The sequence below is a fragment of the Corvus cornix genome, chromosome 22 (assembly GCF_000738735.6).
Source record: "Corvus cornix cornix isolate S_Up_H32 chromosome 22, ASM73873v5, whole genome shotgun sequence".
NCBI lineage: Eukaryota > Metazoa > Chordata > Aves > Passeriformes > Corvidae > Corvus > Corvus cornix.
The window spans coordinates 404,316-465,263 of record NC_046351.1 but is presented as its reverse complement, the minus strand read 5'-3'; the positions used below and the strand labels follow the sequence as shown (position 1 = coordinate 465,263).

The window sequence follows — 60,948 nt, the reverse complement described above, 5'->3', positions numbered from 1 at the left end:
TCATGCCCCTCAGGCAGGAACCACAGGATGATTCATGTTTTCATCATTTGTACAGTGCACAGAGGTATCTGTATGTGATCCATGCTATTATCATAATCCATAAGGAGCCTTCTGTATCTTGAGTAATGCCCAAGCACTGACTGGGCATTCCCAAGCTCTTTATTCTCTGACTCAAGAGCTGTGTGCAGCTTCTGTAGGGGATGGAGATGGATTCCTTCAATATTGTGTTTGTCTGGGCTCTTTTAGGCTGCATATTGTGCTACCTTGCCATTACTTGCTTGTAATGTGATGGGTCTGTCATGTGTTTGTTCCTGATTTTTCTGGAGGATGAGACAGAGCTCCAAAGATGCCCTGACAGGTTGTCCATGGGCCACTAGTGGAGCAGGGCAATATGCCTGGTGCTTGTAGCGGGGGACAAAGCCTGTGACGCCTTCTCATTCTGGGGAGTTTCCTGTGCTCACCTGTACCTGTGGTATTGCCCAGCCAGGGGCTGACATGATGAGTTCTCATGTGCTTCCAACATATTATGAAAAGGTTCTTCCCCAGGGTGGTGGGGCACTGAACAGGCTCCCGAGGGAAAGATCACAGCCCCAAGGCTACCAGAGCTCCAGGAGGGTTTGGACAACGCTCCCAGGGATGCACAGGGTGGGATTGTTGGCGTGTCTGTGCAGGGCCGGGAGCTGGCCTCGATGACCCCCGTGGGCCCTTTCCAGCTCAGGATGTTCTATGATTCTTTGCTTCCAATGTGGAGTGCAGTTTTTTGGCAAGAAAGGCCAGCAGAGCCGTGGTGGCCGCAGTCTGCGCTGACACCAGCTCCCCTTGTGGGCGTTTCCTTCGGGACCCCATCGCTTTTGGTACCTGGTAGCTTTTAGTCCAAAAAAGCACTGGAAAGGTTGAGGGTCTTCCCGCCCCGTCCGGGTGTCCCTGGGGCGGTGCCGCTGCCCACGGTCCGTGCCGGGCCCGGGGCGGGCGGGCGGACGGCTCCGCCCCGGGGCGGTGCAGCGCAGGCCCCGGCCCGGCTCCATAAGGCCGCGGGGCCGCCGGCCGGACCCAGCGCCCCACGGGAGGGGTGATGTGGGCAGGGATTGTCATGGCCCGGGCCTGGAGCTGCCTCTGCCGCTTCCTCATCTTCCTCATCTTCCTCCTGCCGCCGCCGGCCGCGCCCGGGCCGCCCGCGGGTGAGTGCGCGGGGCCGGGCCGGGCCTGCCGCCCGCACCCCCCTCGGCCCCTAATTCCCTTTCCCGGACAGCGCCGTTCCCCCTTCCCCTCCGGAGGGTCGGGCCCTCCCTTGTCACCCCTCCCCAGGACCATCTGGGGAGGGTCTGGCAGCCGCTTCCCCTCCCCTGCCCTCGAAGCGTGGCAGGTGGGGCAGAGACCGCCCTGTACCTTGGCCAGAGCGGCAGGTCCTGCCCGCTGTCCCCGTAAGCCCCGCGGTGGCTCCGAGGGCAGGGGGCGGTGGTCCCCGGGGGTCGCCGGTGGCAGCAGGAGGGTCTGTGGGTGGCAGCCCCACCTGTGCCCTGCCCAGCATCGTCTGTGCCGACGTGCTCCTGGTCAGGGGTGCTGCGGAGGGCCCGGCGGGACAGCGGGGTCCTTTCTCTGGACCCTGGAACTCCAGACGAGGAGGTGATCCCGGTAGTGACCTCGGGCCCCCGCACACCTGCCCGAGTTCCCCGGTGTCCCGTGAGCCCTGTCTCTGCTCCTCAGTCCTCCCGTGTCAGGTACGGCCGTGCGCTCGCCGGGAGCTCTGCCAGGCTCTCACGGAGCAGGAGGCAAAGCACCCTGGCGAAGCCCGCAGAGATGCAGGGCTGCCCTGTCAGTGCAGGTGGCCTCGGCCATCGAGGAGCTCGGGTACCTGAGCCGGGCGTGGGGCAGGACCGCGCAGCCTGCTGTCCCCAGGGAGGTAGGGCAGGACTCAGTGCCATCGTTCTGCGTGGCTTTTAAGGAGTTGGTCCTGTGCTGTCCTTAGGGACTGTTTATGAATTGAGATGGTTCTGTTTATGGACTCTTATGGCTCTGATTCAAGGCTATACATACATGGCAGAAATGTCTCCTCTGTCATTGTTTCCCCCTCCTGACACGTGCACTGTGTAAAACTTTTGTGTTTGTCACTATTGCATGTTTTTATAGTCAGGTCTTCCCAGCTGAGGAATATGCAACTTGATACTGGTGCTTCATGCTGAGGACAGTGCTTATGTGGTGTGTGTCTCTCCCTGAGGGATTCTGTGCTGGAATCTCTTCCTCTCACTTGCTTTGTCGTTGCTGGAGGGTGTGTGAGCTGTGTGAGGTGAAAGCCGACTTTGAGAGGTGGCTGGTGGTGGAAGTAGCACAGCAAGTTGGGAGCTCTGCCTGGAGGCCAAGGAGTGAAGTCTGAAATTATGCATCTCTGAGATATCAGGTGCTTGTGCTTCCAGTGGAGTGGTTGGTGTTTTGAGGAATAAAATTTTAGTTCCTGCCTGTAGGAAATAAACACTGGTGCTAGTTCCTGATGGTGGATGGTGGTGTTCCTCTCTGCCTTTGGAAGTCTCTGTCCCAGCTCTTAATGCCAAACCTGCCATGAAATAGAATGCACCTTCTTGGCCTGAGGTATGAGCATGAAGGAGAGGGTAGAAACCTCCAACTTTTGGGTTATAATGTAAGCACTTTTGACACACATAGGGACGTAAGGCAGAAGTGGAGTGTTACCAGAAGCCATTAATTGAAAATTCCTGAATGACCATAATCACGTGGTGATGTGTAGCCTTGAGGGGTTTTTTGTGTGTGGCTTTTCCTCTCCTGCTTGTGTCTATAGGAGCCTTCAAGGTTTGACTGTATGAATTCAGAAAAATTCACAGGCAGAGACTGTTTTGTGCTACTTCATCTCTTTCTAGATACTTGGTGTCATACACATACCAGGATGTTCCAGCCAGGCTTGGCCACAATTCTTGAAGTGTCTAAATGCTTGGGTTTAAATTTCTGGGGAGATAGGGTGTTTGGTTGAAATAATTCTTTTGTTCAGATCACAGAAAACACAGCACTACCTCACCCATATTGCAACAAATCTGGGACAGTCATTCAGCAAAGAGAGGGTTTGTGGTTATTTCCTCCATGTGGAAAGGAAAGAGAGGAAAGGCAAAGAAAGGAAAGTGTAGCAAACGTTGCCTCTTGTAGTGCCTTGCTTTTGGAAAAAGGAAGTTTGAACCATGACTTTGGAAATTCTACATGTCTTGATCGTTATTATTTCTCAAGCTAAAATTAAAAAAAAGATAAGAATGTGCATTTCACAGTTCCCTTTGGTGGCCAAATGTAAAGCCAGCGATGTCTCCAAAGAGAAGGTTCCCACGGACTCAGCTGGGTAAGCAGAGCTGACCTTCACAGCTGGTAAGATGGGGAGGAAGTGAGTGGGCTCGGCGTGCTCAGCTCTGTCTGTGGGCACGCTGTCATGTATGGAAGGGAGGGCCTCCAGGGCCAGTGACCCACAGGAAGGGTGTCCTGGTGAGATTGCTCGTCTTGCTCCAGGGGACAGCACAGCTTTACCCTGCTTCTCCTTGTGAGAAGGTGCCGAGGTGCAGAGGATGTTGTGACAGTGCCAGTGGACACGCATGACAGTCCTTTTTGTGGAACAAGGGGAGCTGTTGTCTTGCAGACAAATTAGGCTTTAGGAAGGGCAGAAGGAATGGGGAGAGTCTAGACAGGAAACACTTACAGCACAGGTCTGGATTTCAGCAAGGGGGAGTAAGAATTTTCTAGGAAATATTTCTGTGGAAGAGCTCCGTAACCTGATCAACGTCCAACATCCCTGGTGAAATACTGAAAAAAACTTCATGAACTGTTCTGGCCAGGTTTAATGTTATGCAAATATTCCAGGTGAGCAATACATCGAGTAGATGAATTTGCTTCCCTTGCCATGATGGTTGGTCATCTCTTCCTGCCTTCTAAAGGGCACCAGCACAGCAGGAGACCCAGCAGGTCTGAAGACTGAGAGCAGGGGAGGGAGAGATGGAAAGAAAAGTCCCAAGGAGTGGTGCCCTGTAGAACAGCTGGCCAGATGTTCCCAGGTGTTTTGAAGATGAAGCACCACTGAGGCACTCTTTAGCCTTTGGGCTATGGGAGGAGCTGGAACTGCTGGCTCCACAGAAAACATTCCTACATTTAGCAGAAGACTTGTTATCTTTGTGTTGTGTATAAACCTCTAAACATTTTTAAGTGGACTTGGATAATATTTGCATAGTGAAAGTGAAGGAGGTTTTTGCTTGCAGTAGTCCAAAGAGTAAATCCTACTAACAACTGTAACCTTAGTGCAAAAGTTAAGCACACCAAAAAAATGCTTTTCCTGGTGTGTCATTGCTTGGAGAAATCCACCAGCAGTGGTGGTTTTGTTGTTTTGAAGGACATAGGTAAGCAAGCCAGGTCATGGAAGTTTCTCCTCAGACACTGCTTGGCAAACTCCTGTATGATTCTGAAAATAGGATATGGAGAATGCAGATTGAGCTGGCAGTTGGTACCTCCCAGTCAGATGGGATTCAGGCTCCTTAAAGACAGGGATAACAATCCCAATGTTTTGAGCACTAGAGAAGTATCCGTCAGAAAGAAGGCTTTGAAAGGATGGTGCAAAGTGTTCTGCTGGGGTGGAAATAAGTGTCTGTACTAGTATGAAAGGGTGAAAAATGGGGAGCAGGAGCATGTTGGCAGGAAAGGAAGTAAGTGTAAGAGTAAGTTAAATGACAAGTGAATCAGACACGTGCTGTCTGTTCTGAAGGTGAGGTTAACCTGTGGAGATCCATAAACACACAAAGCACGTGTGCCCTGGGATGCATGAGGCCTCACTGGGCTGTTGTGTCCTGTTCCAGGTGCTTCTGTGGGATAGGTCTGTCTCTGACTGGAGAGGGCAGCCACAACAACCCGATATGAACAGGCAGAGGTGTAAGGAAATTCTGAATATTGATGTTTCTTAGTTGCAGGAAAGAAGAGGGATGTGTGACAGCACACTGGAAATCTAAAGATTTGGAGGCAGAGAGAAGGGAGTGAATGGTTCACCTCCTTTGGGGGTCAGAGGTACAGCTTGAAGCACATGAGCTGATCTGTTGAAGATTGGGGATGCTCGGTGGAGATGCTCCATGTGGCACTGGTCCTTCCCAGGTCCCTGATGGGCTGGATGGCTGTGTAATGCTTTTGGCATTTCTGGTGAGCAATCCCCTGCCAAAGTGTGGAATGACTGGTGCAGCTGACCTCAGCTATTAATTGTAATCAATTGATGATAACCACAGTTAACTTAATGAGTTTTGGTATTAGCTGCTGACACCTGCTCACATGCTGATGAATTCATTTTTATGAAAATAGCTTGTTTTGTGGTGTAATAGGCCACAGTCTGAACTTCCTCTTTTTAGTTTTTTTTTTCTTCTGTTGAAGAGTGTATCTTTTGACCTTCCTTTGCTAGGCTTGGGAAGGAGTCACAGCTCAGGAAGGATGATAATTGAGGGGAAGTGTGAGTGTAGGTGGATGTAGCTGTGTGCTGTGATTCTGTAACTGAGCCAATGACCCATGGGCATGCCAAGGTCTAGCAAGACAGGGGATGCAGTTTGACCTTTGCTGAATAGAGATCTTACCGGTCAGGCACCCCCAGAACACTTTCCTGAGCACCCCCAGATCTTCCCCCAGTGTCTGGAGAGCCGTTATGGCTGTGATGTGTTCCAATGGTTTTCAAGCTCCCACATGCCACGGAGCATGCATGGAATTCCTATGGTGGATTTGGGGTGGGGAGGGGAAGGTGATTCACATCTTCCTAGTTGTCTCCAATGCTTGGTAATTAATGGCAGCCTTTAATGAGATGAGATAAATATGGTCATGGATGCAATTGCATTTTTCTGTTCAGAAACAAAATCTCAGTCCGGAAATGGGTCATCAGCATGTGTCATGTTCTCAGCAGTGACGTGGTACAGCTCCAACAGCTGCCTTGGCCAGTGGCAGAAAGCACCTGAGGACTAAAAGTCCTGTAACTTGCTGAAAAATTGATTGCAAACTGTACCTGGCCTTTTTAGGGGGAAAATGTGGGAGCAGGGTTGGCTTTCTGCTTGGCTGCACTTGTCTCTTTGGTTGGTTTTTTGTTGAAATACTCTGTGCCCTCTTTGAGGGTTGCTGGTGGTATGTGAAATGCTGCACAGGGCACATGGCATGGAACAGGTAAAGAGTGGGAAGGAGAGCAGAAAGTGGGGAGAGAAATGTTGGAGCATTCAGAAAGTTGAAAATTGGCCTTTTAGTGCCGTTGCTCTAAGAGGATCCTCTTGGAGTTGTACTCTTCCCAGAAATCCCTCCCAGTTCTGCTTTGTGTGATGATTCACTTATTTGTCTTCTGCTTCCAAGCTGCTCTTGAGCAAATGAGTTGTATTCCAAGCACTGCAAAGGTTGGCTGTGTGCTGCTGTTTGTGTAACCTGTGCCTCGAGAGCCTCCAGAACCTGGCCCAAGTGTCCCATCCCCACTACTACGGGCATGTGGGAATGGCAGTGGGGAAGGAGCAAGTGCTGAGCAGTGACCTGCAGGAGCTCGGAGCTGGGTATGAGTGTGTGGTTGGAAATGACAAATGTAGAGAAGTGATTCCTGCAGTATGTGCTTTTGGTGCGCTCTGAGGGGCTGGTTTTAACTGGATGCAGCATCTCAGTCCCATTTGAGAGATTTTGGAGGATCTTGGACACCAAACACTTGCTCACCTGCCCCAGATGTGGTGATGATTTCTGGAGACAGACAGTGAGGATAACTGCTCCCTTCCCCCTACCTTTGTTGGGAGGCTCAGACTCCTCTGATGAGCTCATTGTTTCCCTTGCCATGAGCCAGGAAAACCATTTCTCTGGATACTGCCTGTGATCCAGGTTGACCAACCTCCTGCTTCCTGGGTGAGCGGCTCCGAGCCAGGCACCAGCAGATGCCACCACTGATGGGAGAAGTAATTTGCATGCACAATTTATTGTTGTTTACACAGTTAATATAAAACAGTTGCTTGCAAAAACTGATGAAGGGAGCTTGGACCGTGGACTTGTTAGGTTCAAGGGATCTGTCTGATGTTGCATAGGCAAATAATAAATAAAGGGATCTGTGACAGCTGCTTTGTTGCAGGGATTTGTCTCACCTCAGTTGTTTTGCTGAGGCCCTTGAGGGCTCTCTAAGAGCATAATGAACAGTAGCACCAGCCTCAGGTCAGGAGTTTGGCTGTGCTGCACAGGGCAAGGGTGAGAGGCTGAGCTGTGCCATGGGGAAGAGCAGGAGCTGCTGGAGCTCCTTGAGAGAGGCTGCACGGGGCAGTTCTGCAGCTTTGCAGCACAGGACACCTGGTTTCACACTGGGTGTCCTTGAGCGAGTTCTTGCTGTGCTGACCTGCTTTAAATGCTGATTCCTGCTGATGAAGAGCAGTGGTGTATGAGATGGGTATTGGTAAGACAGTGATTGGAAAGTGAAGATTTCAATTGGAAGCTTTCTGGACAAATTGGTGTCTTCTCTGCTGTTTGTGTTGTTTTCTCTGGCCCCTTGCAAGGCAATCAAAGTGTGCTTTGCTCTGAGGTTTGCTCTGTGCTCTTCTGCGTGTGGACTCTTCCTGAAGTGTTTTTTTCCTTGTGCCTTATCCTCTTGATTGCTTTGTTCCTTAACCCAGTGTTTCTGTTCTGCTTTCCAGGTTTCCAGGAGATTTCCCTGCTCACTTCCTACGAAGTTGTAACTCCACAGAGATTGGGAAGAGAACGGCGAGAGGCTTCCAACAGCTCCTCAATACAGGTACTGGGCACTTGCCTGCCCCAAGGCTGGGGAGGTGCTGGCTCACTGTAAATGTTCAGTAAAAAATCTGTGCTGTCCTCTTCTGGCTCTGACTCATAACTTTTCTGTGGAAGTTTTAGAAGGAAGGAATAAGAAAACCACAGTTCTATTTTGAAACCATTTCTTTCACGTGACTTTTCCCCAGTCACACAGGTAGGGATGCTAGGTTCTGGCAACAGGGACAATTATAAAATAAATTTCAGGCTCATCCGCCTTTCTTGGTTTCAAAGAATGTTTTATTCATTAACATGAGTAAAATGCACTTTTCTTTATATTCAGGACAAGGTGTCATATGCTGTTGAGATTGAGGGAAAAGAATACACGATTCATCTAGAAAAGAACAAGTAAGTAATGAATTTCTTTAAATTATTAGATTATTCAAACTGTTGTGTCCAGATGACAAGCTGGCAGATAGCACATGAGTTTTGAATCCTGGGCTTCTGTGTGGGAAGTTCAGGTACATCCCAGCTCTGCAAAATGGGAAGAGATTGAGTCTTAGTGTCCTGGCCATCAGCCAGAGATGTTTTTCGATTCCTGCAGCCCTGGGGAACCCCCTTCAGAGCAGGAAGCTGCAGATTACTCTGAAGAGACCCAGGGAATCTACGACTCTTTCCATTCACAGCTAAAAATAAACAAGCTGAGCTGTATTTCAAGTAAATATTTTCACTTTTGTCTGGATTTTATTTATTGTTTTAGTTTTGTGGTTTTTCCTGTCTCAGTAGCACAAGGATGCTAATAAATGAGGAAACTCACTTTCTATCCAAGGTCTGAATACGGAGAGCTCACAGCTGATATAGATGCTGTCTGTCTGGAGTTGAAGGGCCACTTGCAGCACCAGCACGTGGTCATTTACTAGGCTGCTGCTGCTCCAAACTGCCGTTGTGATAGAGACAACTCTGCAAGCCCTTGGGAAGCTCCAGCTGCCGCTTTCCAAGGCCCTGACCCTCAGAAACATGGGAATTTAGCTGCACCACATCAATGGAATTACCAGGATGGTGCAGCAGTCTTAGTTGTGGGAGACTTTCCCAATGCACTTCCTCCCTTATCTGGGGAAGAGAAGGCATGTGCAACAGATTGAGGGCTAGATTTTTTTTTTCCTGTTTGGAAACAGGCTTTTCGCACAATTTAGTGGGTTTTGCTGCTTTTCCTGTCTCTGAGGTGAGGTGGTTGGTTTGAACATTAGCAGTTCTACCATTCTGGTCTCTTGAATTTTGCTGTGAAAATATACAATTTCTTTGTTAGTTTTGAAGGGTTTTCCTTTTTAATGTTTCCTTATTTAATTGCAATTTACCTATTTGTCACACTTCTGATTAGGACCATCTTACTGTTCTGCTCCAATGTCGCAGTCATTTCGTGAAATTCCTCTTGTATTCCTTCTCCCCTTTCATTGCAGAGAACTGCTGCCCAAAGATTTCACAGTTTATACCTATAACAAGGAGGGAAAGTTGCAACTGGAATATCCAGATGTCCAGGTAGGATTTCTTTCTATTCATACCCTCACTGAAGGTGACTGGAACGCTGAGCATCTGTGGGATGAGGGAGTTGGGATTACAAAAGGATAGTTGTATTTTCTACTGGGCCACCTTCAGAACCAACCGCCCTCTTCCTGGAGAGAATCCTTAATTTTGGATGAGGATCTAACCTGTAAGAGACCTGTATTTTCTGATGTGGGGCTGGTTGCTGTCTCATTGAAAGCTGCTCTTCTCTAAAAGGCAGTGCTGCCGTCCGCTGTTGGTATCTCATTGTTGAAGTGGTCCTGTCCTTGTCTCACAGCCCAGTGCGGGGCTGATGTCGCTTCTGGCCTCTGCTGCCTTCCTCCAAGGGCTGGAGCCCGCAGGGCAGTGCTGGCTGCTCCAGGGACTGAACAGGCAGCTTTGTTTTTGCTTTTACACACAATGAGCTTCCAGATTGGTCCTTGAGCCACAGTGAACTGTCAGCCACTGGCCCGTCCGTTCAGCAGGGCTGGCTGTTAGGAGCTAACAACTTCTGAGGGTGGGCAGGCGGTCTGTTAGTGCTGGCATTGGGGACCTGCTGGACAGGATGGATGACATCAAGTCTGAAGGACCTTTGAGAGGGATGTGATCTGTGTAGTGTTGGGGTTATTCCACGGAAAGCAAGTTTGCAGCCCTCTTTCTGTACAAGCAGGCTGCCTGACATGTTGCCTTTAAAAATGTAGAATTAAAAGCAAGTTGTGTGATACAAAATGCATGAGTGCTTTTCTAATGGCTTCACTCTTAAGGATCAGTGTTGTTCCTTTGAAAGGGGAAGTATTAGTCATACATGATTCATAGGACCTTGTTCTTGAAAATAGAGCACCTGAGTCAAATGACTATTTTGCTTCCCAGTTAAAAGGGATTGGTTAGAGGAAAAATGCTTTTTCTGCATTTTTTTCTGACGGGAAAAATGCTTTTTCTGCATGAGGTCACAGAAGTCACACTGGCCCCGAAGGATTAGCACATCCCCTCCTTTCTTTCTGCATTCCTTGCTGAGCAACAGATGATAGAATATGTATTATAGACCCCTATATCAATGTCCAAAAAACCTATGCCAGAGAAAATAGAGTGTATTTGCCCCATGCTACCCCTTGTCTATTTTCCAAAATACATATATACAGAGTACACAGTGGAAATACTCCATCTGTCAGGGCTGATGAGGGCTGCATTGTGCAGCCAGAAAGCTCTGGCAGCGCAGCACTGGCTGGCGTGGACAGCAGGTGTTGTCCCTCCTCCTGCTACAGAGAGGTGACAGACAAGCCAGAACTTTTTGCCAGAAGACTGAAGAGTAATTTGACCCAACTTTGTAGGGAGGGGCTGGCCTTGAAATATTTGAGGCAGGGTGGAGGACAGAACAGGAGAGGGATAGCCTAGGTCAAGTTAAGAAACCCAGCTGTGGTAAACTTGACTTAATACATTCTGTGTTCTTGAGTTGTAATCACTGCTGGTCAGTGGCAGATCAGAGATTGCCCTGGGTGTGCAGGAATGCCTGAAACATGTATGTAATGCACCCTTGTTTTCCCATCCAGGATCACTGCCATTATCAGGGATACGTGGAGGGGACCCTGGATTCCCTGGTGGCTGTCAGCACTTGCTCAGGGCTCAGGTAGCACAACTCCTCCTTTGTGTCCCGGCTGTCCCACTGGGGCTGCTGAACCCGAAACCCAATTCTGCTGTTTTTAACTGTGCCTCAGCCAGTCAGGGAGTCACGGGCTGCACTGAGCTGCCTTGGTGCTGTTGTCCTGTGCCATCTTTTATTCAAGGAGTTCATGGATATTTGAAGTACCATCAAATAAGTTATTAATGCAGTTTGTTATCAGAGTACAGTAAGTTGGTTTTGGCACACATTTGGCTTATTTTCTAACTTGCAGAGATGGTCATGGCAGCTGTACCTAGTGCAGAAATGGAAAGTTGAACACTAGTCTCCAAATTTCACAAAATTTGCCCTAAACCTTGTGCACCTCAAGTCTGATGGAATTTTTTCTGCTTTGGGCTAATTGCCCTATATTCTGTTCCACTGATTTTTTTTTTGCAGGGTTGTGCCAGGCACCAGGGTGGCAATAGTGTATTTGAACTAAAGCATTTCTGCTTAAGACCTGTGATGTAATTCCTGGGGCATTGCAGAGCCTTACAGAAGTATTTAATTTACTGCATTTGTAAGGCCCTACTCAGTGAAAGGCCATTGCCAGGCCTGAAGTGGTGTGCTGCTTCACAGGAGCTGAAGTATAGGCAGGCTTTGGTTATCCAAGAATAACTGTTCCTTTGTTTAGCTGTAAAAATTGTGGGTACTGTCCTCTGTGCTTAGTGCTGGATTTCTCACACACTGCCATATTTTAGGGGTTTGGTGACAATAGGGAACGTCACCTATGGGATTGAGCCCATGGATTCCTCTTCTGGCTCTAAACACATTTTATATCGACTGGAGAACGTGAAGAAAGAGCCCACAACGTGTGGAGTAACCGCTGAAGGCCAGGAAGGGGAACATGCAGAGGGAAATCTCCATCCCAGTATGACCCAGCTGCTGCGGGTAAGTCCTCCCCAGTCCCGCATAATGGAGTTTGTGAGTTCATTTAAGAGTATGGAAGCAGCTTATCAGATTTCCTGGGACTTAGCACATACCTAAAGGTTTATGATTTGGGGGTTTCTGCACTACTGGAAAACTCAGTTCCTTCTGCAAAAGCAGCCAGAGTTTTCTCCTGCTTCTGCACATGGCAGTGAGGATGGGGCAGCTGGCTGGAATATTCCTAGGCTTTTTTTGGTGACTTTTAAGGGCAGGAACGTGACCCTCATGGAGATGCTTGTTAACAAAGTGCTGCATCAGGAGCCAGGAGAATATTGTTGTGTTTATTCCGTCCTCCTCACCATCACAGTAGCAGTTTGGTTTGAAGGTCCCCCTTGTCCTTCAAGGACTGCCTGTACAGGAACAAGACTGAAATGAAAGCAGGAGAATGAAGTGTTGTGTTTCGCTTAAAGATCATTGGTATTTGCTTGTAGAACCTTTCTGCTCCTTTATAAAAGTGTGTATTGACTTTCCAAAGCAACCTGGGCACAGGTCCCTTGCTTTTGAAACAAGGGAAATCTTTGTGCAGCTGAATTTTAGTGTAAAACACAGAGGCTGTCATTGCATTGGATTACACTGCTTGGGTTTGGCACTGTGTGCTTTGGGTGTGACTCAAACCACTGGTGGCATCAAGTGAAATCTGACAATGTCATGAGGGGTTTTTGTTAACGCTTGAATTAATTAATCTGAAGTTGTCTAAAACCTTTTTTTTTTTCCCCAGAGGAAGAGGGCGGTCCTGCACCAGACAAGATACGTGGAGCTGTTCATAGTTGTGGATAAAGAAAAGGTGGGAGTTGTGTGTGGCTTTCCCCTTTTTTTTTTTTTTTTTTTTTTTTTTCCCCCCCTCAGGAGAGGGCCTGGAAAGCCCTCAGGCTTCATTACTCCCAAAAAGGATTCTTGAAAAACACTCGACACTTTACCCAAGTTGTGCAAATATGCTACCCTAGAAGTGGATAAAACATGTGCTATGCAGTTGTCCTCAGAAAAGGAGTAAGCCATCAGACAGGGAGAGGTTCTGTCAGCAAGGAATCTCCTAGTGTAAGGAAAGCACACAGTAAAAACTGCCTTTGCTGTTGTCTTTGGAATATTGAGCTGCTGAGCAATAGCAGTGAAGATGTTGTTTCTTGGTTAGCATCTTCTGGGAGGTTTGGAGCCAGGCAAAAATGTTCTGTTCCTTTTGCTAAGTGTTGTCTTTATCTCTTCTCTTTGTGATACTAAGTTTCTTTGTCTTGTAGTTTGAAGATTTTGGGAAGAGTGAAACAGAAGTAAGAGAACACATGGTGCAGCTGGCAAACTTCCTTGACAGTGTGAGTAGGAGGGATGCTGTGTGCTGCAGCCCTGCTGCCTTTTGTAAATGTCCACCTTGGGGTCTGTTCTGGTACCACTTTGGGGAATGCATCACCATGGAAGCTTTTCCACCTCTAAATTCATCTGCACTTATCCACCTTGAGAATTAGTTTAGGGAACTTTTCCAACCAGTGCTACATCCAGTGAGTGACAGGACAGATGGTTGCAATTATTGCAATTCTTTTTTTCTGTGTAAAGATTAGAGAAAAAGTATAACTCTACTATTTCACATGATACTTGTCAGAATTGAGATTTCTTTTTATCTCTGTTTTGTATGGTCTTACAATGTAGCCAGTGTGGCATTTAAGCATTGATCCTGTAGCTGATGAAGATCTAAATCACAGAGAAAATCCATTCTGATGGTTCTGGTTGTGTACTAGCTGTGAAAAAAGAGTCAAACCTGCGCAGAAAAGATGGATACTTGCAGTAAGATCTATAACACCAGGACACTTGTTTTTGTCTGAAGATATTTATTAATATTTCTCCTCTTTTGTTCTCCCCAGATGTATGTTATGTTGAACATCCGCATTGTGCTGGTTGGTTTGGAGATCTGGAAGCATGAAAACATCATCAGCACGGATGGTGGGGCTGGGGATGTGCTGGCGAATTTTGTGCAGTGGCGAGAGAAAAACCTCGTTTTGCGGCGGAGACACGACAGTGCCCAGTTTGTCCTGTGAGTAGCAGCTCCTTCCCTTCGACCCCAAGAAGCTTATTCTGTTCCTGCCCAGCTGTAGTGCCAGAAGCAGCTGCTGTATTTCAGAGAGTCCTAGGCACTCTGCTGTGGTTTATGTCTCGTGAAAACATTCTGGGTCAAGTTAAGCATTTTTAAGAAGGTTTCTGTGCTCTTTAATTTCAGTGTCCTCTCACAGATGTATTGCTAAATAACACTTTTTTTTCCTCATCCCACAATGTTCTACGTTGTATGGTATAAAGCTTCGGCTCAGATAGTCCTTTGTCACATTGTAACAGGTTGGACTTGTGATCCAAGGGGATCCAAGGGCCTTTTCCACTTGATAATGAGCACAAACCTGTTGCAGAATGTTGCATTTTAGTGGAGACAAAGTTGTTTCTGCAGTTGGCTTCCAGAAGCTGGTGACCTGGTTTGAGTTTGCCATGGGGTGTTAATCTGTCTGGCCCTGCTCCCTCAAGCAAGCCCAGAGGTTCCTGAGCTGTTCCCTGCCCCATTCCAGTGCCCCAGTGCGCTTCCTGCTCCTGCAGATAGTGCAGGCCCAAAGCAGGGAAAGGGCAGAGGTGCGAGCACAGCAAAGTCTGCCCTCCCCTTCCTCTGGGAGCTGGGAGCCTCCTCTCCCAGCACAGCAGCATGCAGGTGATGGAGGCAAATGTCTGAGGAAATACTAATTTTAGAAGTTCTTTTATGTGCAGTAAAATGTGGTGTATTTTGCTGTGGCACTTAACCTCTAAGAACAAAATAGAGAGCAATGAGAAGGAAGTTGAAAAAGGAAGAATCCATGGAGTTGTTCATACCAGAAAGGCAGATGACAGCCAATTAAACCAAATGATTTTAAGGGTGGACCATTGAGCTCTTTATATGCAGAGGGATGATATGGAAGAGGCTGACTTTGTCTGTAAACGCTTGTCTTAAATTAACAGAATAAAGGCATCTTGAGCAGAAAGCAAAAGCTTAACTGGTGCATTTGTGCCTGCAATCAGTAGCAGTGCTCCTGGTAGTGCTCCTGTGTCAGCCTTGGAAAGCTGGAGCAGCAGGATTTGTGCCCCACAGGCAGGAGTGGTGTGCTGATATGGGCTGTGTGTGTCTGTACAGACAGATGATGGCCTCTCGTTTCTCTCCATGACTGTAGGAAGAAGGGTTTTGGTGGCACAGCTGGAATGGCCTATGTGGGAACAGTGTGCTCCAAGAGCCATGCAGGAGGCATTAACGTGGTGAGATTTCTTTAGTGATCTCTGAATGTCATTGAGATCAGTGTTTGCACTCTGGAAGTCTTCCTGGAAGCACAGAGTCTTTCTTAACAAAGCTGAAGTATCTTAGTGGGGCTCTTATGTTGTCCCCAACAGTTTCTGACACTTCCAGGATATCTGGATCACAACTTCTCTGTAGTCTTCTGCTCAGCTTCCCCTCTGCTCAGTGTGCAGCACTCATGCAAAAGGATTTCTCAGAATTTCTTTGTGTCGTTTTAAGCATCTCTGCCTCAAAAATTTGTGGGAGCTATGGGTGTTCTCAAATCTGTTCTGTACTGGCTGACCTGCAGCTGTGACCTCCCTGAGCAGTGCTGCTTCACTGCATGTTTTATATGGAATTGCAGAGCCTTAATGAACCAAGCTGCTGGTCTCAGATAACCGGCAATCCCAGAAATCTGGTTTCTTTGGACCAGTGACAGAAGTGCTGGAATTTGTGCATTTCAGGAGAACTGGGCTGGTGTGGAGAGTTCTAGTTTTTGTGTTAATGTTGCAGCTGCTCTGGAAAGTGGAGGTCGTTGGGTAGTGTCCCAGAGAGGTTTCTCTGAGGGCTCTTATTGCTAAGCAAATTCCACACACTTGGTTGGAAATCTGGCACTGTTGATCTGAGAATCCTGATAATGTAGAGACAGAATGGCAAAAGTGTCTCCTTGGCACATAAGTAAACACTGACTTTGTCAATATAAGCTCTCTTCTGACTGCCTTCTGTGTCGCTTCTGTGCAGTTCGGAAGGATCAGTATCCAGATGTTTGCATCCATCATGGCTCACGAGCTCGGCCATAACCTGGGGATGAACCATGACGATGAACGAGTCTGTCACTGTGGGGCAAGCAGCTGCATTATGAGCTCTGGAGCATCGTAAGTAGCTGACCAAGGGGATGAAAAGAAGGCTCAAAATGCCCCATCCACGTGCTTTGTTTTTATGGATTACTTTCACCTTCAAATTCCCCTTGCAAAGAGTCATGTTATGCTTGTAATGGGGAAAGCAAACGTTTCCTTTGTTCTGCAAACACAGGGAATGCTGGTGGGTTGGCTTAGTGTAAAGCTCAGCCCATTTTCTCCACTGCAGGGGATCGAGGAACTTCAGCAGTTGCAGTGCAGAAGACTTTGAGAAGCTGACACTCAACAAAGGTGGGAGCTGCCTGCTCAACGTTCCAAAGCCTGATGAGACCTACAGCATCCCGTACTGCGGGAACAAGCTGGTGGATGCTGGGGAGGAGTGTGACTGTGGCTCACCAAAGGTTCGTAGCTGTGTGTTTTCCCAGTGCTGCCAGGGCAGCCTCGTGCCTCTCACTCAGAGGGGACTGTATGTGACAGAGGGGGAGATCTTGTGACATTCACAGCACTTCTGTCCTCAGGAGTGTGAAAGCGATCCGTGCTGCGAGACAGGAACTTGCAGGCTCCGAGCCAGTGCTGAATGTGCTTATGGTGACTGCTGCAAAAACTGCCAGGTAGGAGACTTTGGTGTCGTTTGGAAGTTGAGAAAAGGAGAGCATTGGCTTAGTCAGTGCATCTGTGAGAGTGAGTTGTCCTGCATGCCCACAGCCTCACGAGGGCTTCAGATCAGTCCCTTGTTTGGAGCATATATTGGGCCAGGTGCAGTGTCTGTCTCTGCTGGGAGGTTCCTGCTTTCTGATGCAGTTTTCCCTCCCCTCTCTCTTCAGCTCCTTCCTGGAGGCACTGAGTGTCGGGCAAGTACCAACGAGTGTGACCTCCCGGAGTACTGCAATGGCACATCACAGTTCTGCCAGCCGGACTTCACCGTGCAGAACGGGCACCCCTGCCACAACCAGGAGGCCTATTGCTACAACGGCGTGTGCCAGTACCACGACGCACAGTGCCAGGATATCTTTGGCTCCAGTAAGGAAGGGCACAGTGTTACAATCTTTCTAAGAGATGTAACTAAAGAATACACTATCATTTAATATACTTATTTGCTTTTCTGTAACAAAGACCAGCTGGCTTTGGCAGAGGACTTGAAGCAGTGGTGGTAATGGCTTAGCATAATGGTCATGCATTCTTCCTGTGTTACACTTAGTGCTGTGCTGGGGATTTAAGTAATAATTTTGTTGCACTTATCATTTTTGGTACAGTGGGGTTTTTGCTGTATAGGGCTGTAAAGAAATATCAAATGCTAGAACTGACTCAGGTTAAGTAACTGTTTTTCTCAGTTTTTAAACTTGGAACCTTGTAATTCTGACGTTGTAACCTCTTTAGTGTTTTGATCAAGTTCCTAAGCTTGCTGCTGCATGGCAAATACTTGGTGTAGCAGGGTAGTTGCTCTGGGTACAGGAGATACTGTGTGAGATGTTTCTGTGCCTGGGTAACGTGGCTCCTCTCTCTGGGGATGGGCTGTTGTTTGCAGAAGCCAAAGCAGCCCCCAGCAGTTGCTTTACTGAAGTGAATTCCAAGGGGGACAGATTTGGCAACTGTGGTTTCCATGGCCATGACTACAAGAAATGTTCCAGCTGGTGAGTTGAGCCCAGTGCATTGGGAAGTTCTGAAATGTATCATTGGGGATCTGTATTTGGGTGCTGTAGTGTCAGTTTGGGATGATGTAGCAGGGGCACAGGGAAGGGATGCAGGGCTGTGGTGAGGAGAGCGTGTTCCACGTCTCCCATCAAGGATTGTGCTTTTCCTAAGTGTTCACGTATGGGAAGATGACAATCAAATCATCATGTTTTCCTTAATGTAGAGATTCCAACAGCTTATAGAAAGAAGGGATAAACTTCTCTTGCAGCACTGGAATGAAGCCCAGTTCAGTTTTATTTGTCGAGTTGCCTCAATTTTGTTTTCAAGTAGTATCTTCCAGTAGAAAGGAAAGATCGTATCAAACACATGGTAGTCTCCTCCTCAGAATAAATTCAAGTGTCACTACAGTGTTCCTATGTTGCTGTTGTAGGAATGCCATGTGTGGGAAGCTGCAGTGTGAAAATGTGAAAGCCATGCCTGTGTTTGGAATCAAGCCTGCTATTATCCAAACTCCCATCAAAGGCTCTCTATGCTGGGGGGTGGATTTCCAGCTGGGCTCTGATGTCCCGGACCCAGGGATGGTGAATGAAGGCACCAAGTGTGGTAATGGAAAGGTAATTAAAAAATGATATCCTAATGTAATAATTCGGGATATTCATGGGAATAAAATTTTCAGCTGCATTGTTTCATGAATAGTTATGACCATTATTTTTTGATGCCTGTAGTTAATGTAAAAGTAAAGGAATCCATTGGTTCCCCCCACAGGCCAGTACTGCACTGCATGTGCATCAAACATTTAATGGGCCTTTCATTTGTAGGTGAAGCGAAAGAAATGGAGTTTGTTGAGAGCCAGAATCTTTGCATTGTGAATGAGCAGGAAGAGCCAGGCCCACACAAATGCCTTGAAGACAACTTTCAATTAAAATCCAACTAAACTAAAGAGTGCAGAGGCTTAGCCCTAGCGGAGGAATGTGCATTCCACATGTCCTTACTGGGCACAATTTAATTGCTGTTCCTTTACATTCAGACTGGAGACAAAAGGCTCCAGTGCCAGCTCAGCCCCATGCTGAGAGGCCTTTTGTGGAACAGAGTTTCTGCAGAGTTTGGAATTATCAGTGAGAGTGTGTGAGGCTTTGTGGCAGGAAGCACAGCATGGCTGTGGAGCCCCGAGCTAGGAGCAGGGATCTGGGGAGGCAAGGGGGCACTGAAATGCCATCGTCCCTCATCTGTGTGCATCTCTGTTCCCCAGATCTGCAGGCACTTCCAGTGTGTGAGTGCCTCTGTCCTGAACTATGACTGTGACGTGGAGAAGCAGTGCCATGGGCATGGGGTAAGCAGGGAAGAGAGGCAGCAAGTTTTGAAGTGGTGATTAGTAACTTTATTTTTCTGTTTTGTTGAACTGTAAAGCACTCTATAAAATGCCTCTAGACAAGAGGACCTGTAGTAGTGTCAAAAAAATCTTTAACAAAACTCTCTGCCAGGCAAGAATTCCCAGTTCCAGTATTACTAATGAAATTTGACTCTGCATCTCACAAAGAAAAAAAAAAACAAAAAAACCAAGCAAAGCCATGGTGTGTAAGCCGTTGGGATAGCTAATCCTTGGAAGCTCTTCCTGAACAGTGCTGTGTGTGCTCAGTCATGTGAAATCTTGGGATGCCTGGCCAAGGAATGTTTGGAATTGATTTGGGAGTTACTGGGTAGAGTTCTCCAGGCTGAGCAATACGAGGGACAGAACAGGTCGTGGCTGCTGCACGCAGATTTAAATGCATAGAGATGGAAGTTACTGAGTATTTGTGTTTTGGAATACAGGTGTGCAACAACAACAGGAACTGCCACTGTGAAGCAGGATGGGCCCCCCCTTACTGTGACTCCAAAGGCTACGGGGGCAGTGTGGACAGTGGCCCTCCCTACAACGGCAAGTGGCTGTGAGGGCTGGGGCTGGGTGTGCCAGAGCAGCCGATGTGTTGGTGAACTTTGGGGGATGGCTCTGCACGAGGTTTCACTGGCAAAGAATTCTTGCAGAGGTTTTCTGCTCAAGGTGTTGCTCTTCTCTCTCAGGATGCTGGGGTAGGGATCTGTAAGGATCTGGACTGGTTTAGTTCAGGTGATTTCTGCTACCTTGGAGCAAAGATCCTCTTGGATTTCTCTGTGTCCCGGCTGGGAAGGGGAGCCCCAGTGAAGGGAAGCATGATTCCTGCATGCCAGAAAGCAAACTGACAGAGCTGGGGTGCTTGCTTTGCTCACTGAGGATTTGAAGGTGAAATAGGAAGCCAGAGCCAAGCTCTAATTTGGAGAAAACTTAATTCTGTGTCCATGTGGAGTATACAAAGATGGGATTGGTGTAACTTCTGTAGGCTGCAAGAATGATCTTTTCATAAGCTGGTGTGGGTTTGGGAAAGCTAGGCACTGTGATGCAGTAACAGGCTGGAGGAACACATTGGAGCTTGGGCAGATCCCTCAAATCATCAGACAAAAAATGGAAAGGCTGTTTTCGTACAGCCTGCAGGGGAGAAATTGCTGCATATAAAGATGTCAAGATTAAGAACCCAAGTTTTTTGTCTACAGCAAACAGTGATTGGAGAAGAGGTAGATTTAATACCAGACCAAAAGGCAGAAGCTCTGTTGTCCTCTCTTGTAAGAGCTTTAGTAATGAAGCATTACAGTAATGAAAAATGAGGATTGATCTCCTAATTTAATGTGCTGCTGCAGCCCAGGGTATCATGATAGGTACAGCTCTAAAAGATAAACAAAACAGAAAGGATCTATTTGGGCATATATCTTGCAGTCTTACTGGATTCTTTTGGGGTTTTTTTCTATGAAAAATGGAAAACAGTTATAGAACCATTCCTACCAAATATTCGCCGCTATTATGAGTCAGATGGTGGTAACACCATGTAAAACTTATTTCTTCTCCGTGGTTTTGTCCCCTCAGACAAAGACACCTCGCTGCGCAACGGGCTGCTGGTGTTCTTTTTTCTGGTCCTCCCACTCCTCGTAGCTGCTGCTCTGGCCTTTGCAAAGAGAGACAGGCTGAAGCGATGCTTCAGGAGGCTGATGTCCCGCTGCCATTCGTGAGTGCCTTCTCCTTTCTGCCTTCTCCTCTGCCCTTTGAACAGTCCATGGATGTTTGTTTACACGAGCCAGTGCCAAAGTGTGGAGACATATCTCAGTCCCAGGATGTCAGGTAAAGGCCCCTGCATCCAGTGGCACATGTAGCTTGCCTCTGGCAATGACAGAAAAGATAAATTCATCCCAAATCAAGAGAGCAGAGAATTTTCTCTTTACTGTTACGTTTGTTCTTGTGCATTTGTGATAGGGGTTTATATTTTTGGGTCTCATCTATTTATAAAAGGGCAAAGGGAAGCTGCCAGAGTCCTGAACAGAAAAGGGTTGTTGTTTACTAGATTTGTGGTAAATATTATCTTTCTCACACTTGATATGTGCTAAGATAGTATAAATCCAGCTGTCAGGTTCACAGTGCCTGGGTTCATGGCCTGCACAGTCTGGGTTACGTGCTCACACAGTCCATATCCATTGGATTTCAGGTCACTTCAGTCACCTCCTCCCCGGCCAGACACCGAACCCAGGGACCACCAGCAGAGAGGCTTCTCCCGTGGCATGCCTTATGCTCCAAGAGCTGTACCCATGGTAGGAATCACGTACTTTCTTTTAGCCTGTTTGTTACTCTCAAGTAAAGAGATGAAGGCAGTTTATATAATTTTTGCTCTATTAAAAGCTTCAAAGTTACTTCTTCATTTCTCAAAATTGTGTTTCTCCTTGATGAAAAGCAGGGAGAATATTTGTTTCCTAAGGGTTGTGTGGGGGGCTCCTCAGTTTCCCAGTTTAAGCTTTGGCCCAGGCTGTGCTTGCCTTGACAAGCAGTTTACCTGCTTTTTCCTCATGACAGAACACCCACCCCACATGAGAAGGGTGTCTGCCAGCTCCCCAGCCCCTCTCCTTGTCAGAGCAGTTGTCCTCTGAAAGCCACAGCCACCCAGAGCACACTCCCAGAGCAAACCAAGTGCTGTTGTGATTAGCCCTTAGGTGTTTTTCAAAATCCAGCGCTTCCCAGACTGCTGTTGCTTCTTCCTACTGAGTTTCTCAGAGGAAAGAACAACTCTGACATTGCCAGGCTGGTTTGCAAGTGGTCTTGAATGCCACTTGTTTAGTGACGCAAATACTTGGATTCCTTCTGTGCAATTTTTGAACATTCTCTTTGTATTTTCTTTCTAGGATATGCATCCAAATACCTTTCCTGTCCCGGCTTACCCAGTTAACCAGCACCCTCAGCAGGCTTTCCACCAGCCCTACTACTCCCCGCCGCAGTACCCGGTGCAGCAGCCACACAGGGCGCCCAGCAGGTCAGTGGAGTTACTGTAAATGCCCATTGGCAGTGGCACTGATGGGTTTTCTTGTCCTGTCCTTCACTGCCGGGAGCCCTGGGGTGTTCCATCACGTGTTGTGTGCAAGCAGGGCTGACTTTTCACTGGCAGAAGTTTCTCCTTCACTTCACCCTGAAAGGCAGCGCATTCATCCTGCGCTGTCATGGCTGTGTGGTGATGAACGAGGCTCACAGCACTGCTGTGGGGGAAGATTAGCCCAGCAGGTGGATGAAAGGCCTGTTAAAATAGTCAGTTTAAAAGCAAATTACTCAAAAATCTGTCATTTTGCTGATTTGTGAATGTTATGGCCAAGTGCAAAACCATTTCTCTTAACTTTGAACAGAAAGTTTTCCTTTATTTTTCATCTTTTTAATCGAGCTTGTAAAATGCAATCGTGTGCCATGGCACACACAGACCCAGGAAGTGCCAGGTACTGAGTGGGAGCACCCCAATGTAGTTCATGTTGGTGGGGCACTTGGGCGGGGGGGTCTTTAAAGGATTTTGGGAGAAAAGGTGAGTTTTAACAAATGGAGGTTCCCTGAGAATTTCAGGCAGTTTAAGGCCCAGTGTGCCCGTGGCATGTTCCAAACGAGTGTGGGAGCAGTGGTGTGGTGGCTGGGGATGCTGGCTGTGGGCGTGGGAGGGCTGTGGGCGGTGGGTGCTGCAGGACTGACCGCGCCTCCTCTGTCCCCTTGCAGGCCCCCGCCCCCGCAGCAGAAGGTTGTACCTCAGGGACTGCCGCCACCACAGCAGAAATGTTTACCTCAGGGACAGTATTTCCCTTCCCGACCGGCACCTTTGCCTCCCAAATAGCTTTTGGCTTCCTCGGGGCCTTCACATGAGCTGACCTGTTCACTGCGACGGCTGAAATTGCAGTTCCCCTTCTGGCATCCCGCGGCAGTGCCCTCCCTGCTGCAGCCTGGGACAGGGCAAGCGAGAGATCCAAACCAGGAATGTAGAACTTTACACTAAATAAATACCTCGACCAAAGCTCCAGGGACTGAAACACCCAGCCCCTTCCTCGCTCTGTCCAAGCTTTGCTGCTGCAGCCAGGCTGGCAGCAGGAGTGCAGCAGCCTGCAGGGAAATAATCCTGAAATCCAGCACGTGGATTTGGGCTTCCCCATTTCTGCCATGAGCCCTGGTAAGGAAATTGTCCAATTTGTTGTTGTCTCTCTGACTGTGAGCAATTGGAGTAACCTGTTTGCAAATCGAGGAGATCCGGTCAGTTAATTTACAGTTACTCTGCATGGACTGGAAAGTTTCCTGTGTACACCTCGATGGCATAAATGGAGTGAGGTCTCAGAGGACTTTTTCAGAGGAAGAGAGAGATTTTAAACATGTTTATGCATGTATATTATGTTTATAGATGCATAATAATGCACTTAAATTCTTAACTCCATGCTGACTGACACTAAGCTGTGCTATAGGAGCACTGAGTTTAATGCTTTTTAATTAGAGTGGCTAAATGAGACTCCTGTACTAATTCCCACTAATACATGGATGGGCAGTGGCCATAAAGGTACGAGAAGACATGGCCATATTCTGGTTTTAAAAAATGGGGTGCTGTTAGGTTTTGATTCAAGTCTAAAGACAGAGCAGCAGTCCCTGCAGAACACTGGGATGCGGGAAGTGTCTCTGCCTGGACCACCAGAGCTTCTCTGAGCACTTTAAATGGGAACCTGGTGACTGATGCACCCCTTCTTTTAATACCCAAACCTTTGTAGTGTCAGTCAGGATGCCTCTGGGCTACTGTGTGTCAGACTAGACTGCCCTCTGCTCCCACACCATGGGCTAGACTGGATTTTGGAGCTCCTCCTGAGCAGAGGTGCTCAGCATCCACTGTGCTAGGAGAGGGAGCTGTGGATCCTGATCCCGTGATGCCGTGGGCAGAAGCTGGATGTCATGGTCACAAGTAGGAATCTATTGCACAACTTGCTAAAAGTGAGGTTCTATTGCACAAACTTGCTAAAAGTGAGGGAAGTGCTGAAGAGAGTGCTGGGCTGTTTCACTCTGTGCTCGCCACAAGCACAGTTCGATCTGTAAAATCCCCCTAATATTGCCAAAAAATAATCTTTCCTCTGTATATACATACATAAATATATATATAGTGTGTGCAGTAATAAAATACTTGAACTCCTGTGGTTTCCCATAAACTTAGACTAAGATTTATAACACAATTAAAATCTGTAAAATGTCACCTAGAATTTTACCAACTGTACTGGTGGGGGGGTCTCCTTTTTGTTCCAAGATAATCAATTACTTCCTAATGTTGCTGTGTCCCGCTCTGCCTGCCTGTCTGTCTGTTACAATGAGCTCTGCAGCTGGATGCAGCCCATCTCCAGCCCTGGTCAGAGGGTGGGGAGAGAGGAGGGGATCCAGGGAATGAAGTCATCCAGAGAGATGTACTTAGCTGTGTGTGACACGCTGTGTGTGTGAACTAAACTATGCTGAAAATGGTGCCTTTACAAGACAAAGAGTTTTTGTACTCCCAGCGTGCACATTGGAATAGCCACAGTTGCGGAGGGCAGGGACGTGTGGTTTTAGAAGCTATCCCAGGGACAGGAAATAGCTCCAGTTTTTGGTGTCAAATACTGAAGATGACTACTGACTTTCTTTTGTAAAGGATACCTGTCCCTGGGCAGGTCTGGAGCTGGCGCGGCCGTGGTCGACACCCACGTTCACCTCCGCAGCCGGCCCCACGCTGGTCTCTGGCCAAAGGGCTGTTCCCAACCCCTTTGTACAGACCCAACAAGCAATAAAGATGCCAGTTTTGTACAAGTCTCTGCCTCAGCCTCTGCTTTAGGGGAGGGAGGGGCTGGTGCCGGTGGGGCTGTTACCTGTGGGGCCGTTACTGGTGGGCTGTGGGGCCGTTACTGGTGGGGCTGTTACCGGCCGGCCATGGGGCCGCTTTGTGCAATGCCACCGCTGCTGCTCCTGCTGCTCCTGGAGCTGCTGCATGAGGCTGGACAGGGTCCCTCTGAGCCCCCCACCCGCCAGGACTGGGCTCAGCCATGGGGGTCTCTGTCCCCTGTGAGTGGGCAGGTTTGGTCCCAGGTCACAATCCCGCAGCAGCTGGGGATGAACGCAACAGGAGCAGCGGGGCTGAAGCAGGCACGGTGCTGGGGGGGCTCTGGGGCGGTTGGGAGAAGGGAGGTCTTCAGTTGCAGAGGAGGGCTGGGAGAGTACAGATGTGGTGGCAGCTGTAACAGTGTCACCACAGCACCCACTCTCTGCTCCCCCTTGGTGTTTGGAGCAGGCCGTGAATCATGCTGTTTCCAGTCCCCTTTTCCTAATTCTCCCCTTCTCTGCTTTTCTGTATGCACAAGGATGCAGTGTCCTACATCCTGAGGATTGAGGGGAGGCCGTACACCATCCACCTGCAGCAGCAGTGAGTTGGCCCTGACATTGCCCTCACTGACAGTAGCTGTCTTGTTCCCCTTGTTCCCTGGTGGCTGCAGGACCTGCAAGAAGCTTGAGAAGTTCTGGGTAATGGATGCTGTTGTAAGTGCTTCACTTTGGACCTTTTTCTTCTAGTGCCTTTTTATCTGATGACTTCCAGACTTACACATCCAGCAAGCAGGGATCTTTGCACTCTGATTCTGCCCACACTGAGGTAACCTGGCCTTGCTTTGGGCTGTTTGTGCTCTGAGTGTCTCTGTCCAAGGCAGCCAGTCCAGCGGTCTGGGTGGTGGGTAAAGGGATCACCTTCCCAGCCACGGAAGGGACTCCCTGTCCTCTCTTGTGTCATAGGGAGGCTGCCACTACTGGGGGTACATTGATGGCTTCCCCAGCTCGGCAGTGACCCTCAACACCTGCTCAGGGCTCAGGTACTGTACCAGCACTGTCCCTGTGCTGCCCTCCCCGTGGGCACTTGCCAGGACTTTGCCATGGGAGGCCAGGGATACCCTGGCAGCCTGGCCTGGAGGCAGCTGGTGCTGGGGCAGCTGTCCCAGTGCCCAGGGGTAAAGGGCTGGTGCTGGTGCCTTGGCAGGGGTTTGCTGCAGTTTGAGAATGTGAGCTACGGGATCGAGCCCCTGGGCTACTCCCCTTTGTTCCAGCACATGTTGTACCGAGTGAGTGAGGAGCACGTGGCAGAGGCCCTCCCGGCCCACAGCCCCCCTGAGGCAGGGCTCGGCGGGCTGGCAGCCAGGGAGATGTTGGACAAGGCCCATGGGGATGATGAGGTGAGCGGTGCCTGTTCTCACAGTGCTGCTGGTGTCCCTGTCCTGTGAGGAGGGGTCTGACCCTGTTGGAAGCTTTGGCCAGACACTTGGACACAAGCCTTGAAGGGACACTTCAAAGAGAAGCACAGCCAACAGCAGCAGTGAAGTGACCAGAGAATGCAGAATCTGTGCTTTGGAGCCCATTTTCTCTTTCAGCCCCTCTCGGCTGCTGCACAATCTCCCAAATACCTCACAGTGTACGTGGTTTTGGACAAGGCTTTGGTAAGTCCATGCCAGCCACTTTTTCCTTGTGTTTGCCTGACTTCTGTGAGCATGGAAATGGTAACATTTCCCAGCTTTTGCACAGATCTGTTTTCCCTTTTGAAAAATTACGTGTACTGTGGATTTTGTAGGAAAGAAGGAACATGAATTTGTAGCTCGTGTCTCCGTGGCTCGGTGTTGGGAATCATTTCAGTGTTCCAACATTGTCATGCTTCACCCTGGTAAGCACCTTGTCTGCCTTTGTGTCCTCTTGGGTTGTTTTTCAGTACAACTATATGGGATCAGACCCGAATGCTGCGACGCAGAAGATAATCCAGGCCTTCAATTTAATCAACAATGTGAGTTCTTAAGTCTGGGTTATACTGCAGTGAGATGGGGGATGACAGGGGTGTTGATGTTAGCAGTGGCCACCTCTTTCCTAGCTGCTTTTAGGTTTAGGAGGATATTATGCAAAATTTCCATGTTTCATGAGAAGGTTTTTCATCTGGATGTGTCAGTCTGCCACGAAAGAACATCTTTCCCTATGTGATGGCCATGTCTCCTGCAGAAACTTGCCTGCAGTTTGCCTTAGGGCAGCCAAACCCCAGCTGGACTCCTGGGTTGCTTCCCTCTCTGTGCAGCAGATCCCTGATCTCACTGATCCACTTAACCTGCTTACTCTCAGGTGCTTGTAACCAACTTCCAATCCTGTTCTTTACTCCACTGGTGGTCTTATGGTTCACTTGTGTAATGAGAAGTTACTCTCCAAACCCCTAACACTTGTGAAGTTACTGGACTTTGGCTCAGGCCTCTTGCTGTATCTCTTTGTTCTTCAGGTGTGTTCATTATTTTTGGCTACAGGTGTCATTGAGGCACTGACAGCAGCAATTTGCTTTTCCCACGTGTTTACTGTGTGCAGAGCAGTGACTCTGCATGAAGGGAAGGTGTGAGAGCAGATGTTTCCTCTCTTATACTTTCAGATGTTTAATCCCCTTAACATCACCATTGTGCTGTCCTCCCTGGAGCTGTGGGAAGAGAGGGATAAAGTATCGACAGCAGGGGACACAGATGACCTTCTACAGCGATTTTTGCAGTGGAAACAGTTGTCTCTGGAGCCACAGGTGCACAACATTGCTTCTCTCTTAGGGTAAGATAAAGGTTCATTAGTGTTAAAGGTTACCTGGGAGCAATCAGTCAAACCAATGGCAGTTGAAATATAAAGGATTCCTTTGACAAACGCTTTTTTAAAAATCCATATTTCCTAAATCCTTAATGTTCTTGAAGTATTTCTTCCAAGACTTTCCTCCTAGCGATGCAGCAGCTGCAGTGGTGCCGTCCATCCCTTCCCACCCACCCAGGCTGAGGAGATGGGACGGTGGCAGCCCCCAGTCCCTGCCCAGCACCAGGCACCAGCCTCCCACCACACAGATCCCACCCCAGCTCCCCATGGGGACAGTAGAACAGTCGGGGGCACCAAGGGGACTTGGGCTGTACAGACCCAAGATCCCTCACCCACAGCGAGAGGTGTCCCTGGGACCACCGGTGACCATGCCTCTGTTCCAGGTACAGGGACCAAGGAGCATTCACGGGCGCAGCGGCTCCGGGAGCGGCATGTCAGAGAGATGCTGCTGCCGCGGTGGCCCTGGTATGGTCCCACCTTTCCTCTGCCTGTCTCTCACCAGCCCACATGGCTGTGAACTCAGCCATGGGCACCAGGAACAGGGGTGATGGAAGCATGTGGAGTATCTGCGCCTGGAGCAGGGATCTCTGCAAGGAACACTCCGCTGTGGCAACTCATCTCTCTCCTCCCTCTAGTACCACGGGAACGTGACGCTGGAGTCCTTCTCGGTGCTCCTGGCGCAGGTGCTGGGCCACAGCCTGGGCATGAGCTCCGACAGCTCCCGAGGCTGCGGCTGCCCCGGGCGTGTCTGCGTCATGAGCCCTGAGGCGCTGTGAGTTTGCTGCTCCTGCCCGTGGGGCTGCAGGAATTGGGGCAAATGAGGTGGGGGACAGGGATGGTTGCATGGCATCCCCTTGTCAGAGGCGTCTTCTGCAAGTGTCATTCCATTGCAAAAAGCACAACAAATTAGAATCACAGACTCATGGAATCACTTAGGTTGGAAAAGGTCTCCAAGACCATCGAGTCCAACCTCTGAACAATCACCACCTTGTCAACTAGACCAGAGCACTGAGTGCCATGTCAGTCATTTCTTGAACACCTCCAGGGATCGGGACTCCACCACCTCCCTGGGCAGCAGTTCCAATGCCTGACCACTTTTTCAGTGAAGAAATACCTGCTTTTATTCCTTTAAGAAGAAAAAAAGAATTGATTAAGTAGCAATTTAGTGCTTAATTTGGCAAAAGAGATCTTTGCTCTCTAAATTAAGGTACTTCAGAATGTTTTTCAATCTCTGTTAATGATGAGCTGTAGGTCAGGTGAATTAATAGACCCCCGGGGCCATCGTACCCTGTGCCAGTGTCTGGGCGAGCCCTTGGCTTGCGCAGAGCTTTGGAGAGAGTGAGGGGCAGTGAATGCGTAACATATGCGCTGATAATTGCTTTATTTTAGCCGTTTCAGTGGAGCAAAAGCCTTTAGTAACTGCAGCATCAGGGACTTTGAGACCTTCCTGAAGCAGGGCAGAGGCGTGTGCCTTTTCGACAGACCCCGCCTGTCCCGCCGGAGCGGGGCCGTGTGCGGCAACGGCGTGGTGGAGCCGGGCGAGCAGTGCGACTGCGGCACAGCCCAGGTGGGGCCGTGGGAGTCATGGCTGAACCCCTGCATCTGTGCTGTGAGCACGTGTGGAGTAACAAACCCTTGAGACCGGGAGCCCCACTGCAGTGGGGAGCAGCCCAGGAAGGGTTCTGTTGGGTTTGAGATCGTTTCTGTGTGGCACCGATCTGGTGGCTGCTTTGCCCTTTTGTTTTGCTGGATATTGCCCAAGTAATATGGGGAGAAGGAGAAGGAGGAGAACCTCGGGGGTACAAAAACGTAAAAATAACATGGGTTTGCCATGTGTCCCCAGCAATGCCTGAAGGACAAGTGCTGCACTAGAACATGTACGTTTAAGCCGAAAGCAAAATGTTCCTCTGGATTGTGTTGTAAAAGTTGCCAGGTAAGGCACATTTTTATAATTATCACAAAATCATTCTTTCTTTTTGGAGAAATAATATATTCCCATGCTAAGGGATAGAGCCAAAACTTCCTGCTGTGCAATGGGAAAGGTTCCTGGAGTTGGGCTTCCCAGCTCAGCTCTTGGAAACTCCTGTGGGGGAATATTACTGGGAGACTGTCCTGGGCAGTGTCACACAGGTGTGGTCACCTGAGTGCCTCAAAGGGGACCCCGAGGCCATCATCAGGAGGGGTTGTGTGGGCTCAGGCTGGCAGGCGTGGGAGGCTGCAGAGCTCTTCCTCCTCTCCAGTTCAAGAGGAGGAACTCGCTGTGCCGCCCGGCCGCCGATTTCCAGTGTGACCTGCCCGAGTTCTGCAGCGGCTCCTCCGCCTCCTGCCCCCCCGACCTGTACGTGCAGGATGGGCACGACTGCGGGCGTGGCACTGGCTACTGCTACCAGGGACGCTGCCAGTCCTTAGACCTGCAGTGCAAGCGGCTCTACGGGAGAGGTAACAGGCTGTGCTGGTGGCACTGGCACTGCCCAGGGGCAGGGGTGGCCGCAGCATCATGATGCTCAGTTTGTACCTGTACTCTTCAATGCACCAATCTCGGGCGAGAGTGGGGCACCTGGAGGGAAGGCACAGCTTTAGGAAAGCATTTCAAGCTCTGTTTTGGCTCTGGTTAACAGAGTCCCCCAGTGCTTCACAGATAACAATGGAAAGAACAGAAAGCAAATTATTTTCTGTGGGCAAACTCAACCAGAGAACTTCCCCATTTGCTACTCCCCTGGTGATTTCTGAGGTCCAGGACTGTTGGGGGTTTGGGCGGGGATAGGTATGCTTTCTCTAATTAAATCACAGAAAATGAAGTTATTAGATACCGTAACAGGTTCCTTTGTGTTCCTTTTAACTGTAACAAATATTATTGCTAAACTTGTAGATTCAAAGAATGCTCCTGTGGTCTGTTATGAGGAGATTAACAGCCAGCGGGACAGGTTTGGGCACTGCGGGTTCAAGAACAGACACGGGTACCGGCCCTGTGCTTGGAGGTACGCTGGGCAGGGGGCACTGGCTCTGCTAAAATGCATGTTTAATTGGGATTAGACAGTCAAGAGAAGTGTCAAGACTCCAGTTTATGGTGAGATTTGTGAAGCAATAAATAGCTCTGTGTGTGTTCTCCTCATTATGGTGTCTCTCCTTATGTCACAGACCCTTCCTTGGACTTCCCAGTCCTGCTGATGTTTTTTCTCCAGACTGTGCTGTTTAATGTTTCAGTGTTCATCAGGCAGTATCTGTATGTGTTTGATACACATCCTGTGCAAATTGGCTTTCCAGGGACCTCAGGTGTGGGAAGTTAATCTGCACGTACCCATCCCAGCAGCCCTTCCCATCGGCTGCTGCTGCTGTGATTTACGCCCGAGTGCGGCATCATTTGTGTGTGTCTCTGAACTACCTGAATGTATCAGCACCTCTGGATCAGCTTCTGGTTCCTCCAGGGACAAAGTGCGGCTCTGGAAGGGTAAGGAAATATTTTGTAATCATCTGAAATGACAAATATAAACTGTAGATATTGACACGATTGTAGAAACACTTGTTCCTTGCAGCAGTGTGCTTGATATTTAAAAACAATGTAAAAACATGCAAACGTTGCATTAAAGGTTTGGTGGGGTGTGAGCACCAAACATGACCTGGCCCCAGGGCAGAACTGTGGCTTCTTTGTCTTTTTGGTTTTTTTTTTTTTTTTAAATAGTGTGTTTTCCTTCCCCTTTGGGCCATAGCCTGAGGTGCTGAGCACTGTATAGGTGAGGCAGTGCTGGGCTGGAGCTGCCATGGTTTTTTCCCAGGTGTGTATAAACAACACATGTCACCCACACTCGGTGCTGGGGTATAGCTGTGACAGCGAAGCAAAGTGCCACGGCCATGGCGTGAGTCCCACGGGGTGCTGGGGCTGGGGGGGCAGACTGTATGTGTTCCCTGCACACCCGTACCCCCTCCCCTGGGCCTTCCAGGTGTGCAACAATAAGGGCAATTGCCACTGCCACCCGGGCTGGCAGCCTCCTGACTGCCGGAGGAAGGGGTCCCGCCTGGGGGGGAGCACGGACAGCGGCCTCCAGCTGACAGAGGGAGGTGAGTGTGGGCAGCCGGGACGGGACGGCGTGGGCAGGGCTGGCAGTGCCCTGTGCCCAGCTGGGCTGTCTCCTGCCAGGCCGGCCCCTGCAGCGAGCACTGGAGGATGGGGAGATGGCCTGGCTGGTGCTGGGCTCCAGCCTCGTTCTGCTCGTCCTCACCGCGGCCCTCGGCCTCGGCCTGTGGCGGCAGCAGGTGCTGGGCCAGTGCCGCGGGCAGCAGCCACCGGGCACGGAGGGGTGAGTGGGGCCCCGCCTGCTGCAGGATCCTTGGGGGGATGGAGGCTGTGGGAGGGCACCGCAGTATCCCCCAACAGGGCTGAGGGGATCCCTGGAGAGGGGAGGGAAGGGGATGAGGTGATTCCCTTGGGGTGTACAGGGTGATTCCCAGGGGGACATGAGGACATTCCCCAGGGCTGAGGTGACCATTGTAGGTCCCCCCACAGCACCAGCCGGGACAGGGAGCTGGAGCCAGACCTGGAGCTAAATCTGGAGCCAGACCCAGAGCTGGCCCCAGAGCTGCAGACAGGCCTAAAGCTAGAGCCAGACCTGGAGCTGAAGACAGACACGGACCCAACACCGGAGCCAGCGCTGGGCAGCACCATGGGCACTAATTAAAGGTGTTGGGCAAAGCTGGTGTCATGGCCAGTGCCCCGTGGTTTTATGCTTACACCGTTTGTGTTTTTTGCAGAGTTAACCTTGGTCTCGGGGCTGAGGGGCCACAGCTGCTGAGATCATCCCCTTTTCTCTGTGGGCACATGGTGATGGTTGGGATTTGCCCATCTGTGAGGGCTGTGAAGCTGCCTGATGCTGGGGACTGTCCAGCAGGGACAGATTAGGTGCTGTGGCTGCCTCTGAAGTGGACCTCTCCTGCATGGCTTTGGATGTGTGGGGCTCATGGCCCCCCTCCTCAGCAGAGCTGGGGACCATGGTAGGCCACTGGCTGATGTGGTGGACACGGTGCTGACTGTGAGGGTGTCACCTCTGTTTTGTGTGTGAACAGTCTGTTTCCTGCAGTGCCCTTGGACCTGCATCCCCCAGAGATGTCAATCCTGCTGTTTGTACCCCTGGCCCTTCCCTTCCCTTGCACTCACAAGTACCTCCAGCCCCAGCCCCTGTCTGCACAGGCAGCACTCACAGGGCAGATTTCCCCCCAGAAAGCTGCTGTTTGGGAAGGCCCTGCTCAGAGCATCCTGCTGAACCCCCCTCAGGTGGTGGGACCCCACCGGCAGCCCCAGTGACCCCCAGCACCATGGGGAAAACAGCAGCATCCGCTGTGTTTCATGCATCTCTGGCCAGGTGGCAGCATGAGCTTCCCAGCATCGACCAGCCCAGGCTGGGGGTTGGCTCCTGCCTGTCACCATTAGGTCAGCAGCCCACTGCACACAGGTTTGACATTGCTGGGATCGTGGGGATCCCCAGCTGCAGAAGCAGTGTCCCCGAGCTGCTGCCTCAGGCCACCTCCCATCCCATGGGAGCCTCAGGGTGGTCCTGGGGGCAGCCAGCTCACAGCCCCTGCTTCCCCTGAGACAGGTCCCCCAAGGCTTTCCCATGGCCAGATGCCCATGGGGACAGAGTTTAATGTTTGCTCCACGACAAGGCCTTATCAGCAACCTTTACCCGTGTTTGCTCAGGCCCTCTGGCCATTGGGCAGCCAGGCCCGAGTCCCCCCAGGACAAGGTGCGCTCCTGCGCCGCGCTCGCAGTGCTGGCTCAGCGCATACTGGCAGCGGGTGGCCAGGCCAGAGCACATCCTGACACCACAGCCAGTGTCCAGCAATGGAGGCCAGCGATGACACGGAGGAGCCCCCACTGCTTCTGGCACTGACCAGGTTTCAGGTCTCTGAGGAGTTTGGTTTCCTGCTTCCCGATCCTCTGGTAGGAGCTGGCTGTGCCTCCCCATCTGCATGCCACAGGAGGCAGACAGGAAAATAGAGGGGCTGGTGAGCAGTTTTCTGGGGGAGCTTTGATGTAGCATTTTGCTATAACACTTTACAATGAGCAGTGAGGAAGACAGGTGCTATTTTGGCACCCAAGGCAGTTTCATAGGACAAACTCCTGCCCTTTAAAAGGATGCAAGCAGCACAGAGGAGAGGTGAAGGAGCTCTGCCATTTACACACTGGCCTTGGCTCTACAGGATTTTGGGGAGCACCAGAAGAGGAGGTCTGGGCTATTTATTACTGGCCTGGCTCCACAGTGGGAGTGCGTGGGGACAGACAGATCGTGTTCACCATCCATTAATTTGTGACCACCCAGGCTCATCTTAATGGAGAGGGAACCAGACACGAGCCGTCAGCAGTGGTGTGTGAGGCTGGGTGGGTGCTGGGAGCCCGGGCACATTCACAGCCCTCCCTCTGCCTCTCTCCACCAAGACAGAGCTGCCGGCACCCTACGGCCCCTGGATGGACATCGCTCGTGAACTGCCCCAGCTGATCATGAGCCATCAGCTCCGCTCACACGTTCACCAGGTATGGTGTTCTCCTTCCTGCCTCTGGAGCTCTCTCAAACCTTGGTCTGACACAGCAGTGTCTGTAAAACATATGGAAAAGCAGCCTGGCAGCACAGATGCGTGCTGAGCCGTGGCTGACACCAGGCGACAGCAAAGTCTTAACATCGGCACAGAAATAACTCTCGCATCAGATCCAAGCGCTCAGCAGCCAGCAAGGGCTGGAGCAGGGTCCCTCTAGGTGTCACAAGAACCACGTCTCATCCCAGCCATGCTCCCTGCCAAAGGAGCACAGATGCTCTATGAGCTTATGGCCAGGCTCGATCAGCTGCTCCCATGGGCATCCCAGCACCAGGGAGAGGGACTCCTTTTTGAGGAAAATCCCACAGATTACTGTCCCTGCTCACAAACCAGTAACAGTTCAGCAGGAGCAAATCCTGCAGAGTGGGTGGGAAGGGAGGCTTAAAGGCAGGGGAGAAGCACTAGGAGGGTTCTCCCTGGCTGGCAGGGCAGCCCCTCCACCACAGGGGCCTTGGCATTGCTGGCTCTGCTCCTTGCTCCCAAGGGTTTCCCTGGCAGATGCCGCAGCTGAGCACCCAGCACCTCCGAGGACGTGAGGAGCTGCACTTGGCACACCTGGTGCTCAGCTGCATCACCATGGGCTACGTCTGGCAGGAGGGCGAGGAGGGCACCGTGCAGGTAAAGGCAAGGTAGAGGAGGTTCACCTGCTCCTTGGGGTCTGGGAGCTGATGCTGCTCCCTTAGAACTTATCCCATGGGAGCAAAGCCCCTTCCCTGCGGCTGTGGCAGGAGCGTGTCTCCTCCTGCCTGGCTGCTGCCTGCAGACAGGCACCTTTCAGCAGCCTGACAACATCCCCATCTTCCCCTGTGCTTTGTGCCACTCAGGTCCTGCCCCGAAATCTCGCCGTCCCCTACTGGGAGGTCTCACAGGCCCTGGGCCTCCCGCCCATCCTCAGCCACGCAGACTTTGTGTTGGCCAACTGGAGGAGGAAGGACCCCAACGGGTAAACAGGCAAATGGCAGTGGGTGAAGCGCGGTTCTTCCTGTGGTTGGGCAGCAGTGATGAGCAGGGGTTGGGGACAGACTGTTCCCAAACTGCTCCTGTTCTGCCAAACCCCTTTGAATCCCACCTTTGCTGGGGTCGGCCTCATGGGTGTGGACACAGGAGCTCTGTGGGAATATGGGTATCTCTGGGAGCAGGCCCTGGGGACGGCTCCTCTGTTCCCTGCAGAGCACAGCCCATCACTAGAACCATTTATAATCTCTCTCTCCCTCTCTCTCCCCCCTTTTCTTGTGCATTTGTTGGCCATGACTGAAATGCCTTCAGGCCTCTGGAAATCGAGTAAGTAGTTAATGCTCGTTTATTTTCTAATGGTGTTGGTTTTGTTTGGATTGACTCAGCTCTCCAGCACTGCTTGGGCTGAACCTGTTTTGATGTGTGCACACAAGAACAGTGTTTGTCACCAAAGTGCCACTGCCACGACAGCAAAGGGACCGTGGCAGAGCCACTGGCTGCTCTGGCTGCACAGATCCAGTGGCCACGGGCCATGGGGAGGGCACAGTGAGGATGGTAGGTCCCCCTAAACCAGAGCAGTCCTGCTGCCCTTTCACTGTCTGTCAGCCCTCTCTACATAGGGTGCAGATATGAGGCTCTGGAGTCTGGGACAGTTTTGTTCCCAGGGCTCAGTGGGTCCCACAGTGTGTAGGGAAATCCTGCGCCACCACCCCCCTAATCCCTCTCGTCGGCCCCTTTGTGAAGGAACCTGGACACCATCATCACACTGCCTGGGGGAGAGAGCCTGCGGGGCTTCATCCTTGTCACCCTGCTTGTTGAGAAGGCAGCTGTGCCTGGCATTAAGGTGGGTACTGCTCTGTCCCAGGGCTCTTTGCTTACCTGTAAAGTGCCTGAGGTGCACCCACAAGGTGTTCCTGCCCCCGAACCTGGGCTGGGGAAGGGGCAGAGCTGGAATGGCTGGCAGAAAATGTCCAGAGCCACTGGACTTCCTACCCCTTTGTCACTTGGTGCTCTCCCTCCCCTCTTCTCACAGGCAATCATCGGCGCCCTTCGTGCCACCCTGCAGTGTGATGAGGAGACCCTGCACAGAGCCCTGCACGAGCTGGCAGGGGCCATCGAGGCCATGAGTGAGGCGCTGAGGCGGATGCACGGTGAGAACAGCTGGTGCCTGCGCGTGCTGCAGCTCATCACACATGCTGGTGTAACCGCCCACCACCTCTGATCTGACTGACTTCCTCCTAGACTATGTGGATCCAGAAGTATTCTACACTGTGATCCGGATCTTCCTCTCTGGGTAAGTGCTGCCTGTTTCCCTCCAGAGCCACTGTGCTGGCAGCTCCCAGGGCTGGGGGGAGCTGAGAATGTGCAGGGAGGGGCAGATGGGATATGGGGTCCCCCAGGGCAGGAAAGGGACCAGCACTGTGTCTGGCAGTGATGCTCCCAAGAGCATCATGATCCTGTCCCCCAGGAACTCCTAGGCACTGAATCAGTTGGGATGGACTGTGGCCAAGGGCTGGGGTCTGCCTCCCTCCAGCTTCTCTCCATCCCACGCTTCAGCTCAGCCCTGACAGCCCCAACAGCCAGAATTGTGCACAAATGAATCGTTCTTGCTCTTGGCCAAACAGTTTTGACAGGAGAAGAGGAATTTCTCTTTACTTCCACACTGTGTACACAAAGCTGCAAAGCTGAGCAGGAGCTCTTCCCACTGCGTGTTAAGGAAACATCCATAACAAGCCTCTTGCTGCTGCTCTGTTACTATCCTGTCAGTTGAAAAAAACAAAATCCACCCCCCCTCCTCCCCCCCAAATACTGAAAATGCCATTTGGGCAAGGCAGAACCACGGCCCCAAGAGCCCAGCACGGCGTGTTTGCCATCCCTCAGCATCCCTGTGGGGCTGCAGTGTCTGCAGACGCTCAGTCCCAGGCCTCTCAGGGGGGATTCTATTTTTATTTCTCTCCATCATATCTCAGCATTCCCGAGTAAAAGGCTCCATGCATCATGATTAGGTTTCTCTCCTTTTTTATCCAAGCTGACCTTGTCTGGATGGTCATCAGCCTGGGAAAACATGCCTTTTAAATTCCCTTCTGCTTATAAGAACTTCCCACTAGTAGCGGTTACTATAAATACAATCCTGGGAGAACTAAAAATATTCTGGTATTTGATAATGAATCTATTTTCTCTGCAGTTTGTGTAAAATCTGTTCCTGTAGCCCAACAGACACTGCAGCCAGCACCGAAAGCCTCACAGAATGGTGCATTCTGCTAAAGGTCAACAGATATTTTTGTGCCAGGCACTTTATCTCCCTGAAGTCGTAACTTCTGTCTCCATTTGGGTGCGAGTGCTTCTCCGTTTCCGCACAAGGGGGGCTGACAGGGTCTGAGTTCAGGGTGTGTGTGGGAGGCACCAGCAGTGCTGACTCCTGACCTGCCCAGGACCAGCAGCTTCAGAGGGAGGAAACCCCATCCCTGCCTTGTTATCTGCAGAGATAAATAGAGGCAGGCGGGCCTGGCCTCTATTTATCTTTTAAATGCCTTCAAAGACATCACCTTGAGTAACAAGAAAAAAGGAAAATCCAAACCTCAGGGGCTCAGAGGAGTGTTTGGGTGACTACCTGTTTCTTCAAATGGCTGCTGGTGTTCAAGGAATTGATGTAAAGTGCCACTATTGCCCAGACAAGTGCCCCCTCCCCTCTCGCACACCTCTGCTTGCAGAAACCTTACTGAACTGGAGCAGGAGGCGCAGCCAGGCAGGGCAATGTGTCCCAGCACCATGCCACAGGGTGCTCACCAGGGCATGGAGATCCCAGAGAACACTCTTCTGGCAAAGGAAAATTAAGGATTTCTCCTTACTCCCATGGCCTCATCCTGTGCCTTGGCACAGTATTTGATTTCCAAGTCTATCTCCTGTTTGAGGAGGGCTGACATGGCCGAGCTGGAGGAGGAGATCCATGGGCTGGACCAGGAAAGTTTTGCTCAGTCTTGCCAGCCCAGGGTCCCTTCTGACAGGCCCTTGTCCCCAGCCCCATGGCCGCTGCCTGACTGCCGTGTCTCCCGCTCAGCTGGAAGGACAACCCTGCCATGCCGCACGGGCTCATCTATGAGGGGGTGTCCCAGGAGCCCATGGCGTACTCGGGAGGCAGCGCGGCGCAGAGCACGGTCCTGCACGCCTTCGATGAGCTCCTGGGCATCTGCCACCATGAGGACAGTGGTGAGCCACGAGCTTTTCCTTTTCCAAAGCAAATAAGGGGCAGGAGAAGAGATGAGCCAGAGCAATTCACACGACTGTGCCAGCTCTATCAAGCAGGAGGACATGAGCCCATCTCATCCTTGCAGAGTCTGGCTGGGACCAGGCTCTGCCCAGTTCCAGGGAGAAAGGTTATAAATGTGCCTCTGGCAGGTGCTTCCTCAACATGGTATATTCACAAAAGAACCCACTTGGCTTCTTGCATGTCAGCTTTTTGCTGAGGTTCTCTATGGGCCCAGAGATGAGGGAGCAGAGCGTGCAGGCATCCTGCCAGTGATTTACCTCATCCATTCATAGAGCTCCACATTAGTCCAGCCCACAACACAAATATTTACCAGAAATTAGCAAAACCACTTTACCAGCAAAAAAACCCCAAACCAAAGGGCTAGGAGGAGGGCTAAACCCTGCCCTTTAGGACTAGCACCAGCCCTAATGGAGCACTGATCTAATATGGGTTTTCTTTCTCACTCAGTTGGAGGCAGAGCAGAGGAGGCTGTGCAGGCTGTCAGTGGTCCCTGCAAACTGTGCCAACTCCAGGCTAGCTTCTCTCTTAGAGGGTCAGGCCTTTAATCCATTTACCCACAACTTATTCCTTCCTCTGCTGGTGTCTTGCAGCTGCCTTCCTGCACAGGATGAGGGACTACATGCCCCCACCCCACAGAGCCTTTGTGGAGGAGATCCAGCGGGCCGTGTCCCTGAAGCAGCACGTGCTCTCCTCGGGGGACGCGCGGCTCCGCGCCGCGTTCAATCGCTGCGTGTCTGCACTGACAGACTTCAGGTCCTACCACATCACCATCGTCACCAAGTACATCACCATTGCGGCGGCCAAAGCCAAGGCCGGCCGGGCAGAGCCGAATTCCAGGGCTGGCCCCTCTGGGGGAAAGCCCCCTTCTGCCCTGGAGGCCAAAGGAACCGGTGGGTCCCACATCTTCAGCTTCCTGAAGAGCATCAGGAACACCACCAGGGAGGGGATGATAAGTGCCTGACCTACCTGAGGGTTGCCCAAAGTGGGTGCAGGAGGCCAAGGGGCTTCGGTGTCTGTCTGCCATTCACAAGCCAAGATCCAAAACCTCCCCTCAGCAGCAGCCTTCCCACCTGTGCACGTCTGGGACGGGAGGAGCACGTTCGGTGCTGTTGAGAGAGAACAGTGCTGCTGCTGCTGCCTCCCCCCAGAAGGCACACAGCGAGCTCAGCGTCCTCCCCGGCACAGGGACGGGCACACGGTCCTCCCCTGGCACAGGACGGGCACACGGTCCTCCCCTGGCACCGACGTCAGCACATCACCCCCGGCCCCAGGGACGAGCCGTGTCCCTCCAAGCCCCCCTTCTTCCCGGCTCCGCCCCGGGCGTGGGGGCTGCAGCTCGGATAGACACGGGTGGGTTACACGGGCGAATAAAGCAGCGATTCCCCGATCCAGCCGCGAGGCCGGGCCCTGTGTCCATCGCGGCGCTGCTCCAGCAGCAGGTGGCGGCAGAAAGCCGCGCTGGGCTGCGGCCGAGCCGCTCCCGGAGCGGGGGAGCAGAGGGGCAGCAGGGATGGGTGGGGAGGTGGACACCAGCGGCGACTGGGGGTGAAGGGGTGCAAGGGACAGCGAAGGGCAAGAAAGAACTTCCCGCTGTGACCCCCAGCCTCTGACACCTGGACACGGCTCCTCTCCCTCCACACCTGCAAAGGGACCATGATTGCTCCGCAGGGAAAGTCCAACAACCGCCAACTCTCCCGTCATGGGAGTGACGCTGAAGCCATTCAAACCCAGCCGCGAGAGGAGTGTGGATGAGAGAAGAGAGCCAGGCTGTGGGATAAATGCGGGGTGTCCAGGAAGCTGGTGTTCGCGGGAAGAGGCTGTACCGAGGCACAGGGGTTCCTCTCCGTGGCCAACTCCATTGCCCATCCTGGTTCATTAAGGGCTCGGGATGTCACAGGGGCGAAGCTGCAACTCTGGGGGTCACACGGGCTTCACTTTAAGTCTCAGTGATAATCCTGTGCTGTAGTAGAGGACGTGGGGACCCATGGCTTCCTCAAGGGGCCGGCATGGGAAAAATACTTCCGACAAGCCCATGATCCTCACTCGGTACCGGCAGCAGAAGAACACGCAGCCTGGTGCCAGGGTCAGCCCAGTCTAGAGGCTCCTCTGATACAGACCCGCTGCAGGTGAAGCGAGACCTGCGAGCAGTCCCTGTGCTGGCCGTGGCTGCTCCCGGGTGTTGCTGCCTGGCCCAAGGCTGCAGAACGGGCTCACCTCACACTACTGAGCTGGGCTGAGTGGGCAGAGCCTTGCTCCAAGAGTGGTGCTAAAGCTTTTTTTATAATGGCAGGTGCTCACATTGCCCTTTTCTAGCAAGTCAGCACGCCCAGATTCCTTGGAATTTGCATCTTTAGGGAAATCAGGCCATATGGCTCTGTTTTGCCTCCCCAGGTTTTGCTGGCACAGCCACCAGAGGTAGGATTCACACCCAATCAGTGTCTTGGTGCAAAAATAGCCCTGGCAGTGCCCCTTCTGCACTACTAGAAGAGAGTCAAGGTCCTTTGAAATGAGATGTTGTTCCCATAAGGGCAGAAAGAAGCTCAGCACACTGTAGCTCGAATTATTAAACTCTTGCTAAACTGTATTTTATGCTCTTTTTTTGAATGCAGGCCTAAAACTGAGGCTTCAGAGATTACTTCAGTAAACAACCCACGGGAACGTGTCAGCACCTTTAAATCTTTGGCTGGCAGCGCTCCTTCCACTTGATCTTCATTTCTGAATAGCTGCTGCATATTTCATGTAGGAGATATTTCATCCTGATGATTGTCTTGGTCTATTACATTTCAGACCATTTCAGGAAAACAGCAAACTTGGACCAGGGGAAAATTCACTCCATCTAAATGAGAAACGCAGCCAGGACCGGAGGGAGCTGGGGCAGGCTGGCCCTACGGGGGACGGGGGCTCCACACATGCTGCAAATGCCCAAACCCCGCTGGGCAGCAGCAGTGCCAGGAAGGGTGACAGGACCCCCAGCAGGTGGGTTTTCTTACTTCTGCAAACTCCCTTCCCTGGACATGCTGCCCCTGCCCCATGCCACTGGGGTCAGGAGCAGGTCCTTAGGCGCAAGGAGGATGGATTTGTGTCACCTCAGAAAAGAAAAGGGGAGATGGGAAATCAGGGAGGTGTTGGAGGGCTCTGGAGAGCCAAGGGGTTTCCCTGCACTGGAGGGCACACTCACCTTCTTCTGGTGAACAAGGAAGGTGCCTAAGAAACTACAGAGCAGGAGTCAGCCCTGGCGGTCCCAGGCCAGCAAACTACAGAACAGAGGCTCCTCATGCCTGAGTTCACACTACCAAGTGCTCTGTCACAGCCAGCTCTCAATCAATCAGCTGCAGCTCCTTTGGAACTGAATTCCATAAGGATCCTGCCACTCTGGAAGTACCCAGGTAGTGAGCCACAGTAAGGCACAGACCTTTCCTGTGTGCTCTCCTAGCAGGCTGGGACAGCTGCTCCAAGAGAGCTTTGATTTCTCTCAGTTTTCAAACCACTGCTGTCTAACACTGATCACAAGACACAGATATCTAAGGTCTCAGGTGCATTCTGACTGGAAGTACGTGGCATTTAAATAATTTATGCCTGTGCCTAAAGATGGCACAATGTGTTTCAGGATAACCATGTGCTCGGCATCCATGCTGCATCCCACCAGTGGGAACCGTGCTGCCACAGGCTGCCAACCTGAGGCCCCGCTCTGTCCTGAAGGGTTTCTTTTGGCAGGCACTGGGGGAGCCCAGAGTGTGTGGAATGAGCCCAGCCACAGCTACCCATCACCTCTCCTGAGCAGCAATGTCCAGGCTCTGCTGTTCTCTCAGTCAGACCCCAACTGGGACAACCTGAGCACAGGAGACACCCAAGATCCCCTGCACTGCAACAGGCAGGGTTAAGACCTTTTCTGGAGCTCTGTAATAGAATTAATGTTATTTCAGCAAGGGAAAAGCAGCAAAAGAGCAGACTCCCCTCCCCCTTTCAGAGGTGCTGCCCCTCAGACCTCAGCTCAGGTGCATCTCGCAGTGAGGTTGGGATGCACAGGCTGCCCAGGATCCACATGACTGAGAATCGGATTTTGCACCGTCTCCCTGAGCCCAGCAATATCTGCTGGGTCAGCTGGGACTGACGCCTGCCAGGGAGTGGATGGAAAAACAGAAGAGATGTCACAGCCCTCGTCCACATCCAGAGCAGCAGCACCAGCCCCAAATCAGTGCCACCCACACAGAAATCTCCCTTATCTCTGGATAAGGCCCTGTCCCTGCAGCTCTGAGGCACATATTTCCGTTGTGGAGCTACAGCTCAGAGCTGCCCAGCAGCTCTTCCAGCCACATTTTGGAGTGTCCACCTGACTCCTTGCTTTTGTTAAGCAGAGATTTCCCCTCAGTATCTGGTAGCCAGACCTGTGCGATGGAGAAGGAAGCCTGGTGCACACCCAAGGTGGCAGGAGGAGACCTCGCCTGGGCACACCTTCGATGTACCAAACCTCAGAGAGCCTCACCAGCCCTGGGACCAGCCCTCAGGAGGTGGCCAGCCCTGCCTGCCAGGCTCCCTCCACTCCCTCCACAGCCCGTCATCCCACCCACACTGTTTGCTCATACTTTCCATCGTTCTCAATTGCTTTGGCCTCTCGTTCCCTCCTTGCCATGCCTGGGTCTCACCCAGGTCACCTTCCACTGAGACAAAGCTGTGCAAAAGTTCCTGAGCTGCCCCTGGGCCTGGCAGCCCTTTCCTGGCACTGGGCTGCCGGCCCCCTCCACAGGAATTCCCGCAGCCCCCAGGCAGATTCAGCCAAGTGCTTTGCTGCTTTTGTCCCTGTGAATATTTGAAATCGAACAGGAATCCAAACATTTGGATTCTAGGCACTTCCCAATTCTGGCCTTATTTATCATACTTGGCTCTGCTCCTGGAGCTGGGGCCAGAAGAGCCTCTGAATGATTTAAGTGATTTAACATGCTGTGCATAGATCAATCTCACTCTCCCCTCCAGCCACAGGTTTCCCTTTGTGGTTTGCTGCACACTTATTAGATCCATCAATATCTAAGTAATTAAAATCCCCCATTATCTGCGTCCTGGCTGCCTTACAAACTCCTCATAAGCTATAAACTCTTTCACGATCAACCTCCCTAAAGAGTTTGCAGCCCCATCTCAGGGTCCCCAGGCTGTTGTTACATCATGAAGGTCCCACTGGAGCCATGACCAGTTCTAGCCCGAGCCATGGTTGCTACTCCTCTCCCTGCGTCCCTGGTCTGTGACAGGATTGCTCATTTCTATCCCCATCTTTCTCCATTCACTGGTGAGTTTATCTCAGAGCAGCTCCCCCAACTCCTGCTTCACTTGTGCTACTGGAGCAGAGCTTCGGACCTGCTGCCTTCCCGGGAGCACCCAGGGGCTGCCAGGCTCCGAATGCCACGTCCCAAATTTTGCCCTGCTGCAGAACCATTTGCTGTACCTTGGAAAGGCAGCAAGCTCCCAACGCTGTCACACCTGTGGCCCAAATGTCCCTGCGCCGTGATCAGGGACCATCCCAGGGCTCTTCTGTGGGGACACTTCCTTGCCACCTGGTCGGGCTCCTTTCCTGCACACCTCAGCCACAGGTCTCTAAGCAATTTATTAATAACAACCAACTTTGCCTTGTAATTCCCCCTTGGGAGGGATGTGAGAGCACAGAAGACAATTGCCTTCACCTCTTTCTGGTGCTGCCACTTGCCCCAGTCCTGCTGGTTCATCAGTGCGTGCCTGGAGCACCGTGTGCCTCGGAACACTCAGCTTGGCACAAGCAGAGGCTTATCTGTACCTGGGGAAGGGCTCACCCCTGCAGAGTGACTGCAGGCCAGATGTGATTACAGGCCAAAAAGTGCTAATTACAGCATGGAGGAGGAGAGAGGAGCTACTAAATTACACCTAATATGGAGGGGGATTGGGGAACAGATTGAGAAGCCACCATTGCTAAGAGGATGACACAGGGCTGTTCTAGCCCAGAGACACCAGCACAGCTGTGCTGGGACACTGACACAGCTCCCTGAGACAGCAGGGACCTCTTGCCAACATTGGGGTTTTTTGCCATTTGTAGCATCCCATATTACTTGCTCAGGTACTTGCTCCTGAAGGCTCTTTGCTCGCGTGTCGCTGGGGCAGTCCGTGCAGCAGTCTGTGGGCAAGCCTCAGAGGGACCCTCGGACAGGAAGGAGTGGGTTTATTCATGCTCTCTGTGTGACCTCCAGGAAATCTCTGTTTCGTTGTGTTTTATCTTCCCTGCCTTACCAGACAGGTGAGTGTCTCTACCCCGTCTGCCTCCCCTGCTTCACTCCATCCAGTGCTTTCCTCTCTTTCCAAAGGATGGCATGGCCAGAGTCAGTGTTTTCCCATGGGTTGCTGGTGCTGGGAAATGGTAAAGTCCTCATTATCAGATAAAGGATGCCCAGAGGGACCTTTGGGAAGTGGTTTTATTTCCCTAAAATCCTTGGTGTCTGGCCAGCGTATGTAAACCATTGCACTATTACAGCTCTTGGTAAATAAAGAAGCCAGAGACCCAAACATTGGCACTAGAGTAAAAATAGCTTAGTGTTGGGCAAACAAAGGGTGGGAACAAGACACAGGCAGGTCCTGACAAAGGTGTCATCATTTCTCTGGTGCCCGGGGTGCCCGGTCACGCTGGGAGCAGGGTTTAACCAGTGCCTGCAGGGTGGCACGTCACTGGTGCCACACGGAGGATGCATGCGCCGTGGCCTCCCAAACGCCTGTTTGCCGAGTTAGTCACCACAGCCCACAGCTGCTAGACCTGGTAAACAAGGGCAAACACAGATACTGGAGTCGCAGGAGGCACGGTGAACCCCATGAGGCAATCACTACCCGGCATCCTAGGAGCTCTAGTCAATCCCATTTCTTAGAAAAGAGAAAAAAAAAGGAAAAGAAACAAGGCACTGCTATTATTGCAGTAAGAGGCTGTGTCATGCTGGGCTCTGCAGCTAAATATATTCGGTGTTTACTGTAAGCAAGGACAGTGGGAAGCCTTCCGAAACAGCACGGGGGCTGCTCCCATTTTTTTCAGCTATCAATCACGCCTGCCTTGAGCCATTTTTATCCTGACACAAATGGAAAATATTTCCCCGGTTTAATTTCTACTGATCAAAGACACTTCCTCAACAGAGAGGAGCCCCACAGCCCGGGGGGGAGAGAAGTCCCTGAGGAAACGATTTGCCTGAGGGGATATGGGACACAGCTCACGTGCAGTGGGACTCCCCACGAGCAGATGAGGCACATCAGGACACCATCTCTGAGGGTTAGGACACAGTCCCACAAGTCAGGACACCATCCCACCAGCCCAGGGGTAGTTGGCCAGGCTATTAATCCTTTTTCTTCCCCAAATAATTTGTCAAACAAGAAACTTGGTGTTTGCCACGTGCCTGCCAAACAGTGCTGGGAGCACCTTGACACTGCCCCAAGGTGTGTGGATCCCCTCTGCTGCACCAGCGGTCTCTTCCCCAGCTGCTGCTGTGATGAGAGAAGCCTGCAGAGGGGCAGGGTTTTGGGGTCAGGTATCTGTTTACTTTCTCCATAAGATTTCCCTAAACAGCATTGGAAAATGCTCCTTCCACAAAGCTCATCGTGGCCGGAACTGACTCAGCTTTCTGCACAGAGGGTCCTGGAGATGAGCTCACTGGCCTCAATAACTTGACGTCACACTCGGCACTGTTTACTGATGGAAAACATATTTTATTTCTATTTGTGCCCATCAGAGTGGTGAGATCAGGGCTCCCGATGTGTCCCCTGACCCACAACCCCCCGGCTCCCTCAGTCTCACGCAGACCCTTGTGATGGGCAGATTCTTTCCACAAGGCAGACACAAAGTCAAATCTGATTTACTTCTTCCAGGCAGATGCCAACAACTCCAGAGCACAAACTGCTGGGCTTCTGGTCCGACCCCGAGCCACTGAGGACTCAGAGCCACTCTGGGAGCTGTCACAGCCCAGGCTCTCTTTGCTGCTCAGCCAGACCCTGCCAGAGGGACTGCAAAGCACTGCTTGCCATACACACAGCATCACCCCTCTCGCCTTCCCTCCCCTCCCCTCCCACACAGAACTAAAATCTACTGGCAGCTCTAAACTGGTTCTTTTTTGTCTGAACTGCTGCATAAATAACCCAACAGAGAGCCTGAAGCCCCCGCACACTGACACCTGACAGCAAGTCAAGGGCAGATCTCGAGAACAAAGACAAGGCTCCCATGTAAACAAGGCATCAGCCACTGAGACTGTAACTGATTGTGGGGAAACATCTAGAAGGCATTGCTGTGAGAGTTAAACACATCTGGGAGCAGGAGCTGTCAGTAGGCTGCTACTCCATATCAAGGTCACAGCACTTGGGCTGCCAGGTCTGACTGGGGCCACTCTGTGTCTGTACAGAGCAGGTCTGTACCCCACAAATGATTCACGGTTCGTGGGAGCTTCCCTGCTCCGGTTCTGCCCAGCTCAGACCTGTGGCAGGCAACACTGGTTTGGTGCCTGAAACTGCCAACCTTGACTGTCCCAGAGATAGGCTTTACAGCCCTGCTGCTGCTCTTTGAGCAGGGCTGACGTGTGCAGCTCATGGCAGTTTTCTGGGGAACACAACCACTGGCAGAAATTCAGTCGCCTGCCGTAACCTGCGAGCAGTCACGGTGGTCCTGGGGACAGCCAGAGCCCAGGCACAAACCTGTATGACACCCATGGAGCAGCTCCCTTTCCCCTACAGCAGCAGGAGCACAGCCAGACCCAGCTGAACCTGGGGACGATCTGCAGCAGGGCCTCAGCACACAAAAAATACCCCCCAAAATCCTGGATGCAGCCAGCAGCCCCTGTGGCTCAGGCACGGCCACTGGGATGGGAAGGGGATCACAGAAATTGCTTTTCTAGCAGCTACAAAGGGAAGTTGCTGGGCCACCAGAGACGGTGGTAGGAGCCAAACACCATCTGTTCTCTCCCAGGAACTCTTTTGTTAGTGGAGAAATGAGCTACGAGGCTGATAACTCCACAATGCCAAGCTCATCTCCCAGACGATTGACGCAGCAGTTGACTGATAAATCTCCACAGCCACAGCTTCGGTGCTTCCCTCCTTCCCTTCCTGGTTTTCTTCTCTCAGTGTTACTCAACTACACATCCCCAAACCTCAGCCTGTCCCCCTGCCCAGCCCAGCATCTCCTCTGCACCGCCACAGCTGACCCCAGGTACCCCAGATCACCCTTAACGCTCCCCTAGAGCCCCGCGCTGCCTCACTGCTGGCATTGCCACCATCCCGCCTCCACCCTCAGCTCTGGAGCACAGCCACGGAGGCTTTGGGAGCAGTGGGGGCACTGCAGACCCCAGAAGCCAGAGCAGCACAAAGGCACAAAGGCACATCCTGTCTGCCACCTCTCCTGCAGCAGAGGAAGCGGCTCCAGAGAGATTAGAGCCCTGAGGAGCGGGGCACTGGGGGCCTGTACGTGTGTTGGCTACTGTCGCCCGTGAGCCGGGCTGTGACAATGACCCGAGCCAGCCCCTTGGCCCAGCCCCACAGCAGGATTTCCCGTGAGCCCGTCCCCTCGGCAGCAGACAATGAACTGTCTGACAGCTGGAGACAGCTCTGCCTTCGCCCCTCTCCAGCGACAGGTCCTCGGGACCTTCAGGAAGATCAAACAGGAAATTGGGCAGAGAAAGAAAAAAGTTGTTCGTGCTCGAAAATCCAAACTTCCATTGCTGACCTGGGAGGAAGATGCTGAAGTCAGGGTATTCAAATACTTTCTCTGGCTCCCATGGGAATAGCAGGGCACGGTGAGCGGGGCTGCACGAGTGATGGGTTGGTGCCATCTCAGCGTGCTGGTCGTGCTCCCACCTGATGGAGTCATCCCACTTGAACTCCTACCCTGCCCCACGCCCCGACGGCACCGCTCGCCTGCATCCCCACAGACATGGCTGCTCTTCTTGTGACAATGCTCTGGCTGGAAACCTGACACTGTATTTCAGGAATGATCTCCCACGACACGTGGGGAGCACCACAGCAGAGCTTCTCCTTGCAAGATGGATTTTGGAAGTCTCAAGCACCAAGAGAATGCACCCATGGCTTCCTTACACAGTGAGCCCTCACCTCCCCAGACCCTCCTGTCTCCTGTGGCAGCAAGCATCCACACCAGATGTGTCCTCAGCTCTGCTTTGCTGCGTGCAGGGCTTCTTCCAAGGGGTTCTGCCTGGTAAAAGTGCCAGAAGTTTCTGTTTCTTTTCTGTTTCTTACCAGACATGATTTACTTACTGTAACTGGCTATCCGTTATGTCCTGCACTGCATTATTAACTTGGTGATCGTACATTTAGCAGAGAATTTATGAGAAATGAGGAGACATTCATTATCAGTAACACCACAGACTTTACTCTTATATGGTCTCCCTGCATGGAGCAATGCTGGCTCAGCCAGCACTCACCCAGCTCCAGCCATTCCTTGGGCCAGAGCAGGACAGGGCTGTTCTGCGCAGTTCTGGGGCTGCATTCCCCTCACTTAGGCCGGTCCTTATTTTTTTCCCCCTATTAAAATATTCTCTGATGGAATTTACTAGCTTATTTGTACAATCATGCCTTCTGTTGTTTGAAAAGCAGTATGTTTTTCCTGTTTTTGGGCAGGGAGCTGTGTGAGGATTTTCTGAGACATCCCACTGCAACAATACCTGTGCTTTCCAGCAACTGAACTGCAACAGAAGTGCCCCTAAAATACCCTCCTTATCCTGAACCTCTGACCTGGGGACAAATATCCCTCCCTTCCTGTACCTCTGAAGAGGGACCAAGTACCTCCCCTGTCCTGCATCTCCGAACCGGAGACCACAGGAGGAGTCACAAGGAACACAGATGGCCAAGTTAAGCTCTTGGTTTTGTGAGCAAAGGGTACAATGTCCTGCCGTGAGATTTGCACAAGTGTTCCCAGATGTTCTATTAAAGAAACAACAACCACAGAAAAACCCAAGCAACAGCCAAACAAACAGACATCTCAGGTGGAGTCCCAGAGGCAGACAAGTCCCAGTGGAAAGAGGCTGTAGGCAGGTTGGAGCCAGGGCAGGCACTGCCATTTGCATGACCTGCACGTCTGACAACCTCCCAGGAATTTGGATTCCAAGAGCAACACAATGAACTGGTTCCTCCTTGACCTTAGGGCCATGCCACAGCTGTCTCTGCAGAGCCTTGGAAACCTTTCCATCTCGGAAACCTTTCCCAGCGGAGAGGGGCATTTCTGGCTCCTGAGAAGGGCTGAGGTTCCACAGCTGCAGGCTGGTGGCAGCTGTGAAGGCTGTGAGGAGTCAGAGTTCCAGACCACGTAAACCAGGGAAAGGATGGGAAGAGCAGAGATTGGCTGGAGGCTCCTGAACATTTCCCATTCTTAGGTTTTCACTGAATGATCTCAAGACAAAGCAAATATATCCATATCCATATCTCTTATATCTCACAGGTATGACAGGATATTCTGAGCCTGAAGGGACCCACAAGGATCATCAAGTTATACTCTTAAGTGACTGCCCCCCCCCCCCCCCCCCCCCCCCCCCATATTTTAAGCCAATACTTTAACTTTCCTCTGCTGTTCCAAAGCCTCCCTGACCTCTTCCAAAGCCTCAGTTTCTGAATGTCCCATGTCTGGCTGGGAAGGTCTGGGCAGCACCGATGCTCCATGGGGGCTGCTGCATCCTCTGATCCCAAATGGTTGTTACAGACCGTGCAGGCTTTGGCAGCCGATAGTGAAGGGAAAGCTATGCAAAACATGCCCCAGGGAACTGCCATGCATCCCGGATTGCCTTCTTTGGAGTGGTTTTGGAGGTTAGATTAAGGCAAAGCAAGTTCTCTGCAAGAGTTTGTGAGACAGGCACTGGCTGCCCCAGCTGCCCCTGCACCCAGGGCAGCCCCAGCCTCCCTCCCCCTTTTGCCCTGCCAGGCCGGGGGCTTTCCTGGCAGCAGAGCCCCTCGTGCCCGGAGTGCCCCGAGCCCGTCACATCGGAACAAGCAGAGCACGATTAGAGATGTGTCTGCGCCCCTCTGCAGACGGTGGGGATGGGAATTAATCCTCCCATTAACGGGTGAAATGGAGCGTTTGTGTCTCACAAAGCAATTACACAATAATAGCAGGAGGACGATGATAGAAATCACATCTTCTCTGAAGTTGCTCTCCAATCCAACACATGAATAATTCCTCCTAAGCATTACTGGGAAAGCAGTATTAAAAGACTGATATAAACAAAAATTACTGGAGAAAAACCAGACGAGGCATGCTTCATCGCTCTGTCAGAGCCAAGCACAACTAAATTTATACAAAGTGGGCAGAGAAGCTTGAAGGGGCAAAGACATTTGTTACTGCTCTGTGCGAGATGAGCTCACAAGGAACGCGTGCTTGATCTTGGCAGCTTTCTGATGTCTTACTCCTAAAGCATCAGCTTTAGTCTCGGTTTCCATGGCAGATACTTTTCTGAGCTTGTATCTTCCACAGATATTGCTAATTTATGCTGTCAGCCACATCTCTGCAAATACCTGCAGAGCGATTCCATGTGCGGTGGGAGTAGTGAAAACAAGGTGCACGTGAATCTGCCTCAGCTCTTGTTTTTGACCAGGGGACACAAAAGGGTTTGTTTTCTTCAGCCACAAGATCTTGGCTGACCTTCTGGCACTGAATTTTGCCCTAAGTACCCTGGCACTGTGTTACCTGTCCTGTGAAGCAAAGCACTTCCAGCATTTCCAATTCCATCTGGACATGTATTTTGGGTAGGTTTTCCCCCAGTGCTCGGGGCAGCTCTGAGCAGGAAGGGTTGGGCAGCACATGTGGCCCTGCTTCCTTCTGCTCCCCCATCGCATTTCATGTTAGTGGAGTCTATAAACCATGAGATCTTTCCCAGGCAGAGAACCAGCCACACCAAAACTGTCCTGTTTTCAGGGTGGATTTATCAGCCCTGCAAATGTTGAACAAGCAGCTGATGAATTGGTCTCATCGATTTGGCAAGGCCATGACAAGGTGAGAGGCTGCATGTCTGGCTGGTGAAAGAAGAATCCCAGGGATTTGCAAAGCTGATGTTTATACACTGAAGCACAGAACATCCAGTATATACAAAAGAAATTGGGAAAAACTTGTAAAAAGTAACTCACACAATGACAAAACCACAGGAAGCAATGGCACGTGCAGAGAGAGCTCGTGCTGGAGCAAAGTCCTGGCAGCAGTGGGGAAACCCATGTCCTGGCAGGATATGGTGACTGCGGGGTGCAGGGCTGCTTCAGGATGTGCTCAGCAGCACCAAGGGATAAGTCTCAAGTCCCAGGTAGGAAAGTGGCCAGACTGAAATGAGACCACTCCCTCTCCTAAGGATAAAAGCCTGGCAAGCCCTGGCCAGCTAGAAGTCGATCTGAGCCCAGATGGTACTGGACATATCCCCTCCCTCTATCCAAACTAACTGAACTTTTAAAGGAAATGTGGAATAAAAAGAATCTGGGTGATGTTTCTTTGGATCTGTTCTTCAATATGGTCAGAGGTAATTTCCGCAGCTCTCTGGTAAATAAGGGAAACCCCTGGTCCAAGTGGGATGAGGACAGAGGCTGTTCCTGGAGTCTTTCAGCAAGGGTGGGTAACAAGGTCAGCGACAACAGTAAACAAGCTTCTAGTTTTCCAAACAGAGCCTCTGCAGCATCCGGCTGCTTTAAAACATTAACCAAAATACACTTATCTCTGGCTCCTGGCCTTAAGTGACTTTTGAGCCCACAGCTATTCTGGGACACATTTGGTTGTGCTCAGTAACTCCAGGTGTCCAAGCGCAGCGGGAGCTCCGGTGGTCAGAGCCAGCCCCTTGCTGGCAGCCATGCCCTGTCCACAGTGTATCTTGAGTGAGAAAGGACCCATAAGGGTCATGAGTTCAACTCCCTGCTCCTCACAGGAGCCAAAACCAACCCGTATGACTAAGAGAGAGTCCTCCCAGCCCAAGGGCTTGTCATTGGTCAAGGGTGGTGTGGAGAGAACTGACTCTTTTGGAGCAGAGGTGAGTTTTCTTTCCAGCACCAATGAGCATGACATTTAAGCAAAAGGACACTGGAGGCAGGAGCAGCAAAATGAGTTTTCTTGCTCCCCCGAGACCACTGCCATGTGCAGCTGGGCAGCCCAGGGTGTGGCACCCAGGGAAGTCACTTCAAAGGATGTTATGGATCACCTGCCTTTGGGACAGCACTTGTCAATTAGAAACTGCAGCTCTGTGTGCACTAAAGATGGGTTGCGTCTGCTGGGAATGGAAAGGAACAGAAAGGAACAGCAGAAAGGAACCCGTGTTCAGACAGGAGCAGGTTTGCAGTGTTGCTGATGGAGACAGAGCCAAGTTCTTGGCTGTTTGCACAGGCTCCAGCCTCTTGCTAGCATTGCAACAGTTCTCACCTGGAGTTTTACCTGTTTATGGTGTGATACATTATGCACACAGTGCTTTTCACATGCAACAAGGGCAGGAGTGGAGTTTGGGCTGTGCTGGCTCAGTCCCACAGCGATGGTTGAAGCCCGTTTGTTCTGTGATGGGTCAAAAAAAGCCATTTCCGTTGCAGAAGCAGAGAGAACTTTTCATCTCGTCCGCAGGACAGGAAAGTTGGCAACTTAACTGTTAAACTCGCCTGTGACTGTTGGGTGTTGACATCACCGTGATCTCACCACTGTAACCGGAGCCCTCCGGCTTTTCCTCCAGCCTGCCTTTAAATTCCAGTCCTGGAGCCAGCACAGCACCCAGTCCTCCGACTGGAGCCCAGGGCAGACCCGGCAGCACCCACATAGATGAAAGCAAAGACAAGCTCCAGCGCTCCAGCCATGTCCACGTCACTGCGAGTGAGCCCCTCGGTCCACGGCTACCGCTTCGACACGGCCCTGCGCAAGAAAGCCGCGGCCAACATCTTCGAAAGCATCAACGAGGAGTCCCTACAAAAACTCTTCAGAAACTCCGGAGACAAGAAGGCAGAGGAAAGAGCCAAGATAATCCTCGCCACCGACCAGGACATGGAGGAAAAAACGAGAGCACTAATGGCATTAAAGCAGAGGAGAAAAGACAAACTGCTCCAGTTCCTGACATTTCGGAAATACTCCATTAAAGTTCACTGAACTGGCGGAGGGAGCAGAAATGGAGAACATTTTGTGACGGGACTGTTTGTGACCTCCTACCACACTCAGCATGCTCCGCTGCCCCGTGGCATCGGGGACTGGACAGACCACCCACAGGGCTTCAGCCCCACCGCAAACTGCGAGCTGACCGCGGCATCGCTGCGGACAGCAGCATCAGTGCCCGCAGCAGCATCGGTGCCCACGGCAGCATCGCTGTGAACAGCAGCATCGGTGCCCACGGCACATCGGTGCCCACGGCAGCATCCGTGCCCACCGCAGCACTGGTGTGGACAGCAGCACTGGTGTGGACACCAGGATCAGTGTCTGCGGCAGCATCACTGCCCATGACAGCATCGGTGCCCAAGGCACATCGGTGCCCACGGCAGCATCAGTGTGGACAGCAGTTTGGTGGCCAGAGGCTCACAGAGAGGGAGCAGCTCCACCGGGAGGCAAAAAAGCTCCTCCGGGCAGCCATGGGACTGAACTGGGGGGAAAACCACACGCCCGGGTGTGATACGGGACCTTCTGATGGACTTGGTGTAACTGACTTGAGCCGTGTGCTTTGCCTTTTCAGACTTGTTTCCTTAAAGCCTGAGCCCGTGCAGAGCCCTGGTGCTGTGGCTGGCAGGAGGCTCTGGAGACCGACCAGCTGCTGATCACGGTCACTTCACATTTGTTAAATGCACCCAAATGCAGCCGTCCAGGAACACATTTGCTCCAGAGACACTCTGCACCACTGTACCCTTCCTTCCCAAGCTGTGTGTGTGCAGTAAAAGTCGTTTGCACAAAAGCAATAATAATGACAGATTTCCCTGAATTTACTGTGAAGTTCCCTAATATTGCGCTCACTTACCATTAACACTAAAAATCTAAATATAATAACTACAGTTCTTCTCTGTGTAGGTTACAGTAACTATTAGATGAGTACTTACTTCATGGCAATATTTTATGACAATGTTATTATTATATTGACTATAATTTATTGCATACAGTGATGTGAAAATTAATAAATTATTAAATAAACACAAATTATCTTGTCTGAAATGCTCAGTTCTCCTGGGGTTAGACTTTTTTTGTCAATTCATAGAGACCCAGTTTAAGAGCAGACTACCTGCACCTCTCCTTCATTCCCCAGGTGTGGCTTTGGCAGCCCATTCTCAGGATATGGAGCAGTCCCTGGCTCCCCCATGGCCCCACTATCCCACCCGGCAGCACCAGTTTAGCCCACAGTTGCTATGGCAACCATGTCATTTCCCAGAAAGGTCTCACCAAATTTATTGTTAATCAACTCCAATATTAGTTTGCTCTCCAATAATAGTTTCCTATTACAAAGGAGAACGACATCTTCTGCAATGAGGAAAGAAAGGGGTAGAAAATGATGGTTCGGGGCCAGGGTGGGCAGCATGGCTCGTCAGCCTTTGACATCTCTGCAGAGCAGAGAAGGAACCTGGACTTGGCTCCTCATCACCCAAAGAAACAGAAGTAAGTTATGAAGCTTTGGCAGCAGAACTGGACTGTTTTTCTGCAGGTTGTGCTGTAGTGTCATGATAGACAATGCTGAAAGTACTTAAAAATAGCAAAGACTGGTTATTTATAAGTCTGTCCTCTAATAACCTGATGGTTTAGATAAAAATGTTCCCATGACTCTGCTTAGAGCAACAAAGATAAAGCAGCTTGGAAGAGTGATAGCCCAGCTACAGTTTTTTTGCCTACAGTAAGAACTCCAAATTGCCAATAAGTCAGGGAGACTGGAAATAATCTTTTAAGTCACCTAATAGAATGGGCAATTATAATTATTTATAGCTGGAGTGGGATGCATGGTGATTTCCCCTCCCAGGAAGACCAGAGAGTAAACTGTTTTGGGATGAGCCTGTTTGAAAGAGCTTCCAAAGGCTTTTCAGAACTGCCCTTGCTCAGAAAAATCTGTCTCAGGGCAGGTTTGCTCCAGAGGAAGCTGCCAAATTTCCAGCATTCGACCCCTTCCAGAGCAGTGTCCCACACTCGCTGGAGCTGTTGCACCCATTGGTGACACATCCCCACAAACCCCCTATCCACAGTGACAAAAACTGGGCCTGTTTCCAAAAAAGGCCAAACAGGGCCATTCACTGCCTGCCCACAGCCCAGCTCTGCTCCACCCAGCCCTGGGATGGGACGCAGTTCCTCCCTTTGGTGGGTGTTCCCATCGGAGCAGCTTCTTGTGCGACAAACACTCACAACAGAAGCCAGCAGGGCAAGGACCCCCAGGCCCACCTGCCTCTGGGGTGTGTTACCTGCCAGGACCCAACGAGCCTGCTGCTGAGGATGCTCTGAGAACACCCCACAGGGACCAGATCAGCTCCTCACCGTCCTGCTGCTTCCCAGGGGCCTCGCTCTGCTGCTGGGGCTTTGCTCCCTGCTCCCCTGCTTTGGACCATTGAGGTGTCCTCAATGCACCGCCTGTGCCAGGGCCAGTGCTGGATTTGGCAGAGCCTTGTCACTCTCTGGGTCCCCAAAACCAAACCCAGCTCCACAGTGCTACTGATGACCTGGGCAGCCTGGGCTATCATTTGCCAACAGCCTTTCCTTAAAAGGAAGCAAATCTGGCAGAGGCCATGATCATGGCAGACTGAACTCAACACCCACTGAAGTGGTTGCTGCTGGCATGTCCTAGGATTGCCCAGACAATCCTGTTCACAACATCTGCATAACATGACTGATAAGATACTCTGACTTGGGGATTTTATAGTCCCTCTTGTCTCATTACATTGAAATTATTAGCCCAAGTGGCATCCCTGATAAATAAAGGCCACTTACTAAGAAGTTATGTGATTATTGGATATTTACAGTGAAAAAAGTAAATTTTCCTTGTTTGCAGCCTGTCTGTTGCTTTGGCAGGTTTGTGCTCCAGGAATGTGTCTTACAGTGGGCTCAGCAAAAACTGCAATGAATTCTCATGGACCACTGGCCAACAAGAGTTTGACATACGAATGTCCAACCATCCCAGGGCCCTTGCCCACATTGTGCTGCTGCTCTGCTTATCTCCAGGGCTGCACCAGGAGGGCTCAGAGCACCTGGGCTCATCCCCGGTGATTCGGTGTTTGTGGCAGCCCGTGTGCCAGGGAGGGCAAACCAAGCACTGCCAATCCAGGTGCCCAGGCTGTGCTGTGCTCTGTGGTCCCGCCGCGGTGTGTGCAGAGAGGTGTGGGCAGGGCAGGTCACCCGGCTGTGCTGGCACCCGTCAGTGCCGTCACGGGCGGTGCCGGGCCCTTCCTGAGCGCCCGGTGCCGCAGACTCGGCGTCTGTGGCCGGCGCACGCTGCGCGGCGAGCCAGCCTGGCCGTGCTCCGGCCAGACGCAGGGCCCATTGTCAGCCTCCCCACACAACAAACAGAGGAAAAGGCCGTTCAAGGAATTTCCTCCCTCCAGGAGCCGGGCGTTTCCATTAATTCTTCTCCATGAGTCAAACTGGCTGTACTGGGTGTCCCCCGTCCCAGCATCCTGAGGAATATGCATCTGAACAGCTAATTTTATCCAGCTTGTCTAACGCCCTGCTTAGCAGCCGTGCTGGGAGTGTGCTGGTGGTTCCCCACTACCACTGCTGGCTGGGGAGAAGCCACAGAAAGGCAAGACAGAAACTAAGGACAAGACTTTTGGCAGAAGCTCTGGCTTAACAGACTGGGGAAGATGGGGAGCAACTCACAAGGTGCTGGAAAGAGAGAGCCCAGAGCAAAGGGGGTGTCAGTGACCCTCCTGTCCATGAAAAGATGGGGTTGGAACAAGTCAGTGGCCCAGCTCAGCCTGACCACAGTGTTCAGGAGGAGATGGGGATGTTCCCCAGTATCTGAACACCCAGTACTGTGACCTTCAGTTTCTGGTGAAATCCAGCACACAAGGCATGAGCAGAGTCCAAAGAGGAGCTGCGCCAGCCCTCGCCCAGCCGTGTTTGTGTGTGGGGAGACAGGGTGCCCTGGTCAACAGCAACACCTCCCTGGCAAGCTTCCCTTCCACACCATGGAGCAACAGGCAAGTTAAAAATTAACTGTTGAGCTGAGCTTCTGCTCTGCTTTGCCCAGAGGGACAGACTCTGCTTTGCAAACCAGTGGAGCAACAGCCTGGGTGTCCCTGGCAGCCCTGGCTCACAATGGCATAGGGGGTGCCTTGTGCTTGTGAAAACAGTCACAGATGAAGCATATTTCATCTGCAGCTGCCGAGGGAAACCTCTGCTCTAAAGCAGGTTAAATGTGAGTGACAAGCTGTAAAGCGTGAGATTTGTGGATGTGCTAGTGTGGGTTTCACAGAAAAGAGCTGGTCTGGGCTTTAAAAGCACAAATGCCACACACACAGCAAAATGATGCTCCAGTGTCACTTTGAAGGGATAGACAAGGCTATTTATGAGAAGAAAAGCCTCTAAAATACTGCAGGCAATGGGAGATAGCACAGTTACCATTTATCTTTGCTAAAAAACAAAACTCGGGCCATGACCAGAATCTTAATACACAACCCTGAAAAAACCCCTTATTCCCACTGAGCTGCACCCTGAACTGGTGCCTGTGGCATGGCACGAGCATGCTCTGCCGTGGGAAGCAGTGACATTTTCTGGTTCCTGGCTCCCAGCTGGGGGGGCTGGACAGTGAATCAGAGCTCAGCCAGCCGGCACCTCCCGGCCCGCGGCTCCCCGGTGCGCCCACGCAAAGGGAGCATCATCGGGACAATCATCAGGAGAATCATCGGGACAATCATCCGAGCGAGCGCAGGCAGCTGCTGGGGCTCAGCACCGCGTTCTGCATCCTCCTCCGTGGAAAACCCGCTTCTTCCAATGACTGAGCACTGCCCCGGGTCTGGGGCGGGTCACTGATTCATTCCACAGCCATCAGTTCCCAAAACACCCGTCTGGAAACGCCGTGGAGCAGTTCCTCGGTGCTGCACACCAGGCAGCTGTGCTGTTCCCTGCTTGCTCCCTGCCGTCCCCCCGGAATCACACTGCCGCACCACGCTGGAGGTGGCCCTGGGGGCCGGGACCCATCACTCCGGGGGAAGGGATTCCCAGTGCTGGCAGGCAGCTGTGTGAAAGCTGCTGCTCTCCCACATCGTCGGAAAATTCCATTTTTAAAACACTCATGCACGTGAAAAAGTGGATTTCCACTGTCTTTGCAAAGTAGAGATGCTTTAATGCCTCAAGGAATTAGGCAAAATCTGACACAATACCTGACACAACTCAAAGTACTTTCTCTGCCTGCTGCTGTTTCTGCTTGGACCATAATGGAAAGGGAAGAGAAAAATGCCGTATTGTGCTTCCCAGACTGGCCATATTCCAGCTGGGTTCTGTTTAAAATTCACCTGCCATCCCAAAAGCTGAAAATATTCCAATCCAGACACGGTTTTTTCTCCCCCTCTTCCTGAATGGTAAAGTACGAGACACAATTTTTCATTTAGAAATATGCTTGGGAGCCATCAGACCCTTTCCCTCCACCAGACTTTCTGGGAGGCTCTGATTTGCACCCTCACCCTGGTGCCATTTTCTGAGCCAGTTTGCAGGATGGCAGCACAGGGCTGCCAGAGAGGACAAGGACAAATATACAACTCTAAGGCAAATTGAAACCTTGAGCAGAGTGCAGTCCATGGAAAAATTCCAGGTGACTTGAAGGATTTTATACAGAAGTAAAAAACCTTTAATATATTATGCAGAAAGTGCTGCCAAACACATGCTGGTTTCATCCTGATTCAAACAATAAACTTCTTCCTAAACACTGAATGTTTTAGCTACAGTAAAAGTATGCAAAAAACATGTTATGAGGTTGGAGAGACATTCATCAAAGTCAAGGACCAGGCAGACCCGAGCCCACGCCAAGGGGCTGCCTGAGGGGCTGCCCCAGGGTCTCTGTGACCGGGACACCCCAGGTTTAAAGTGGCCAATCCCTGCCTGTGTCCACTTGGACCGAGGCTCAGCAAACTCCCCCCCCAAAGCACTGCCAGGCACATCCCCTGACTCCCAGGAGAGCTTGTGACAGAAACTCTTACACACTTGATTGCAGAGCTTACAGTTTGCCATAAGCAAATAAATTAGCTATAATTTAATATTTGATTGTAAGATTTACTGTTCTACCCTTTACAGCTTCACAGGTGGATACCCAGTAATTGAGCGAAAGGAAGAGCCCCATTAATTCCCCGCAGTGGGGACGGGCTGTGGCAGCACCACTGGGGAAACCTTCTACCACCTCTTTCCCTGCAGGGAAAGATGAGGAAGCTCCTCCTGGCTTTAAGGGGGCAATTATTGCTCTTTGCCTGTAGTTGATGCCTGGAGCCACACACACCCACTCCGTCATGGGGCAGAGCAGAGTTCAGAGTCTCCTTACAGAACCCGGCTTGGTTTGGCACAAAACCCATCACTGACCTGAGGCTGCTATTACAGAGTGAAATTCAGCTTTGCTGTGACTTTGAAACCCTTTGATTTTGAATAATGTAACCTAATTTTTGTAAGATATTAAAGCTCAGTCAGAACCCAAACTTGAAGCAGTGCCCCAGTATATTTTAGCAATGGAAGTTGCTAAATTGCTAGATTGCATCACACACTTCAAAAGTTGGAGGCTGGGGCTCACCTCCCTTCTTAATTTCAGCTATGTAGAGAAGGTGCTCCCTACCATAACATTAAAAAAATCATACCTGCATGTACTGTTTTAGATCAAGTGTTCCTCAAAGTTCTCTAATCGTGTTGTCTGTTGCAACACTGTTCTCTGCAATCTGTAGTTTGGTCAGCATGTTTGGGTCCTTCTCCAGGATGGGTTGAAACACAGTCTGATTCCTCAAAGTCCCATCCTGTGGGAACTACATGTGCAGTGTGAGCTCTTCCCACACAGCTGCAGATAAAAGTCTGCAGGTGTCAGTGCCAGGGAAAAGCTAATAAAAGAATTCCATTTTGGACTCTTTTTTCAGGGTTTGGCTAGTTCAGGTATTGAGTCCCAAATGCTGCCCCTTGTCACTTCGTGCCAATTCTTAGTTTAACCTCGAGCAGTTGCAGGGATCTTTCTCAGAAACATCTCTCTTCAACCAACGAAAGAAGCCTTTTTGGAAGGCAATACCCTTACCCTGCTGCAGGCTGAGCCCTGACCAGGCAAATCCACATTATCTTCAGCCGCAGAAAACATCACCGAGGCTGGCCTGGCCTCAGCCTCACGCACCCCTCCGACAGCCAAATCCCATTCACCGGAACGGGACTTCAGGTTAAACATCAGCCGCGTGCTGCAGAGCATGGCAGAGTATTGCCAGCAATTCCACATTTCAACATCATTTATATAACTTTTCCTTTACTTAGTAAAGCAGGAGATCGAGCAGCAGCGTTAAGCCCAGCCCCGGTGGCTTCTCTGCGCCTCCAGGCGCTTCGGCAGCTTGTGGTGCCGCCGCCCTCCTGTGGCTGGAGAACCACTCGAGCTGGAACAACACCAGCTTCAGAATCTGATGGAACATCACTGAGCCACCAAAGCAGTAACACCGGGTAACACCAGAGTAAGGTGGGCATGAAGAGCCTGGACA

The 60,948-nt window shown here is 51.3% G+C and overlaps 4 protein-coding genes across 6 annotated transcripts; all 4 read left to right on the top strand.

Annotated features, from left to right (window-relative positions):
- The first annotated feature begins 995 nt into the window (after positions 1-995).
- Positions 996-24,743, top strand: ADAM9 (ADAM metallopeptidase domain 9). The gene is made up of 22 exons (XM_039564313.1): positions 996-1,178; positions 7,638-7,735; positions 8,054-8,118; positions 9,168-9,246; positions 10,797-10,873; positions 11,605-11,794; positions 12,549-12,614; positions 13,063-13,134; positions 13,678-13,847; positions 14,995-15,076; positions 15,834-15,967; positions 16,179-16,350; positions 16,468-16,560; positions 16,774-16,969; positions 17,475-17,580; positions 18,012-18,195; positions 18,831-18,911; positions 19,391-19,496; positions 20,514-20,652; positions 21,127-21,229; positions 21,815-21,942; positions 22,662-24,743. The coding sequence occupies exons 1-22, from the start codon at positions 1,073-1,075 to the stop codon at positions 22,774-22,776; spliced, it is 2,562 nt and encodes an 853-aa protein (XP_039420247.1). The 5' UTR covers positions 996-1,072; the 3' UTR covers positions 22,777-24,743.
- A 120-nt stretch (positions 24,744-24,863) lies between these two features.
- Positions 24,864-32,294, top strand: LOC104694909 (disintegrin and metalloproteinase domain-containing protein 32-like). Its single transcript, XM_039564148.1, has 18 exons — positions 24,864-24,995; positions 25,292-25,353; positions 25,500-25,578; positions 25,716-25,792; positions 25,957-26,149; positions 26,345-26,410; positions 26,677-26,748; positions 27,370-27,536; positions 27,953-28,034; positions 28,205-28,341; positions 28,959-29,136; positions 29,413-29,502; positions 29,810-30,008; positions 30,439-30,547; positions 30,834-31,017; positions 31,343-31,625; positions 31,705-31,864; positions 32,071-32,294. The coding sequence occupies exons 1-18, from the start codon at positions 24,864-24,866 to the stop codon at positions 32,240-32,242; spliced, it is 2,442 nt and encodes an 813-aa protein (XP_039420082.1). The 3' UTR covers positions 32,243-32,294.
- Positions 32,295-33,278: 984 nt separating this feature from the next.
- On the top strand, positions 33,279-39,764 carry IDO2 (indoleamine 2,3-dioxygenase 2). 3 transcript variants are annotated; one of them, XM_010408309.3, is made up of 10 exons: positions 33,280-33,501; positions 33,997-34,092; positions 34,650-34,769; positions 34,976-35,094; positions 35,418-35,432; positions 35,850-35,949; positions 36,139-36,256; positions 36,348-36,399; positions 38,164-38,312; positions 38,964-39,427. In XM_010408309.3, exons 1-10 carry the CDS (start codon positions 33,403-33,405, stop codon positions 39,332-39,334), a joined length of 1,239 nt encoding a protein of 412 aa, XP_010406611.2. In that variant the 5' UTR covers positions 33,280-33,402; the 3' UTR covers positions 39,335-39,427. The 3 variants fall into 3 exon arrangements, with proteins under 3 accessions (XP_019146749.2, XP_010406611.2, XP_019146753.2); XM_019291204.2 differs by lacking the exon at positions 38,164-38,312 and having other exon boundaries at positions 33,279-33,501; positions 38,964-39,764; XM_019291208.2 differs by lacking the exons at positions 33,280-33,501; positions 38,164-38,312 and having other exon boundaries at positions 34,005-34,092; positions 34,636-34,769; positions 38,964-39,764.
- A 13,269-nt stretch (positions 39,765-53,033) lies between these two features.
- Positions 53,034-54,489, top strand: TCIM (transcriptional and immune response regulator). The gene has a single exon (XM_010408311.3). It carries the CDS (start codon positions 53,123-53,125, stop codon positions 53,441-53,443), a length of 321 nt encoding a protein of 106 aa, XP_010406613.1. The 5' UTR covers positions 53,034-53,122; the 3' UTR covers positions 53,444-54,489.
- The last annotated feature ends 6,459 nt before the right edge of the window (positions 54,490-60,948 follow it).

What these genes read in the sequence shown, in the direction of transcription:
- ADAM9 (XM_039564313.1), top strand. Translation starts at nt 1,073, where the DNA reads ATGTGGGCAGGGATTGTCATGGCCCGGGCCTGGAGCTGCCTCTGCCGC. An exon ending in TGGCAAACTTCCTTGACAGT is followed by an intron (nt 13,135 to 13,677) that starts GTGAGTAGGAGG and finishes TGTTCTCCCCAG; the next exon opens with ATGTATGTTATGTTGAACAT. An exon ending in TACAAGAAATGTTCCAGCTG is followed by an intron (nt 17,581 to 18,011) that starts GTGAGTTGAGCC and finishes TTGCTGTTGTAG; the next exon opens with GAATGCCATGTGTGGGAAGC.
- LOC104694909 (XM_039564148.1), top strand. Translation starts at nt 24,864, where the DNA reads ATGGGGCCGCTTTGTGCAATGCCACCGCTGCTGCTCCTGCTGCTCCTG. An exon ending in AACATTGCTTCTCTCTTAGG is followed by an intron (nt 27,537 to 27,952) that starts GTAAGATAAAGG and finishes CCTCTGTTCCAG; the next exon opens with GTACAGGGACCAAGGAGCAT. An exon ending in CCTCCAGCTGACAGAGGGAG is followed by an intron (nt 31,626 to 31,704) that starts GTGAGTGTGGGC and finishes GTCTCCTGCCAG; the next exon opens with GCCGGCCCCTGCAGCGAGCA.
- IDO2 (XM_019291204.2), top strand. Translation starts at nt 33,403, where the DNA reads ATGGAGGCCAGCGATGACACGGAGGAGCCCCCACTGCTTCTGGCACTG. An exon ending in GGCGCTGAGGCGGATGCACG is followed by an intron (nt 36,257 to 36,347) that starts GTGAGAACAGCT and finishes ACTTCCTCCTAG; the next exon opens with ACTATGTGGATCCAGAAGTA. An exon ending in ATCCGGATCTTCCTCTCTGG is followed by an intron (nt 36,400 to 38,963) that starts GTAAGTGCTGCC and finishes GGTGTCTTGCAG; the next exon opens with CTGCCTTCCTGCACAGGATG.
- TCIM (XM_010408311.3), top strand. Translation starts at nt 53,123, where the DNA reads ATGAAAGCAAAGACAAGCTCCAGCGCTCCAGCCATGTCCACGTCACTG.